Source organism: Mustela erminea, chromosome 5, assembly GCF_009829155.1.
Source record: "Mustela erminea isolate mMusErm1 chromosome 5, mMusErm1.Pri, whole genome shotgun sequence".
NCBI classification, from domain to species: domain Eukaryota; kingdom Metazoa; phylum Chordata; class Mammalia; order Carnivora; family Mustelidae; genus Mustela; species Mustela erminea.
The window spans coordinates 75,786,424-75,855,947 of record NC_045618.1 but is presented as its reverse complement, the minus strand read 5'-3'; the positions used below and the strand labels follow the sequence as shown (position 1 = coordinate 75,855,947).

The following is a 69,524-nucleotide window of genomic DNA, read 5'->3' as shown; positions in this document are numbered from 1 at the left end:
AAGAAATGGAAGGGACAGGATCTAGAGTTGTGGTTCCATGCTAGAGAAGAATAAGACATTAATCTCCTAATTTAGGACTCCATGAGGAGCCAAGATTCCTGATCTGACTCAGGGATATCTTGGAGCTGGCTGGGGTACTTATAGAAGAAGCAGGATAAGGTGACAGTAGAGAGAGAAGGATATTCTCTGCTCACAATCTGCTTTCTCTAACCCACGGGAGGATTCTGGGGGCCCCCTGGTGTGTGCAGGGGTGGCCTATGGTATTGTGTCTTATGGATATATGAATGCAAAGCCTCCAAATCTCTTCACTTGAATCTCCCCCTATGTCCCCTGGACTTAATAATATCTTAAAGAACATATAGTCATGGAAGCCTGGCCAGCCTGTGGGAGAATCCCAAAGCCAGAGGCCTCCCTGGGTTGACCCATGCTCCACAGAGCTGGCCCCAGCCTGAGCCCCAGGGAGGCTCTCAGCAGCACACGAAGCCCCTGCTGATTGAGCCCCAGAAAACGTGAATAAACATGCCGCTTTCAGCATGTGCGTGTCAGACTCCTCTCTTCCAGAGAGCTGGTCTGCGCTGAGGAACTGTGGGTGCAGGAGGGACAATTCCCAGGCTCTCAGGAGGACCTCACACTGGGGTCAAAGGGGCAAATATTTTCCTCTGGCTACCACATTTGAGAGTGGTCATGGCTCATGGCTGGCCTCCTCTTGGCCTCTAGATAATTCAAATGAATTTTTACCCAAGGTCACTGTCATAAAGGACATTTCTTTTTTTTTTTTAAGATTTTATTTATTTATTTGACAGAAAGGAAGAGAGCACGAGTAGGGCAAGGGGCAGAGGGACAAGCAGACTCCGCGCTGAGTGGGGAGTCCAATACATGACACAATCCCAGGACCCTGGGATCATGACCTGAGCCAAAGTCTCGTGCTTAACTGAGCCCCCCAGGTGCCCCAAGGACATTTCCCTTGTGAGTGAGAGCCACAGTTACAGATGGAGGAAATTTTAGATCCCAAAGAAATACACATATAAAAAGGGGGCAATGAGTGAAGTTGCCCATCATTCTATGGACTTGTAATTCACCCAGAAGATCCAAAAGAAATGTAAGGCGAGCTGTACCTCTGCCTTTGTAGGTCTGCAATCTCTGAGTCGGCACCATATCCATGAAGAGGTCATTTACCCCAAGGCCATACAAAATTCAAGAGCAAAAACTAACTTCTATTAGGGGTCCACATAGTACTGTTTTACCTGCTTTACCTCATTTAATTCTCATGACACCATATTGTGGGGGGGAGAAAAACTGTCTCGATCTAAATACCATATCTTCTACAAAAATTAACTGAAAATAGGTCATAAAACTAAATAAAGTTATGAAATTTTGAGAAAATCTTCATGATCTGGAGGTAAGCAAAAAATTCTTAGACATGACACCAAAAGCACAATCCATAAAAGAATATCAATGTCTTTTTGACTCATCAAAATGTAAAAACCTTTGCACTACAGAAGGTATCTATCGTTAAGGGAATGAAAGGACAAGCTACAGACTGAAAGAAAATATTTGGAAATCACAAGCTTGAAAAATGATTTGTACCCAGAATGTATAAAGTACTGACAAAACTCACGAGGAGGAAAACAAAAACCCAGTTAAAATATAGGCAGAAGGCATGAGCACACTTCACCCAAAAGGATTTATGGGTGGAATATGAACACATGAAAAATTCACTTTTATTAGCCATTAGAAAAATGCAAATTAAAAACACAATGAAATACTACCACACATCTATTAGAATGGCTAAAATTAAAAATACTGGGTGGAGAGGAGCAAGAATGGAGGAATGGTGGAAGAATGGAGACCTAAATATCCTCAGTCCCAGGAGCTCAGCTAGATAGTTATTAAACCATTCTGAACAGCTACAAACTCAACAGGAGACAAAAGAGAAGAAGAGTGGCAATTCTAGGAACAGAAAATTGACCACTTTCTGGAAGATAGGACACACAGAGGAGAGAATCCAGAGGAGACATTCGGGAAAATAGACCACAGGGAGAGGGGCCGGGTCCCGGCAAGTGAGAGAGCAGCAGAGCACAAAATCCAGGGAAGTGTACTCCCTGAGGGACGTTTCTCCAGAGGCTAAGCAGGGGGTGGAACCCTTGCAGGGACAGTGTGGTCTCAGGACCCTCGGGGTCACAGAAAAACCAGGGGTGTCTGAGGGTAGTAGAGCTGCCAGGTATCAGAGTGGGGAAGCCAGCTGCAGAGACAGAGCAGAGACAGCAGGCTCTCAGCTCAAGATTAACTTAAACTGTGATCTGTGGCACAGACCACTACTCTTGGATCAAGGACCCCACAAGTGGCAGACCAGGGAGACTCACCTTCCTCCTCTGGGAGGAGCATCTCTGGAGCATGAGGCAGGAATCTGCTGGGTCTGGAGACTCCAAACAGGGCCATGCGCCAGAGAAAGAAATGCTCATTCACAGGCTAGGTGAGCTTGGAGCACTGCCGGAAACCAGGGAGGCAGGAGGGATTGACGACTTTTCTCTGAGAGCACACTGAGCAGCAGGGCCTGAGCTCTCAACTCCTACGCTGCTGGAGATTGGGAGGCCGCCATTTCATTCCCGTCCTCCAGAGCTCTACGGAAAGCATTCTGGGAACAAAAGCTCCCCAGACCAAAACCACACAGATTATTTAGTCTGGCCCCTGGTGAGGGCGGTGCAATTCTGCCTTGGGCAAAGACATTTGATAGTCACCACAACAAACCCCTCCCCCAGAAGATCAGCAAGAACATCCAGCCAAGACCAAGTTCACTGATCAATGAGAAATGTGGAACTCCACAGCTAGGGGAAGCCAACACATAGAATTCATGGCTTTTTTTTCTGTGATCCTTTAGTCTTTCAAAGTTAAATTTTCCTTTTTTTTTTTTTTAAGATTTTATTTATTTATTTGACAGACAGAGAGCACAGTAGGCAGAGAGGGCAGGTAGAGAGAGAGGAGGAAGCAGGCTCCCTGCCGAGCAGAAAGCCCGACGTGGGGCTCGATCCCAAGACCCTGGGATCATGACCTGAGCCGAAGGCAGGGGCTTTAACCTCTGAGCCACCCAGGTGCCCCTCAAAGTTAAATTTTCTTAATTTTTTTTATTCTATTTTTTAAAATTTTTCTCTTTTCTATTTTAACTTTTTTTACATTTTAACGTATTTTTAACGTTTTTTAATTTTTATTTAACGTTTTAATGTATTTTTTGCAATTTTATCTTATTAATACTTTTTAAATCTTTTTTAAATTTTCATTGTTATAGTCATATCCTATCCCTTCATTGTATTTAACATTATTTTTTGTATACTTATCGTTTTTTTTTTCTTTAAAATTCTGTGATACAATTTCTTCTAACAGATCAGAATATACCCTAAATCTACCTCATGGCTTTGTTCTAGTCTCCAGCCTGATCACATTTTTTCCTTTTATTTTTTTTTCAACCAACTGCTTATCAATTCCTTCTTTAGAATCTTTTTTTTTTTTTATTTTAAAAAATCTATGGAGTTTATTCAGATTTTCAGGGGTTTTTTTCTTTTCAGTGTTCCAGAATTAATTGTTTATGCACCACATCCAGTGCTCATGCAATATGTGCCCTCCATAATACCCAACACCAGACAAATTTCATCCTTACAGTCATATTCCATCCCTTCATCATGTTTACCCTTATTTTTGTATATATATTAGTTTTTCCTTCTTTAAAATTTTGGGAGGTAGTTTCTTCTAACAGACCAAAATACACCCGAAATCAAGTGTGTGGCTCTGTTCTATTCACCAGTCTAATAATTTTTTTTTCTTTTTTCCTCCTTTCTTCTCCCCCTGGTTTTGGGTCTCCTCTGATATGGTTAAGGTATATTTTTCTGGGGTCATTGTTACCCTTTCAGTCTTTTGTTCTCTCATTCATCTATTCTTATCTGGATAAAATGACAAGTCAGAGAAACTCGCCCCCAAAAAAGAACAAAGTCAGTACCAATGGCTAGGGATTTAATGAATATAGACATTAGTAATATGTCAGAACTAGAGTTCAGAATGATGATTATCAAGGTGCTAGCTGGGCTTGAAAAAAAGCATGGAAGACACTAAAAAATCCCTTTCTGGAGAAATAAGAGAACAAAAACTAATCAATTTGAAATTTTTAAAAAGCTATTAATGAGGTGCAATAAAAAATGGAGGCTCTTACTGCTAGGATAAATGATGCAGAAGAGAGAATCAGTGATATAGAAGACCAAATGATAGAGAATAAAGCTGCACAAAAGAAACAAATAACTATTGGACCAAAGGGGAGAATCTGAGAGATAAGTGATACCATGAGATGAAACAATGTTAGAATAATTAGGACCCCAGAAGAAGAAGAGATAGAAAGAGAGAGAGGTAGAAGGTATATTGGAGCAAATTTCCCTCATTTGCCAAAGGAAATAAGCATCAAAATCCAAGAGGCACAGAGAACCCCCTCAAAATCAATAAAAATATGTCCACACCCCGTCATCTAATAGAAAAACATACAAGTCTCAGTGACAAAGAGAAAATCCTGAAAGCAGCTCAGGACAAGTGGCCTTGTAACATACAATGGTAGAAATATTAGACTGGCAGCAGACATATCCATAGAGACCTGGCAAAAAGGACTGGCATGATATATTCAGAGCACTAAACAAGAAAAATGTGCAGCCAAGAATACTATATCCAAATACACTGTCATTGAAAATAGAAGAAGAGTTAAAAGCTGCCAAGACAAACAAAAAGTAAAAGAATTTGCAAACACAAAAAAAAAAAAAAAAAAAGAATTTGCAAACACTTAACCAGCCCTACAGGAAGTATTGAAAGGGTCCTTTAAGCAAAGAAAGAGCCTGAAAGGAACAGACCAGAAAGGAACAGAGACAATATACAGTAACAGGCACTTTACAGGCAATACAATGGCACTAAATTCATATCTCTCAATAGTTACCCTGAATGTAAATGGGCTAAATGTCCCAATCAAAAGACACAGAGTAAAAAAAAAAAAAAAAGACACAGGGTATCTGAATAGATAAAAAAAATAAGACCCATCAATATGCTTTCTACAAGAAACACATTTCAGACCCAAAGACACCTCCAGATCTAAAGTGAGGGGATGGAAAACAATCTACCATGCTAAAGGACATCAAAAGGAAGCTGGAGTGGCAATCCTTATATCAGATAAATTAGATTTTAAGCCAAAGGCCATAATAAGAGATGATGAAGGACACTATATCGGACTTAAAGGGTCTGTCCAACAAGAATATCTAACAGATTTAAATATCTATACCCCTAACATGGGAGCAGCCAATTGTATAAACCAATTAATAACAAAATCAAAGAAACACATCAAAAATAATACAATAATAGTAGAGGACTTTAACACCCCACTCACTTAAATGGACAGATCATCTAAACAAACTATCAACAAGGAAATAAAAGCTTTAAATGACACACTGGACCAGAGGGACATCCACAGATATATTTAGAACATGCCATCCCAAAGCAACAGAATATACATTCTTCTCTAGTGCACATGGAACATTCTCCAGAAGAGATCACATTCTGGGTCACAAGTCAGGTCTCAACCAGTACCAAAAGACTGGGATCATTCCCTGCATATTTTCAGACCATAAGAGGAAAGTTGGAAAGAACTCAAATACATGGTGACTAAAGAGCATCCTACTAAAGAATGAATGGGTCAACTGGGAAATTAAAGATGAATTTTAAAAATTCATGGAAACAAATAAAAATGAAAACACAACTATTCAAAATCTCTGGGACACAGCAAAGGCGGTCCTGAGAAGAAAGTATATAGCAATCAAGTCTTTCTCAAGAAACAAGTAAGGTTTCAAGCACACAACCTAACCCTACACCTAAAGGAGCTGGAGAAAGAACAGCAAAGAAAGCCTAAACCCACCAGAGAAGAAACATAATAAGACCAGAGCAGAAATCAGTGAAATAGAAACAAAAAGAAGAGTAAAACAAATCAACGAAACTGGGAGCTGGTTCATTGAAAGAATTAATAAGATTGATAAAACCTTGGCCAGACTTATCCAGAAGAAAAGAGAAAGGACCCAAATAAAATCATGCATGAAAGAGGAGAGATCATAACCATCACCAAAGAAATACAAACAATTATAAGAACATATTATGAGCAACTATACACCAGAAAATTTGACAATCTGGAAGAAATGGATGCATTCCTAGAGTGCATCCACAAGTGAACCAGGAAGAAACAGAAAACCTGAAGAGACCCATAACCAGTAAGGAGATTGAAGCAGTCATCAAAATATCCCAACAAACAAGAGCCCAGGGCTAGACAGCTTCCCAGGGGAATTCTACCAAACATTTAAAGAATAATTAATACCTATTCTCCTGAAACTGTTCCAAAAAATAGAAATGAGAGGAAAACTTCCAAACTCATTTTATGAGGCCAGCATTACCTCGATCCCAAAACCAGACCAAGACTCCATCAAAAAGGATAATTACAGACCAATGTCCTTGGTGAACACAAAAATCCTCACCAAAACACTAGCCAATAGGATCCAACAGTAATTAAAAGGATTATTCACCACAACCAAGCATGATTTATTCCCGGGCTGCAAGGTTGGTTCAACATTGGCAAATCAATCAATATGATACAATACATTAATAAAAGAACAAGAACCATATGATACTCTCAATACATGCTGAAAAAACATTTGACAAAGTACAGCATCCTTTCTTGATCAAAACTCTTCAATATTGATACTGATATTGATATAGAGGGTACATACCTCAATATCATCAAAGCCATCTATGAAAAGCCCACAGTGAATATTTTTCTCAATGGGGAAAAACTGAGAGCTTTTCCCCTAAGGTCAGGAACACACCAAGGCTGTCCACTATCACCACTGCTATTCAACACAGTACTAGAAGTCCTAGCCTCAGCAATCAGGCATCAAAAATAAATTTAAGGCATCTGAACTGGCAAAGAAGAAGTCAAACTCTGACTCTTTGCAGATGATATGATACTTTATGTGGAAAACCCAAAAGACTCCAACCAAAACCACTAGAACTCATATAGGAATTCAGTAAAGGGTCAGGATATAAAATCAATGCACAGAAATCAGTTGCATTTCTATACACCAACAGCAAGACAGAAGAAAGAGAAATTAAGGAATCGATCCCATTTACAACTGCACCCAAAACCATAAGATACCTAGGAATAAACCTAACCAAAGAGGCAAAGAATCTGTACTCAGAACTATATATAAAGTACTCATGAAAAAATTTGAGGAAGACACAAACAAATGGAAAAACATCCCATGCTCATGGATTAGAAGAACAAATATTGTGAAAATGTCTACACTACCTAAAGCAGTCTACACATTTAATGCAATCCCTATCAAAATACCTCAATGTTTTCAAAGAAATGGAACAAATAATCCTAAAATTTATATGGGACCAGAAAAGACCCCAAAAAGCCAGAGGAATGTTGAAAAAGAAAAACAAAGTTGGTGCCATCACTATTCCAGACTTCAAGCTCTATTACAAAGCTATAATCATCAAGACAGTATAGTACTGGCACAAAAATAGACACATAGGTCAATGGAACAGAATAGAGAGTCCAGAAATGGACCCTCAACTCTATGGTCAACTAATCTTTGACAAAGCAGGAAAGAATGTCCAATGGAAAAAAAGACAGTCTCTTCAACAAATGGTGTTGGAAAAATTGGACAGCCCCATGCAGAAGAATGAAACCGGACCATTTCTTTACACCACGCACAAAGGAGACTCAAAATGGATGAAAAACCTCAATGTGAGACAGGAATCCATCAAAATCCTTTGGGGAATACAGGCAGCATCTTCTTTGACCTCTGCTGCAGCAACTTCTTCCTAGAAACATTGCCAAAGGCAAGAAAAGCAAGGGCAAAAATGAACTATTGGGACTTGATCAAGATCAAAAGCTTTTGCACAGCAAAGGAAACAGTCAACAAAACCAAAAGACAACTAATAGAATGGGAAAATATATTTGCAAATGACATATCAGATAAAGGGCTAATATCCAAAATCTATAAAGAACCTACCAAACTCAACACCCAAAGAATAATCTAATCAAGAAATGGGCAGAAGACATGAACAGATATTTCTGGACATCCAAATGGCCAACAGACATATGAAAAAGTGCTCCACATCACTCGGCATCAGGGAAATACAAATTAAGACCACAGTGAGATATCACCTCACACCAGTCAGAATGGCTAAAATTAACAATTCAGGAAACAACAGATGTTGGCAAGGATGAGGAGAAAGGAGAAGCCTCCTGCACTGTTGGTGGGAATGCAAGCTGGCGCAGGCACTCTGGTAAAAGGTATGGAGGTTCCTCAAAAAGTTGAAAATAGAGATACCCTATGACCCAGAAATTACACTACTGGGTAGTTACCCTAAAGATACAAATGTAGTGATCAGAAGGGGCACGTGCACCCCAATGTTTATAGTAGCAATGTCCACAATAGCCAAACTATGGAAAGAACCTAGATGTCCATCAACAGATGAAGATAAGGTTTATATATACAATGGAACACTATGCAGCCATCAAAAATGACATCTTCCCATTTGCAATGATGTGGGTGTAACTAGAAGATATCATGCTAAGTGAAATAATTCAATTAGAGAAAGACAATTATCATATGATCTCTCTGATATGAGGAATTTCATATCTGATATGAGGGAAGCAGGGGGAGGGTCATGTAGGGTAAGGAGGGAAAAAAGTGAAACAAGATGGGATCAGGAGGGAGACAAACCATAAGAGACTCAATCTCATGAAACAAACTGAAGGTTGCTGGGGGGGTGGGGAGGTGGGGGATAAAGTGGCTGGGTTATGGACAATGGTAAGGGTATGTGCTATGGTGAGTGCTGTGAAATGTGTAAGCCTGATGATTCACAGGCCTGTACCCCCAGGATAATACATTATATGTTAATATAAAAAAATATAATACATTATATGTTAATATAAAAAAAAAATTAATATAAAAAAAATAATAATACTGAAGGATCCCTGGGTGGCTCAGTTGGTTAAGTGTCTGCCTTCAGTCTGGTTACGAGCCCAGGGTCCTGGGATTGAGCCTCCCACCCACCCCTCATCCCCCTACCCTCCCACTCTCTCTCCCCCACCCCCACCACCACCCTTCACAGGTTCCCTGCTCAGCAAGGAGTCTGCTTCTCCCTCTCCCCTGACCTGTTCTCACTCCCTGCTCCTGCTCCCTCTCTCTCTCTAATCAATCAGTAAATAATATTTTTTGAAAATATTGGGGTGCCTGGGTGGCTTAGTCATTGGGTATCTGCCTCCAGCTCCAGATCCTAGTCCTGGAGCCTGGGATCAAGCCCCACATTGGGCTCCTCCTCAGCAGGAAGGCTGCTTCTCCCTCTCCCACTCCCCCTGCTGTGTTCCCTCTCTCACTGTATCTCTCTCTGTCAAGTGAATAAATAAAATCTTGAAAGAAAGAGAGAGAGAGAGAGAGAGAGAGAGAGAGAATATAAATAAAATACTGAAAATACCCAGGGCTTGCACAGATGTGGATCAACACAAGCTCTCATCCATTGCTGGGGGAGTGCAAAATGGTATGGTCACCTTAGAAAATACTTTGGTAGCTTCTTAGAAAACTAAATATATACTTATTATATGACCTAGAATCCTATTCCTGGCTGTGTATCTTACAGAAAGGAAAACTGAAGTTCACACAAAAACCTGTCTCGCTCCAAGGCTTGTCCGAAGCGCCAAAAGGCACCATTTGCGCCGGAGTGGGAGGGGGAGTCGTGGCGCAGGACTCAAGTTTCCCCAGTTGGAGGGCCCGAAGTGCAGGACCCTGGAAACGGAAGGCTGAGGAAGCAGGCGAGGGTTCATGCACAGGCCTCGGGGCAGGCCCGGCCCCAACGGCCAGCACCAGGGAGGAGACCCCCGGAGGCTAAGGATGTTCATAGAAACTCTATTCACAATTACAAAAACCTGGACAAAACACCAACATCCCTTCCCAGAAGCAGCAGTCAAAGTTCTGCGGGCACCTGGAGGGCTGGCATCCCACACGCTGCCACTGCTGTACACCAGGTGTCTCTGACGTCTCGTGTAACTTCCCCTCACACCTACCCGACAGCCTCACCAGCCTTGGCCTGTAGCTAGGCAGCATTTGCCACTCAAGGAACAAAAGGAATCTCCTTGCAACCAAGAGCACAGGACATGGAGGAAAAAAAAAAAAACAAGACAAGACAAATGAGACATCCTCAACAAAGAATGGTGATCCCAGTGGAAAGTAGTAAGAGGATAGCAGGCCACTCTAGGACTATCAGAAGACAAGTCACTCGGAATTTAGGAACACACCATGACAGCATGGCCCACAGGAAGCAGCATGGAGACTGAGGAGCAGGGTTGAGTCTCCAGGCGCTGACTCTCCCATGGGCAACACCCATTGATTAAATGAGCAACCCTTTGAATGGAAATACCAATTGTTGCCTCTCCTGTCTCTCCCGGACCCCACCCAGAAAAGATAAGGCCACCAGGACCACAATGTTAATTCCAAGATGGCAAAGACATTGGCCTGCCTGACCAATACTGAGAGCAGTGGGGGTGTGGTAGCATCCCAGGGGCCAGAGGAGAAACAGCCAAGGAAAAGAGCTTGCCCAAACTCATGAAAAGGGGCTCCCTAAGACTTTCCCTTCTCAAACACCAGCCTGTCGCAGGAAAGTAGAGGTCAGGGTATGGTAGACTCAACCAGCTTACATCCTTGCAAATTACTTTGCAAATACTGAAGGTAAACTAGTAGCAGTTAAATTAAGAAAACCAAGGTTGAGGAGGTAATGGGGGGATAGGGTAACTGGGTGACTGTCATTAAGGAGGACACATGATATGATGAGCACTGGGTGTTATACGCAACTGATGAATTATTGAACTCTACCTCTGAAACTAATGGTGTAAGGGCCTATTTAGCCAGAGCGATTCCATCCGGTTAAACAGTAATTTTGTTGTTTTTGCAGTAAAACTTAAACTGACCCTGCCCCCCCACCAGGGGACTTACTTAAAAGCAAGTCCAGGAAACCAGTCCCAGGTAACAAAACCCAAATACAAGGGTGGGTCAGGCCAGGTGGAGACATCCAACCAGTGGGGCGCACATACTCTCTCTCCCTAGCTACCAAGGAGTGTGGGCCCCGCCTTTGGGGCGCCAATTCTGACCAAGGTGATAGGCTAGTTCCAATATCTACTATATGGTAAATTATGATTCAATTGGTCACTTACTTGCATGTGACCTAGCATGACTGTGCAGCGTTCTCTCTGTGTTGCAATCTCATTACACACACAACTGTGTGTGGTCAGGCTCGACCACATGGCCCTTGCCCTTTAAAAGTTAGTCGGTAAGGCAGGGAGGGGTCGCCCTCTCTGTAAGAGGGGGTCTGTTTGATTCTCGATACTTGGCGCGAAATAAAGCTTTGCTTGACCTTCGCTTTGTATCATTCTCGCTCCTTTGATAACGGACCCATCAATGCTGTACTATATGTTGGCTAATTGGATTTAAATTTTTTTTAATTTTTTACTTCAAAAGAAAGAAAACTAGAGTGCCTGGATGGCTCAGTCATTAAGCGACTGCCTTCAGCTCAGGTCATGATCTCAGGGCCCTGGGATCGAGTCCCGCATCCGGCTCCCAGCTCAGTGAGAAGCCTGCTTCTCCCTCTCCCACTACCCCCCTGCTTGTGTTCCCTCTCTTGCTGTGTCTCTCTCTGTCAAATAAATAAAATCCTTTTTAAAATTTTAAAAAAAAAAAGAAAGAAAGAAAACTTGGTTATTCAAGAACATCACCTACAGAAGGAGGCAAGCCCAGCGAGGCAAGCCTACCTTACTTCAGGAAAATACAGCCTATGCTGCAAAGGATGTACCATGTGCCTGCTCCGTGACACTGCTGTGTCAGGCAGATGCAAGATGGCACAAGCCCAGACCATCAGCTGTCCCTCTCCACAGCAGTTCTCACAACAGACATCAACAGGTGTGGAAGTTTACAGCCGCCGTAAAACCTACATGGCAACTGAAGGGTTGAAACCACTCTCTGTCACGTGCTCAGTCAAGAAACCCACAGCTATCACTCAGAGAAGGTTGTTAAGAAACATCCAGGCAGCTCAAAGTTCAAAGAATAAAACAAAACTGTACAAAGCAGAACATGACTGGAGTCTGGTACAACTACTTTCTCTTTAGCAGGTTTAGGGGTATTTAGAGGAAAAGATAAGTAGCCCCCATGAGGACCTGGTCACCACTTACCCATCTAATGGTTACATGTCAGCACAAGTGATAACACAAAGAGACAGAATCAGTATTTCTTAAGGACCCACCCTGTGATATTTTTCATCTCACAACATATTTAATTCTCCAAAAGCCCTGTTTCACCTCATTCTTTGTATTTCACTGAAGTCATAACTAAGGCTGAGAACTTAAGGAACTTTTCTAAGGCCAGACAGCTCGTTGAGTGGCAGAAGCAGGATTCAATCCCCCCCACATCGAACTGCAAAGCCAGCTGTATGCCTTGAAAGTCAAAGTGAACGATAGCACAGATCATCAATGTTTCAGGAACACGGAGAAGGAATGATCCCTTGGCCTTACCGTAGCTAAGGAACAACACCGTCATCAAATGCCAGTGCTTTTTTATCAGGCGCAACCTTTTCCCACCCGCTAACTGTGAATCTCAAAGAAGACTGTCCAACCTCTGCTTTATCATCTTCAGCAATGGGGAAATCACTTAACTACCCTCCCCACACATTCATGTTCTAACAACAGATTAGTAGTAAAATCGTCCTTATACAGAGTCAGTATCTTCTTCAGACATGTAGAATCAGATATGGAGGCCATGTAGCCAGAAACAATGGCGAACTACACCGCAGGATTGTTCAACAAAGGCCTCACAGCCCATGGACGTGGCCCAAAATTTTCCCCCAAAACCAGACCCCTCAGCCACTCACCCTCACTAGAAAAACTAATTCCACATGGTGCCTGCTCCCTTGGGTAACACCTTTCTAAATCAAACTTTACACCTACCTATCTGATTGGCAGAGTCTCAGTGACAAGACCGGAACCTAGATGCAAGAGAATCTGAGAAAGGAAGTTTACAGATGCCACCTTAGGAAAGCAAGAATCTGGGTTGAGAATTTCCCTAATATAGGACATTCCCCTATGTCCACTACAGTCCATCACTCAGCTGCCCAACATGAACACACACTCCTTCTCCACAGGTGACTTTCCTAAAACAAAACTGCCCTCATTGAAAGTCATCTTCACTATCTCTTGTACAAAGGAAAATGAGTTTCTACTGTCCCCAGAACTGAAATAAGCCCATCTCCGCACTTACCGCTTTTAGCTCCAAGGAGAGGATCTCCAGGTGATACCCATTCCAGCTCTAATTTACTCAGACCCCCAAACTGTGGACTCAGCTGAAGGTTGACCACCAACAGCATCCTATATATAAAATAACAGAAGGAAGGCAGAAAGCAGAGAAAAAGGAAATCGGTTCAAATACGCAAATACACTCATGACAGAACAAGGAGGGAAATATGGACAGAGTACCCTCTTTCGTTCTGAAATTGGCCCCTGACTGGAGCAGTACCTATTTCATTCTCTTGCCACCAGTACAGGTGAAACAAAATTGAATGTTGGTAAACCTGAGCCTTAATGATGCTGTGGGACAACCCCACTAGCCCTGGACTACCTACCTTTCAACTTCTCATTACATGAGTGAAAACTAGAAATGCTTCATTTGTTTACTCCTCTGATTTTGGGTGCAACGGGGGCAAGCCCACAGGACAGGGCTTCTCCGGGTCCAGATTCTCCTCTGTTCTGTTGATGGTAGAAGGCTCAGAGGAAAGTTGCCATTTTTAGCAAATAAATGTAGGACTCCCAGATAAATTTGAATTTCAGATAGGCAATTTATTTCACTATGTCTCATTTAACAGTGAAGCATACTTATACTAAAAAAAAATGATTTGTTGTTCACCTGAAATACAAATTTAACTGGGCATTCTGTATTTTTTAAATATTTATTTATTTATCCTAGAGAGCGAGCTCGTGAACAGGGGGAAGGGCAGGAGGAGAGGGAGAATCCTCAAGCAGACTCCCCACTGAGCACAGAGCCTGATATGAGGCTAAATCCCAGGCCCCCAAAAGCATGACTCGGGCCCAAAACAAGACTCCACCCCTCACCCAAATGAGCCACCCAGGAACCCCTGGACATTCCATATTTTATCTGTCAGACAAAGAAAAATGAGTACAGGGACTCGTCAGACATTACAAATACCTGTAAATATAATTATTCCAGAAAGGGTGAGAGTTTAGGACAACTGAGGACCTAACAATACTAAGGGACAGATCACCCTAGTCACAAGCCCAAGCTGAGACCAAGGGTATGGTAGAATGATTTGGGGAAGGTGGTTTTTCCCTGCGCTTCCCCATCTCTGAATTAAATGGCTTCTAAATCTCCAAGAGAGGGGTACCAGGTGGCTCAGTTGGTTAAGCATCTGCCTTTGGTTCAGGTCATGATCCCAGCGTCCTTGGATCAAGTCCCACGTCAGGCTTCCTTAGCTCAGCAGGGAGTCTGCTCCTCCTTCATCTGTGGCTCTCCCTGATTGTACACACTCTCTCTCTCTATCTCTGTCAAATAAATAAATAAAATCTTTAAATGAATAAATAAACCTCCAAGAGAAATGACACTCTACCTGTTACCATTCTCTTCCCTGGACTCCCTGCTCCCCCAAGTCTGGGGGAAACAACAGATATGAAGCTTGAAACCCAGTCGTAATAGTTATGAGTTCTATGATCTTATTCATGTTCATGTGTCTGAGCCTCAATCCTACATTCGTAAAATGACAGTAATGGTATTTTCTGAGTTTGTTGTGGAGTAAAACCTCTTGTACCAACATCTGTGTACATTCTATTTCAGCAAAATAAGTTTGAATGTGAGAGGAGGAACACCAGGCTCCCAGAACAAACCACTCTTCTCCATCTACATCCCCATTAGTGGGGCTCTATTTCTCTATTTTTCTGTGGTGGTAGAGCAGAGAAGGCCCTTGATTTGGAATCAGGAAAATCTATTTCTGAACCATAAGCCTCAACAACCAATCTATAAAACTGAGCTAAGAATCCCTACTTCACAAGGTCATTATGCAAATGTATCTAAGAGGTGGGACACTAAATGATCCATAGGCTCTCAAAAAATGCAAATTCCGGGTACCTGGGTGGCTCAGTGGGTTAAAGCCTCTGCCTTCATCTCAGGTCATAATCTCGGGGCCCTGGGATGGAGCCCCACGTTGGGCTCTCTGCTCCATGGGCAGCCTGCTTCCCCCTCTCTCTCTGCCTGCCTCTCTGCCTACTTGTGATCTCTGTCAAAGAAATAAATAAAATCTTTAAAAATATCTGAATTCCGATCCTATTTGCTATTGTGATAATATGTGTAAAGTCCTACGATACAGTCTGTTACCTTCCCACATCTACTCTCCATGGATCTTCTGCCAAGGAACATTTGGTTCAAAGGAAGTGAGAGATCCAGATCAGTGGTTTTCAAATTGCAGGTAATCATCCATTAAGTGGGGTGCTGTTCATATTTTAATATGGAGTAGAACAGGGTGGAATGGAAAATGAAAGCACTGCACATGACAAGGATAATTATTGTTTCCCAAAATTTCTAATTTGTATGTGTATATTTGTGCTCATGTACTCACACATGTGTATATGTGCATTGGGTCCTTCTGCAAAATGCATTTCCTACTATGGGCCATAAGAGTGCGTATGTTTCTGGATGCTCCACATAAGGACTCTCCCCACCCATGTTTCTGAAGACCCTTTAACTGCCTTACATGGGAAAGACATGATCCTTCCAGCCCTGCTCCCCAGATAAGGCACCCTGGTTGAAAGCTCATCCTGGAAACCAGAACTTGGGGGTCAGGCCTCCACTTCACCTTCGGCAAAACAGAAGGTAACTTAGAGGGAACTTCTGATCTTAGGATGGGAGAAGAAACCATGATGACGCAGTTCCTGTAGTTACCAGCCCAGCCCTTTGCTCACTGCTGGAGTTATAAAACCCAAGACCAGAAAACAGAAGCAGCATCTGCGTGGGGCACCCTCTCTAAAAAGATGCATTTTCTTCCCCTCCCCCTGCTGCTCCTTCTATGCTGCAGAGCTGAAGCTGGTAAGTCTTGGGGTTCTTCCCTCTGGAAGCGGCACGATCAGTCCCCAAAACAAAGTTTAGTCTGAAGATAGCTGACCCTTAAACAAGGTTGCAGCATCTCGCAGCAGGAGTCCGGATCGAAGTTCCACTTGGGGTATGCCCACCCAAACTCCGTGGCTACCCGGCCTGGAGTAGTTCCCAGGGACAAGGAACCCCATTGGCCAGGGATAGCCCTCAACAGGTGGGAGGAAGAGAAGCATCTCCTCATGCTAGAATGTGAGATACTGTCCAGAAGGTCCTATGTTCTCTTCATCCTCTGACTACATTTTACCTTGTAATGGGCCATTCTGTGATACTGTTCACGACCTACAGAGAGAAGGTCAAGGAACCTGGAGAGCTGCCCTGCACAGGGACGGAGGAGCATTAAGGCAGAGGCAGCATGGGAGCGGGGGACATCTGAGGTGAAAAATGCCTGAATGGCATCTGCGGCCAGATTGGCTGTTACACCTGCAAGAAGGAATGAGAATTTATATGGGAGGCTGTGGGTGGGGAGACCAGATAGCAGCGGGGTTCCTGAGGGGGACAACGGGCAGGGTACAGGGTGAGAATGAGATTCAAGAGAAGCCTTTCCCAACTTCAACCCATCCTATGCATTCTCTGTGTTCAGGCCCTGGGGGCTCTCTGTTCCAGGGGAGATCATCAGGGGCACAGAGTGCAAGCCACACTCCCGCCCTTACATGGCCCTCCTGAAAATCATCACTCCCCAGAATCGCCTGATGTCCTGTGGTGGTTTCCTGATAAGACGGAACTTCGTGCTGACAGCCGCTCACTGTGCAGGAAGGTGACACAACAAGGTTCTGTTTATCTCCAAAGGGAGATAAAGAGCCAGGGTAACATCCAAGGATGCACATTGGGCAGCCTGAGGAGGGGTCCCTGGACTGGAAAGGCAAGACTTGAATTTAAGGAAACTGTTCCCATGATTGATGGATGCCCTGATCTTTGATCTTTGATCACTTTGATCAGCAACCCCACAAAGGAAAAAGGAGGCTCTAGCCAAGTGTCCTTCCTCCAAATGTAGTTCCCATCTCCCCGACCCCAACAAATGAGATATGTGACCTTCAGGGGCCCACCCAGTTTTTTGTTGTTGTTGTTGTTGTTTTTAAGATTTTATTTATTTATTTGACAGACAGAGATTACAAGTAGGCAGAGAAGCAGGCAGAGAGAGAGGAAGGGAAGCAGGCCCCCTGCTGAGCTGAGAGCCCGATGTGGGACTCGATCCCAGGACCCTGAGATCATGATCTGAGCCAAACGCAGCGGCTTAACCCACTGAGCCACCCAGGCGCCCGGGCCCACCCAGTTTTCCAGGCCACTTTCTCCCTGCCTTTTCCAAGAACACTGGCTTTTAGTTGTCAGGGACTTGACCCATCTTTTCCAAGGGAGGCCAAGAACAAGGCCTACCAGGGACTCCACCACTTCCCTCTTTCCTCTGGCATCTCTTGCTCCAGAGGACTGGCTCTCATAAAGGGCTCCCTGAACTAGCAAGCACTAACCCTGTCCCTTGGATCCTCCATGGCTGGCTCAGTCCCCAGCAATTCCTGAAGGTCCTGGAAATTGTTCCTGTTCCCTGAGTGAAATCTGAGCCCCCCAAATGCCACAAGTGGCCCAGGAAAAGGGGGGGTGAGTAGAGTTCAATAACTGTGATAGACTCCAGTTCCCTTTCCTCAGAGAGGGCACATCCCAGGAGAAACTGGAGACCACTATTTCTCCATGTCCATTCTTCTTCCTCACCACAGTTCCATAATGGTCATCCTCGGAGCCCATAACATACGAAAGAAAGAAGACACATGGCAGAAGCTTAAGGTCATAAAACAATTCCCTCACCCAAAATACGATGACCTTACTCTTCGCCATGACATCATGCTACTGAAGGTGATAATTTCTTTCTCCCCCATCTCCACTTCCTGTTCTCTTAGTTTTCTCCTTCAGGTCCCCATTGCCCTGAGATATCCCCAGCCTGCCTCTGGACTCCAACCCCACCAAGTCACCCCCACTAGGTGTAGTTCTAATGGGAAACAATTTGCCCTGTCCTCCCCTGATTTCCTCCAACTACCCCGTCACCCCTTTCTAGCACTGACAACCCCTCTTGCCCTTCACAGTTGAAGGAGAAAGCCAACCTGACCCTGGCCGTGGGGACGCTCCCCCTTCCGCCCCAGTTCAACTCCATCCCACCTGGCAGAATGTGCTGGGTGGCTGGCTGAGGCAGAAGACAAGTAAACGGAACAGGCTCCGACACTCTGCAGGAGGTGAAGCAGAGACTTATGGATCCCCAGGCCTGCAGACAGTACAGAGGTTTTGACCACAACCTCCAGCTGTGTGTTGGCAATCCCAGGAAGACAAAAACTGCATTTGAGGTGACCATCCGACACGGGTTCTTTCCCACAGATCACTGTTTGGGGTCCAGAACGTCTCCTGGAAGGAGATGGGGTGGGAAGACAATCAGCCAGTGACAGGGTCTCAGATCATAAGGGCCTAAGGAACTGGAATTGCCCCTCTGCAGATCTACCCCCCACCCCGCCATGTAGGCTCTGACCATCCCTCCTAGACTGCTGCACAGCACACATGGGGTGGCAAGAAGGAAAGGGAAAAGGGCTATCAAACCGAGATGTATAATCCCATGAGAAGCCAGGGTTGCTGGGTCTGACCCGAGGTCTCACTGTGACTCAGGACTGGGACCCACAGGAAGGAATGGATGAATTCCCTGCTCACCTTCTGTGTGCTCTCTCCCCCACACCTCTGTCCCACGGGGAGATTCAGGGGGCCCTCTTCTCTGTGCTGGGGTGGCCCAGGGCATTGTCTCCTATGGACAGTTGGATGCAAAGCCCCCTGCTGTCTTCACCCGAATCTCCTACTACCGGCCCTGGATCAATGAGGTCCTAAAGCAGAACTAAGCCTGGAGGGAGCCTGAGCCAGCCCAAGGGGAAATCTGGACCTGCGCAGGCTCTCTGTACCACTTACTCCAGAGCTGCCTCTGGTCTCTGCTGAGACCCCACCATGTCCCTCAGATCCAAGAGGGCTCCTCCAGGTCACAGAGTCCTCAAAAACCTCAATAAAAACCCAGCTTCATGATGTAAGCATGTGTCCTCTCTCTGGCGCTCCTTCTCCTGACACAGAGCAACCAGCCCCCAGCATGGGGAGCCTACAAGCTTTGGAAGGAATGGGGGTGTGGGAGGGGGGCATAAGTGTGAGAGAGACAGGGAAGAAATAATGGAGAAAAATTAGGGAAAGAAAGAAGAGAGAGAGAATCCCTGGAGAGGCAGGATTGGTATTTCCGACTTAAACAAGATGTTGCACCAGATCCTTGCTGTAATCAACCTACACCAATTTGGATTTACCTCTAGGTATTCAGAATCACTAAGAACAGTGTGAATCACAAGCAAAAATGTGAGATGTTTAGAGCATCCCTGACCTCTCCCCACTAGTTACCAAGAGTAGCACCCCTCCCCACTAAGTTAACCAACCAGAAGTTTCTCAGGGCATTGCCCTGTTGGTCCCCAAGGGGCCAGGGGAGTGGGAATCATCCTCAGTGAGAACCGCTGGCTTAAATATGCGATCTAGGGAAGGCAGTTAGTGCCACATAAGGCTCTCCTATAGTCCACCTCGATAAGATCTACCATCTGTGGAGCTTCAGTGTGAGATGCAAAGAAGATTGTCTCTCACTCCGTGCTGCAAAACAGAGAGCTAAAACAGATAAGAGGAGGGATAGCTTCTTAAGTTCTGTGTGGGCAACATCCAGCCACAAGGGCTGCACCCAAACCAGTAGGAAGTCAAAAGCCTAGTGCCTACCCAACACAAGGTCTTGCCCGTTGAGGGACTGGCTGGGGGACAGAAGCCAGGGCAGGAGGATGGGGAAGGGTACAAGGGGAACCTGAGGCTGATAGGTCTCCTGGCTTCTGAAGGTATAGTGAGTCCCTGCAACTCTTCCTAGCAATTGTCTTTAAGACATTATGTCTTACAAAAAGATTCATGAATAAAGATTTTAATCTCTGCATCGTTAATAATTGAAAAATTGGAGTGGCACCTGGGTGGCTCAGTGGGTTAAGTTTCTGCCTTCAGCTCAGGTCATGATCCCAGTGTCCTAGGATAGAGGCCCCAATCTGGCCCTCTGCTCAGCAGGAAGCCTGCTTCCCCCTCTCTCTCTGCCTGCCTCTCTGCCTACTTGAGATCTCTGTCTATCAAATAAATAAATAAAATCTTTTTTAAAAAATTGGAATCCTGGGCGCCTGGGTGGCTCAGTGGGTTAAGCCGCTGCCTTCGGCTCAGGTCATGATCTCAGGGTCCTGGGATAGAGCCCCGCATCGGGCTCTCTGCTCAGCGGGGAGCCTGCTTCCTCCTCTCTCTCTCTGCCTGCCTCTCTGCCTACTTGTAATCTCTCTCTGTCAAATAAATAAATAAAATCTTTTTAAAAAAATTTGTTTTCAAAAACACTCAATCACGTGGGAAAATTCGAAGTGTGAGTGTAATACAGAATTGTTGTTCCTGGGAAGACCTGGGACTTCTCCTCTCACTGTAAACTATCCCTTGACTGAACATCCCTCCACCAGGCCATGAGAGATTTAGAAGCTAACAGATCTCTGCCCAGATTATGCAATTTGTGATTGGGGCCATTATTTACTGAGTCTATGTTTTTTGTTTGTTTGTCTGTTTGTTTAAGATTTATTTATTAGAGAGAGAGAGAAAATGAGCAGGGGAGAGGCAGAGGAAGAGGGAGAGAGAGAACCTCAAGCAGACTCTCTGCTGAGTGTGGACCCAATGTAGGACTCGATCTCAGGACCCTGATATCATGACCTGAGCCCAAACCAAGAGTAACATGTTTAGCTGGCTGAGCCACCCAGTCTATGTTTTTGATTAAATGATGAAACGTTTCTGGCCTTACTCAAACTTAAGAGTACTTTCAACTTACCTGGATATTTGAAGTATTTGAAATTTTGTGTTTTTGTTTCTGTCACTTGGCTTTAGGGCTATGAAACACCATGGCTCCCCAGAACTACTTCAAGTTCATGTCCTCATCAATTAGGAAAAGATTGCATTATTGGGCGGGGGTAGCCAGGAAACTGAGATCTTTGCTAATTTTCGTGATGGTTTTCCTGAGGACAGTCTTCTTTGATTTTCATCTCACACATGACCTTATCTGCATTGGGCTTGCAGGCTCGGAAAATGCGGCATGACCAACTGCAAGTTTTCCATCGTCAGCCCCACCTCTGGGCCGTGAAACAGTCACATCAATGTGTTCTTTGGGCCTTTATCTCAAAGGGTCTGTCTGTCAGGTCCCAGCAGGGACAGAGGGCATAATTTAGAAAAAGTCCAATGGAGGATCTATGTGCAAAGAGAACAGGAATTTAGGTATTTTAGGAAAATTTAGGAAAAGTCCAATAGAGGATCTATGTGCAAAGGAAACAGGAAACCAAAAGGTGGTGGTCATGTACCCCAGAACTGGCAACAGTATGAAGCCACCACTGTCCCTTTGGCATGAAGAGGGCTGGGTAAGGAGTGGTTACAGAAACACAGAAGGAGGGCTGAAGCTCTGCCTCCACTAGCTCGAGCTATAGCAGCAGGATGGGAGCTGTGGGACCATGGGTCCGTGGAAGGACCCTAACAGACACTGAGTATCTGATCTTGGGACATCAAGTGACTGTGATCACACCGACTGAATTAAAAGCCCAAGTTCCAGGGCGCCTGGGTGGCTCAGTGGGTTAAGCCTCTGCCTTCGACTCAGGTCATGATCCCAGGGTCCTGGGATCGAGTCCAGAATCGGGCTCTCTGCTCAGCGGGGAGCCTGCTTCCCTTCCCACCCCCCACCTGCTGCTCTGCCTAATTGTGATATCTCTCTCTCTCTCTCTCTCTCTCTCTCTGTGTCAAATAAATAAATAAAATCTAAAAAAAAAAAAGGTCCTGGTTCCCAGGCATAGCCTGGGAGATTTGCTTCCACCAGAACCGAGGATATCTTAAAAGTTCCACAAAACCTAAAGTTATGGCTGCCAGCTGTCATGTCAAGTCTGTCTTGATGGCGAGCAAATCCCTAGGCAACAACGAACTTACCCCACTGGCATGGATAACTCACCCGTATTATTATACCAAGATAGAGGCGTTGCCACATAATAAAGGGCAGGAAGAAGTGTGAGGCACACCTTGGGGCTTCTGTCCAGTAACAACTAAAACATGTAGCTGTAGCAACCCAACCCCCACCGCCCCCCCCAAAAAAAGCACAGGAACCGCAGAGATAAAGGTCTGGGTTACCCTAGTGGGTAAACAATTTAAACCAACAGAAGAGTTTGCCAAGGAGTGGACCAGGAAGGGAATGGGGATAGATGCCAGGGGAGAGAGACAACTACTCATGGTGGCCCTAGGACTAGCTGCCACTGGGCGACTATATCCTATCCTTAGAAAGAGACGAACATTTAAGTCAGTAGACTTTGCGAGTTACCTGGGTGGTTTAGTGGGTTAAGCATCGGACTCCTGGTTTCCACTCAGGTCATAGGATCAAGCCCTGCCTTGGGCTCCCTGCTCAGCACAGAGTCTATTTGTTCTCTGCTCCTCCCCCTGTTCGTGCTCTCTCTCTTTCTCTCTCTCTCTCTCTTTCTCTCTCAACTAAATAAATAAAAGCTTTTTAAAAAAATCTTTTAAATCAGTAGACTTTAAGTAAGCCTCCGTAATGCAAGGGGCTTCATCGCATCAGGTGAAGGCCTTGAGAGCAAAGACAGGTTCCCTACAAAGGAATTCTCAAGACTGTGACAGAGAAAACCTGTCTGTTTCTAACGGCTGCCCTGAGGAATTCAGATTCAAGACTGCAACTTCAACTCTTACCTGAACTTCCAGCCTGCTGGCATGACCTACAGATTTCAAACTTATCAGCTCCCACAGTGGTGTGAGCCAATTCTTTAAAATAATATCTTTTATATGGGGTGCCTGGGTGATGCAGTCAGTTTAGCAGCGGACTCTTTGTTTCCACTCAGGTCGTGATCTAGGAGTCATGGGGTCGAGCCCCGCATCTTTCTCCACACTCAGTGCAGAGTCTGCTTGGGATTCTGTTTCCCTCTTCCTCTACCCCTCCTGCTCGCTCTCTTTCTCTCTCTCTCTCTCTCTCTCTCAGATAAATAAATAAAATCTTTTTAAAAATAATTATATCTCTTACAGATAGATAGGTAGACACCCAAAAATATTTATGTGTACTTTTTATATAAATGGAAATGACTGCTACCTTGAAGAATCAATGACAAGGTGAAATGAACTCAATGTGGAGCAGGAGGGGACCTGACCTGACAGTGTCCCTACTCCATCAATGCTCAGGGACAGGCACTTCCACAGAAGGCTTCTTACTCTGGTCATCCACAACTCCTTCCCTAAAATCTTTCTCTGGTGTAGGAACATGGTCAGCCAGTGCACACAGCAGATGAGAAGCGGCCCCTCAAGTGGTCTCACCCCTTAAGGGATGGAAATGGATGGGTAATGAACCCCAAGTCATCACTCTGCTAGTGAGACAACTCTGAGACCTGTCTTACAACATCTCCCAAAAGTCCCAGGTGAGATGAAGCTTAAGGCGTCCACATCAATCACCTGCTCAGAAACATACCCTGTATTTTCTTCCCCTCTTTCCCTCCCTACTCTACTTCTCCTCTCGACTCCTCTCTTGATGCTTCCAGGAGTCACATCACAAGTAAACTACTTGCACTCAAATCTTTGTATCAGGGTCTGTTCTGGCAAAAACCCAAACTAAAATATTCCCAGAAATCATGATTTATTAAATCTCTGGTGATTAGGGGGCACCTGTGTGGCTCAATGGGTTAAAGCCTCTGCCTTTGGCTCAGGTCATGATCTCAGGGTCCTGGGATGGAGCCCTGCATCAGGCTCTCTGCTCAGCAGGAAGCCTGCTTCCTCCTTTTTCTCTCTGCTGCCTCTCTGCCTACTTGTGATCTCTGTCTGTCAAATAAATAAATAAAATCTTTAAAAAATAAATAAACAAAACTTCTAGATGATGTGACAAGCGAGTACCTTTTTACCTTGGGGTTTGGAACGATTTCTCCAAGGCATGCAAAAGCCATTAACTTAAAAGCAAGTTTCTTCACCTTGCATACTGACATTTTGAACTGGATACAATTTTGTTAATGGGGGCTGTCCTGTGCATTGTAAGGTGTTTAACAGCAGCTCTGGCCTCCCACTAGATGCAGCCACTGCCAATACTACCCCAGTTACAAGAACCAAAAATGTCCCCAAGGCACTGTCAGATGTCCCTTGGAGGTACAGTTGCCAGATTTAAGGGGGAAAAACAAAACACCCAGTTAAACTTGAATCTCAGATCAACAACAGCAAAATAGTATGTGTCCCAAATGTTATCCGGGAAATGCTTATATTGAATCTGTTTCATTGTTTATCTGATATTCAGATTTAACCAGATGTCCTGTATTTTATCTGAAAATTACCTCCAGTTAAGAACTACTGTCTCAGGGGTGCCTGGGTGGCTCAATGGGTTAAGCCTCTGCCTTCGGCTCAGGTCATGATCGCAGGGTCCTGGGATAGAGCCCCGCATCAGGCTCTCTGCTCAGCAGGGATTCTGCTTCTCCCTCTCTCTGCCTGCCTCTCTGCCTACTTGTGATCTCTCTCTCTGCCCAAAAAATAAATAAAATCTTAAAAAAAAAAAAAAAAGAACTACTGTCTCAAAGGAAAAGTGATCTGATCACCTTTAAGAGAATGAAAAAGCAAGACATCAGGTGGAGGAAGATCCTTGTATCACACATTCAGAATTTATGAATAATGCCTATTGAACAATAAGAAAAGAATCAGACCATCCAATAAAAAACACAGACAAGAGACTTGAACAGGAAATTCACAAAACAAGATATCCAAATGGCCAATAAACATATGAAAGGCACCCAACCTCATTTGCAGTCAGAAAAATACAAATTAAAATCACAATACAATACCACTACACACCCACCAGAATGGCTACAAATAAAGACTGATAATATCAGTGCTGCCAAGTAGGGCAACAGGACTGCTCCGACAGGGCTGGAGGGCTTGTAAACCCACTCAGCCACTTCGACAACATCCGCTGAGAAACTGAAAACATGCACATCCACTGACCTATCAATTCCACTTCTAGGAATATACCCTTTAGAAAGCCCCGCCTCATAAAGCATGAACAAGAACGCTCATAACAGCAGGATACTTGGGAAAAATCCAAACGTCCATCCACAATAGAATGAATTATGGTACTGGTAATAGTACATGGGGTGTCACCCCTCAATAAAACATAACCACTGTTAGACACAATATCGTGGATGAATCTCACAAGCACATTATTGAGGAGACAAAAAGAGCAAGACTCAAAAGAAGATCTATTGTGTTAGTCCATTTCAGAAACTGACAAAACCAATGTATGTGTTCAAAGTCAAGATAGCGATTGCCGTTGCTAAGAATGGAAAAGGCAGGAATTAGGATAAGGCACGCAACTGGGGAACGAGGGCCTTCTGGGGAGCTGGTAAGTTTCCGTTCCTGACTGGGGGAGGCGATAACTCACTGAATGATATTTGTGTTATGCACAGCAATTAAAAGTTGGAATTTTTGTTGTTGTTGTTGTTGTTAAGCTGCTCTCAGTCCCTCTGAGGGTTTTGGTGACCTTATTTCTAGTTGATATCTAACGCTTGCCATCCAGTGTCCTCTCTTTTTCCTCACTCAGCCAATTTGACCATACTTTTCTTAAAGATTTATTTGAGAGAGAGAGAGAGCACGAGCAGGAGGGGCAGAGGGAGAGGGAGAGAATCTAGAGCAAACTCCACGCTGAGCATGGAGCCCACACCAGGCTCGATCCCACGACCCTGAGACCACTCACAACCCAAGCTGAAACCAAGAGTCAGGTGCCCAACCAACTGCACCACCTAGGTGCCCTGACCGTAAAATAAAGACATATTTTTACCTACAGCAGCCTCTTTGACTACGCTGGTTAATCACCAATGAGGATATTTTTTTAAGACCTGGAAGCATTAATCCGGACATTTTCTTTCTTAACTTACAGGGTTGTTGCCTTTTAATATTTTACTTTACAATTTTCCATTAATTGATTTTCCTACTCTATGTGTGATCTCCCTTCTCCCACAAGGATGATGGATTTAATTGGGCATAAACACTGTTAGTAAAGGAAGTGCAGCTCACACCTGGCCTGGTCTATGCTGCAGCCTTGTTCCAAACCTGAGGTAAAAACATCAGCTCTAACTCCACTCTAATGAAGCATGGTCCACCCCTTCTTCAAGCAGCACAGTTCCCATTAAAGTTACAGCTGCTCTAACCTCTGTCTTTACTCTCCGGACCGGTCAGGTGATCCATGGTCGAGAGAGCTCTGCTCTTTTCATTTTGGGTTTTTTTTTTTTTTAAGATTATTTATTTATTTATTTGACACAGACAGAGAGGGAGGGAGAGAGCAAGCACAAGCAGGGGGAGCGGCAGGCAAGTGAGAAGCAGGCTCCCCCGCTGATCGAGGAGCCCAATGCAGGGCTCGATAGCAAGACCCTGGGATCATGACCTGAGTGGAAGGCAGCCTCTTAACTTACTGAGCCACCCAGGCCCCCCGAGAGCTCTGCTGTGTTAGATTCATCCTCCTTTTACCCATTCAATCTGGAATAATAAAAGCATGCTTCAGCTTCTCACCACCTCACCCCCCTCACTCGAGAATTCCCCAAACAGGTGCCAAACAGTACTAGCAGGCCAGTGAAAAAATAACTGGTATTCATCTGGCAATGTTCGGTCTTCTAAAGCAATTGCAAGAGTCTGCTGTATCATAAAATCAGCAAACATGTTATTGTCCATGACTGTGATTCTGAGGATCCCATGAGCATATGGCTTCCTCCTGTAGACATTGTGTAAGCTTCCACTTGAAGATTATTCCTGTCTTCCTCATATACTGAACCACCTCTCTCTCAGCTACCTACCCACCTCCTTCTTCTTCTCTGGAATTACATACCATAGATCATCTTCCCATGAAGTCCCTGCTCATCAGACAAACCTTCTCAAGTTCTTCATACTCCACTAAGAGTTGTAAATCTCGTGTTTAGTAATCCATGACCCAGCAACAAAATAGGAGGACCATTCTGTCCCCTGACTTGGCCTGGCCTTCCTGCCTGTATCGGTTTACTCTACTGTGGGCCATGGGGGAAACAAACCCAGGAAAAGCCCCTGATGGCTGTTTCACAGCGCAGAGCCAGAACACTGCCCACAGTCTGCAGACCGTGGCCCTTCCTCTGAGAGGGAGGAGATGGAATTTCTGGGCTAGTGAAGCCTCTGGTGGCGTAAGACAAGCTGCTATTCATGCTGAACATTTTTCCCTTCAGTCTGACAAAAGGCTGATTTCTGTGGGTGTGTCTCTCTCTCTCTGCCTCTCTCTTAGACACACTCTCTCTCACATACATACACACAAACACAGGCATACACACTCCAGCACTTGCAGAGCCCATAGGAGGGTAATCCTTAGCTCATTTCATTTCTTACTCGCTACTCTGGAAAGCAGACTCAGAGAGATCTCAGGGGTCCTTGGTATTCATGGCAAGTCCAGACCAAGAACAGAAGAAGATGGGGCTGATGCTGGAGGTGAGAAGGTATCAACTCCTGAGTAAGGCTCCACTGGGAACAGATGTCTGGACAGAGTCTGACTGGAGAGTGTGGCATCTGGAACTCTGCATGGAGAGAAGAGAAGGGAAGGGATGGGATGTATGATGGAGCCCCAGGAGAAAAGCTGGCATTTCCACAGAGGGCAAGCCTCTGGGAACACTGCTTTTTTCACCACAAAGTCTGGGGTCAGGAGAGACTATCATTAAAGGGAGGAAGGGGGTTCTGGGATCCTTAATCTGCTGTATCTCCAGTATTAAGATCTCAGTTGGATGGCTAGTTGGTTGGTTCTTATTTTAATAAGAAACTATGTGAAATGATGATGTGAATCACCTTTAGCAAGTAACATGCCAGAGCCTGAGAGAAGTTGCAGAAAACTGCCCAAACAAAATGAAGCAGGGGACATTCACACAATTAGAGGTAGCACAGGGGAAGGGCAGAGGTGCCTGTCATGAGCAAAACCCCCCCAACCCTGTGCCCAAGCTGAGGGGAGCAGCCAGGACACCCCTCCACCTCAGTCTCAGCTTCCTGTTGTGCCCTGTGGTGATGACCTCACCACCGAGAGGAACCACCACGCTCAGCGCCTTTTGCTGTTTCAGGAAGCAGCTGTGGAAGAAACGGTCCCATTTCAATGAATGAGATCCTTGTGACTCTACAGACTCAGAAGAGACCCTTGTCTTTCTGAAGGGCAAACCAGCTGCATTTGCGCCAATATCCAGATGCAAACAGAAATTTCTCATGTCTTGTCTGGCTCAGATTTGAATGTTTTAACTTCTCAAGTGTCAGACGGACCATGAGAGCTGCAAACAGCTTAACTTAACTAGTTCAATTGTAAAAGGAGAGGCTAAGAAGAAAGGAGAAGTCAACTCACTCATCCCCAGGACTCAGAAAAAGAAAGACTGTGATGTTTGAGGGGAGTTTGAGAATACTCAGACAGGACCTACTCCCCATCAGCCTCCAGGAGAGAAGTGGCTGCTGGGAGCTAGCACTGTCCCTATGTATATCCTCTCTCACACAGGGCACAAAGCTCTGGAACGAACTCCTGCCTCACCTCCATGAGGATATCAACAGAACCCCACCCTCCTTGAATCCATCATCTAAAGGCATCTGATTTAGCAGAACCTCCTCTCTCTCTTTGCCCAGTCCCCAACTCACTATAAGCAGAGACAAAGCCATAAGAGAAAGAAGTGGCTGTCAAGAACTAGGTTGTGGGAGGGGCGCCTGGGTGGCTTAGTGGGTTAAAGCCTCTGCCTTCAGCTCAGGTAATGATCCCAGGGTCCTGGGATTGAGCCCCACATCGGGCTCTCTGCTCAGCGGGAAGCATGCTTCTCTTACTCTCTCTCTCTGCCTGCCTCTCTGCCTACTTGTGATCTCTGGCTGTCAAATAAATAAGTAAAATCTTAAAAAAAAAAAAGAACTAGATTGTGGGGAGGACTCCCTTAATACCTCAGCAACCTGGCTGGGGTTCCACACTGAAAGCTGGTAAACACATGTCTCAGGCAGGCCTAGCCAGTCAGAACACTACATACTTGACCACAATGGTTGGTTCAGAGATGGGCACACAAACCAAATCAGTCCAATGAGAGTCAATTCTAGAATTTTTTTTTTTCTGAAGACTTTATTTACTTGAGACAGAGACAGAGATAGCGACAGAAAGCATGAAGAGGGAGGAAAGGGAGAAGCAGGCTCCCTGATCATCAGGAGCAGGGGACCTGACATGGGGCTCCATCCCAGGACCTGGGATCATGATCTGAGCTGAGGGCCGATGGTTAACTGACTGAGCTACCCAGGTGCCCCCAATTCTGAGATATTTGCTGGGATTAGAAGCCAAGAAGCCATCCTTGCTGTAAAAGGTATAAATCTTCCTGAAAATAAAGCCAAACTACAATAGAGAAAAGCCTGGAATAGTCTGGAAAGTAGAAGATCAAATCAGAACTTGGAAGATTGAGCAAAGAATTTGTTCTGTAAATCAAAGAATAGAAAAGAAACAGGATATGACATAAGAGCAATTGCCCATAACACAGCATTTCCTGGGCTTGGGGGTGGAGCTCAGAGAGTTTTGGCGAGGTCAAAACTAGATTATAAATGCTGCCTGGCTTCTCTGAGAAGGAACTCAGCTAGGGAGCAGAAGGAGATAAACAGACCCAGAGAGGTAGACGACACATCTGAAATCAGCAAGATTGTGCCCCAGTCCCCAAGCAAAGCCAGGAGACTGCAAGCTTCTCAGAGAAGCCCTAATTATACCACAGAGCCTGTAGTGTTTCTAAAATAATTCCACAAATTCTTTGACACCCCTCCTTTCAAAAGTTGGAGCCAAATTCCCCTCCGCTTGGACTTGGTCATTCACTTGTAACAAACAGATCATGGTCAAAGCAGCTGTATGGATCCTCCAAGTCTAGGTGGGTCATTAAAGGCATTGAGGTTTCAATCTTACTCTCTTTAGATCACTAGCTCCAAGGAAGCCAGCTGCCATGTCATAAGCACACTCAAAGGGCCCTACAGAGACATCCACATGGCAAAAAATTGAGGTTTTCTATCAACAACCAATAAGAAATGAAGGCCTCCTGCCAAGGGCCAAGTGAGTGAGCCCCCTTGGGAAAAGATTCTCCATGTCCTCCTGACCATTATCTTGGCCATAACCTCATGAGAGATCCTGAGCCAGAATCACTCAGCTAAGCTGCTTCCAGATTTCTATCCCACAGAAGCTGTATGAGATAATAAATATTATTATTGTTGTTTCAAATCACTAAGTACTTTTTTTAAGATTTTATTTTTTTATGTCATCTCTCCACCCAACGTGGACTCAAACTTATAAGCCTGACATCAAGAGTTGCACACTCTACCAAATGAGCCCGCCAGGCACCCCTCAAACCACCAACTTCTGAGATAATCTGTTAACAGCAGTACAGAACTAACAGTGCTAACCTACAGTGAGGTGCCTGGGCAGTAATGACTATGGCAGATAACCAAGAGATGAGCCTAAGGGGAGAGTTACCAGGCCCTGTACATTCCATGCTGTTGGCCAGAAGAGAAGCCGAGTGTTCCTCACTCTCCTAGGGGACATTCTGGAACACTGAGATCAAGGTAAGGACCATGGGTATCCTAGGCAGAAGATATGGCACCCAGAAGCATGGGAGTTCGTATCCAAACACCATCCCCAGAGGCCTGGCCTAACCAGTCATGTCTCGGCCAATAGCATGCAACATGCAAAGGCCAAATGAGAAGACATTCTTCCACAGAGGATGACAGTGCCTAGACCATAGATCTACCCCCAGGTGTCCAGCGGGGAGAAGGGAGAAGACAGAGGAGGTACTCTGAAAGACTGAGAATCTACTCACAGGAAACTGAGTGAACTGAGGACTTTTAAACAAGAAATGAGAAAGTTACTTTGGTTGGGTAAGTTCAAGTTTATTCCACTGCCAAAGAGAAGTGTTCATGAACTAGTTGAGTTCAGTTATAAAAAAAAGTTCTGGGACACCTGAGTGGCTCAGTCAATTAAGTGCCTGACTCCAACTCGGGTCATGATCTCAGGGTCCTGGGATCAAGCCCCATGTCAGGCCCAAGTCAGCGGCAGGCTCTGCACTCAGCAGGGAGTTGCCTTCTCCTTCTCCCACTTCCTCTGCTCCTCCCCCTACTATGTTCATGCTTGCAAGTTCTCTCTCTCTCCCTCAAATAAATAACTAAAATATTTCTTTAAATTACATTTTTAAAAAAGTAATTTGTGCACATCTGAGGACTATACATTTTCAAACCACTACATATTCTTATTTCAGACATCTAAAAATTAGAAAGGAAAACAAAACGAATGTCCATGTAGCCACCACCTCACCTAAGAAGTCAGTCCTCCCACTACTCCTCCCTGACTACTTCCTCACTCACCCCCACAGGTAAATGCTATCCTAAGGTTTTATTCATTTTCACTTCCATGCATTCTTTTTTTACTTTAACTGCAAATCTGTCTCCTCAATAAAAAGTGCATTATTTTGCCTATATATAATCTTAAAATAAATAGTATCATAATCACTTCCCTGCAACTTCCTTTTCACTTTAACATTATAGTCCTAAGATTCACTCATGGTGAAATCTGTAATTCCAGAGTATGTACTTAATTCAATTTCTTTTTTTTTTTTTTTAGATTTTTTAAAAAGGTTTTATTTATTTATTTGACAGAGAGAAAGATCACAAGTAGGCAGAGAGGCAGGAAGAGAGAGAAGGATAAGCAGGCTCCCCGTTAAGCAGAGAGCCTGACACGGGACTCAGTCCCAGATCCCTGAGATCATGACCCAAGTCGAAGGCAGAGGTTTAACCCACTGAGCCACCCAGGTGCCCTAGTTAATTCAATTTCTTAGTCTGTTTAAATGTACTATGGATACTGATTATTCCTATTACCTTATTTTGAGCTTTCCAATTTTGTCTAAGCTTTCTTTTTTATTGTTTCTTGATAACTGTTTTGAATTGATTCAGTTATTGTCTCTACTGACTTGGAAGTGCACATTTTATTTTTAATATGTAATAGTACATTTTTCAAATGTATATGTCACAAAGTTTAATATTATTCAGCATTGTTATCCTTCCCCAGCAACTCCACTCCAGATCCATTATTGGTGACTCATATTTTAGTTCTGCTTCAATTTTTACCCACAAATCAAATATCATTGTGTTGCTTTATGTGGCCAATATCTGTTTATATTTACCCATCTATTTACCAACTTTCTGAGCATTATTGTCTTGCTTCTCACACCTTCCTTCTGAGGTAATTCTTTCTTCCTAACAAAATTTGTAAGTCTGATTATAGCAAATGCTCTTTTTGCCTTGTCTAAAAGTACCCTTGGTTTACCTTCATTCTTGAATGTCAGTTTGTAAACAATTCTAAGATGGAAATTATTTTCTCTTCATATTTGAAGGTTTTATTATATTATTCCACTGGCTTATATTGTTGTAGTGAAGGTGTCTTTTGCCTTGCTGTAGGCTAGCACTGTTAGTTCTGTACAGTTGTTAACAGATTATCTCAGAAGTTGGGCTCCCTTCTTTCTGCCCTCTTTTAATACCTCTTCTTTGTCTTTGTTTTTACGGTTTTTCTTTTAAGATTTTATTTATTTATTTGACAGAAAGGGGGGGGACAGAGAAGCAGGCTTCCCGAAAGAAGGGAGCCCAATGTGGGGCTCGATCCCAGGACCCTGGGATCATGACCTGAGCTAAAGGCAGATGCTTACAACTGAGCCACCCAGGTACCCCTGTTTTTATAATTTAATTGTGGTATGTCTATGTATGAATTCTTTTTATTTATTCTACTTGAGATTCATTTTGCTTATTGAATCTGAGTATTTATATATTTCATTAATTTGGAAAAATAATCAGCTATTATCTCTATGAATATTTTCTATGTTCCCTCCTCTGTCTCCTCTCTTCTGACACTCCCAATAGAAGAGTTTGAATCAAGGTGGGTAGCTCAGTTGGTTAAGTATCTGCCTTAGGCTCAGATCATGATCTTGAGATCTCAGGGGAGTCCTGGAGGGCTCCTGGGATTGAGCCCTATGTTGGGCTCTCTGCTCACCTGTTGGGCTCTCTGCTCCTTCTCTCTCTCCCTCTGCCTGCCACTCCCCTTGTCTGTGCTCCCTCCTTCTCTCTTGGTCAAATAAATAAAATATTTTTTAAAATATTTCCCTTTTCTAAAAAAAAAGAAGAGGAAGAGTTTGAATCTCTCACTTTATCTTCCTGTCTCCTACCCCCCTTTTTATATTTTCTACCTTTTTGTCTATCTGTGCTGCATTCTGGGTAATGTCTTCAAATCTAGTTAGTTATCTCTTAACCAAATCTTAACTAAATCTATTCCCTGCTGTCTAAACTCACTCACCACATTTTAAAATTTCAATAATTTTATTTTTAATTTTTGGAAATTCAATTTGGTTTTTTATCAATTCTGCTGGAATTTTTTTGATAATATCTTGTCTTAGGATACCTGGATCATAGGTAAACATCTGCCTTTGGCTCAGGACATGATCCCAGGGTCCTGTGATCAAGCCCCCATCAGGGCAGCAGGGAGCCTCTACCCCTGCCTGCCATTCCACCTACTTGTGCCCTCTCCCCCTGCCTGACACTCCACCTACTCATTTTCTCTCTCTCTAATAAATAAATAAAATCTTTAAAAAATAGTATCTTGTCTCTTTCTTGTGTTTTTAATGTTTTCTCTTGAAACATTTTAGACTTCATGGTTCAAAATTCTGTATCTCATAATTCTAATATCTGAAATCCTTTTTGGTCTAACTCTACTATGTGTTGTTTCAGCTGACCCCTCCTCAGAGTGGCTTGTTTGCTTGTGTGTTTTATTATTTTGGATTGTGTGCTCATGATTGGCAGGATTTTATCAGTTAGGACCCTGTGAAAACTAGGGATGATTTATACTACTTCCTATCTGGAACACCTAACTTAAAGTTTTGGCCTAGGGCTTCCCAGGCCAAGTGGGCAACAATTCATTCAAACTCCATATCTGTAGGAACACCAGACAATAAACACAACATCTCAGAGAAGACAATTTTGTTTTTACAACCAATTCTAGCAGAGAGCCAAGCCTATACAAACAAATTTCCTGATCACATTCTTTGATACTAAGTGGGCTTTTTTAAACATTTTTTTTAAACATTTTATTTATTTATTTGACAGACAGAGACCACAAGTAGGCAGAGAGGCAGGCAGGTTGGGGGGGTGGGAAGCAGGCTTGCCGCCAAGCAGAGAACCCAATGTGGGGCTCAATCCCAGGACCCTGGGATCATGACCTGAGCCAAAGGCAGAGGCTTAACCCACTGAGCCACCCAGGCACCCCTTTGATGCCCTTTTAAACACCTAATTTAGAGGTCATCATTATCATCTACTATGGTCCAATACTGCAAGGCTAGTATCTGGGCAGCGGCTCACCTGGTAACAGTGTTTTCTATGAACTTAACAATCCATCTTAAGGTTCCTAAGGCTGCCCAATAACAAGTTTCTGAGAGACAGTCCAATCAGAAGGGGAGGAAGCATCAATTCCGACTCCTGAAGTGAGGAATATTGCACGGATGATAGGGACTAGGGCAAACAGATGTCCATCAGTCGGTGGGGTCTCACTGAAGTTGGAGCCAGAGGGGTCCATAGGGTCTGGTTGGGTTCCTACTGGTGTGATTCACCTGACTGGTGAGCCTTCTTTACTCTAAAGTGGTGGGTCCATTGGGTGACACCTGAGACCTTGACGGCAGTAGGGGTGCTTAGAACAACAGTGTGGGGCCCTGTCCACTGTGGCTTGAGAGGGTCCTTTTTAAAGCTTCTTGGGAGATGTACCTTAGAGTTTCCCCTGGGGCTTGGAGGTGTTGGGACGCTTCAAGTCTCCAATCTGATTGAGGTCTCCTCCAAGCCTGTTTATTATGGGAGATGGCCTGCCATAGAGCCTCTGAGATGATATACCTGCGGGAATCTTTTAAATCCAGTTGACTAAAATAAATAAGATCAATGACCTCCAACAGTCATGCTCCATAGAAGTATAATGCTCAGGTCCAGGCATAAGAGTAGATGGGTTTAAAGTCTGACAGGTTTTCAAGTGTAGCCTGGTATTTAATAAGTTGGCCTCCATCATCCATTGGTAGTGGCCTTTGGTTTTTAAGACTCTGGACCAAGGGCGCCTGGGTGGCTCAGTCAGTTAAGCAGCTGCCTTCAGCTCAGGTCATAATCCCAGGGTCCTGGGATCAAGCCCCACATTGGGCTCCTTGCTCAGTGGAGTGCCTGCTTCTCCCTTTCCCTCTGCCTGCTGCTCTGCCTACTTGTGCTCTCTCTCTCTGTCGAATAAATAAATAAAATCTTAAAAAAAAAAAGTGGGGTCAGGGGAACCTGGGTGGCTCAGTGGGTTAAAGCCTCTGCCTTCAGCTCAGGTAATGATCTTAGGGTCCTGGGATCAAGCCCCACATCAGGCTCTCTGCTCAGCAGGGAGCCTGCTTCCCCCTCTCTCTCTGCCTGCCTCTCTGCCTACTTGTAATCTCTCTCTGTGTCAAATAAATAAATAAAATCTTTAAAAAAAAAAAAAAAAGGAAGGAAAAAAGAAAGGAAGGAAGGAAGAGGGGTCAGGGCACCTGGGTGGCTCAGTAGGTTAAAGCCTCTGCCTTCGGCTCAGGTCGGGGTCCTGGGATCGAGCCCCACATTGGGCTCTCTGCTCGGCCAGGAGCCTGCTTTCCCCTCTCTCTCTGCCTACATGTGATCTCTGTCTGTTGAATAAACGAATAAAATCTTTTAAAGAAAAAAAGAAAAGAAAAGAAAGTGAGGTCATCCATTATCCCCACAAGTGCATATTTAACCCTATTGAGTGGGGTATGCTCTGGCTTTTAGGGAATGATTTCATTATCCCAGTCACATAGAACTGGTCAAGGTGATAAGTTATACAATTTCTGGGGAATCAATCCCTTTTTCCAATTACTTAATCATATGCCATGGGGTCATGTTATTATTATCCCCACAAAATAAAAACAAGAAGATTGTCTAAATGAGCCATCGTGCAACTTCTCTGAAGTTTACCTCAAGTTGTCTAGCTTAGGTAAACAAAAAACATTTAAAGACAGTCAAATTTAGAATTTACAGCCACAAAGGTGGGTTATTTAAACATAATTTTTCTCTCTAAAATAACCCTCATTTCCAGAGATAGCCAAATCAGGTCTAATTTATTTGAGAAACAAGTCCAGTTTTAACAAACTTGGCCTAATTATTTACATAAGCTCAGCAAGAACAGTGAGTGATCATATAGATCTTTTAGAATCTGCTTTGCTGGAACTTTATAAGGCATCTCTAGGTTGAACTTTTTAGTAGCCTCTCCAGGCTAGAAGTCAAGCCAAGTACTTGCCATCAGACATCCCTGCAATACCTGTAAGATTTGGAAAGATTCCTCTTCCTGAGGTCCCCAAAGTATCCTGAGGTTCCTGCACCTGCCAGGAAGTGACATTCTTTACTCACCTGGTGAGGTTGCTGAGAACTCTGTAAGTAAGCTATCAGGTCAAGAGCTCCAAGGTACTTTATGGCTCCAGGTTTCCTAAGTCAACCTTAGCTCCTTAAAGCTGTCTGGTCATATCTGAGTCTATGCAGGTCTTTCTCAAATAGGACATTCCAGTCAAAGCCTTGGTAAAACAACCAGTGTTTCCAATGGTGTCCTGTTACAAGGAGAACAGGTTCTTTTTCCTTTTTTTTTTTTTTTAAAGAGAACAGATTCTGGGGCGCCTGGGTGGCTCAGTGGGTTAAAGCCTCTGCCTTCGGCTCAGGTCATGGTCTCGGGGTTCTGGGATCGAGCCCCGCATCGGGCTCTCTGCTCAGCGGGGAGCCTGCTTCCCCCTCTCTCTCTGACTGCCTCTCTGCCTACCTGTGATCTCTGTCTGTCAAATAAATAAAATCTTTAAAAAAAAAAAAAAAAAGAGAACAGATTCTTACTGAACTTATGCAAATGACCAGGACTGCCATGGAAGAAGTTATACTTACTTACTGAGACCTTTTGAGTTTCAGAGGCTTCAGATAGGGAGAAAAGTTGAATGCTTTAATTTGCTTACAAATTATTATTTTATCATGTTTCTGTAAGTCATACAAATCTTAAGTTTCATTAATCAGGAAGAGTGAGCATTAAGGAACCAGCAAGGTTTTTCAAACAAGGATCACGAAACTATAATTGTCTTTTTAGTACATTTAGTCCCATGTTACTGACCCTTATTCAGTTTGAATGCAGCTTTTACTCAGTTCTGGAAAATCTTACTCATTTGAGTTCTGATCTTAAAGATACTGAATACCTGTATTGTCCTAAAAGTCCTTTATATGAGCCTCCTTAAAGAAGAAACTCATTTTACAAGAGAATTAGAACAATTATAAATGACAAAAACTCAGAACAGACATGGTTATTGATCTGACAGGAGAGTTCACTATGATACGATTGACAAGGAAACTCAGTTATTCTGTGACACATAACACTTCAATATCCAGAACCAGAACATTACATACCAAACAACCAAGCCTAATTAGTCAACAAGACTGTGTTCTGATTTAAATCTTGGGGAAGTTTGTTAAAACCTTAGAAAGTTTTAAAGCACATCCCTAAATAGGATTAGGGATGTTAAAGACCTTTTAAAGGCAAGACATAGAAACTAGTTTTTCTAGGCAAGCAGAGAGAAAACAACTATTTGCCTTTTCTTATCAAAACGGACCAACAATTGGAGAATATGTTGTCTTTTTGAACAGACAGAAAGCTGACTTACAATCTTATACCAGTGCCTTTAAAATTCATTCATTTCAATCTTAGTCCATCCTGACCACATCTAAAATTCATTTCCAAAGATTTTCCTTCACAAACCTTCTACAACTTTCCTTTGCATTCACATTTTGTCCCAAGCCATTTCTTTCCAAATAATCATCTCATTTAAAACAAAATTACCTTCTTTTTCCTCCAATAAATTCATTCCCATTCCTTATCTTTCTTACATATCTCCTACTTTTCCACATACAGAGTGGTTTCACTTATTTCCATCAGTTTTAGTTACAGTTAACAGAATTTTTCACTCTTTAGAAACCTTAATCTCCAATGAAGACTAAGGAGTAACCAGTTGTGAACTGTTACACCAGAATTCTTCAGATGGCACATTTGTGACTCAGTTAAGCACAAAACATGCTAGCAACAGATTTAAATATCCTCAGTTTCTTTTTTTTATTTCTTTTCAGTGTTCCAGAACTCATTGTTTATGCACCACACCCAGTGTTCCATGCAATACATGCCCTCCATAATAAATATCCTTAGTTTCTTTGCAGTAAGAACTCAAAAGCACAGACCTATGTCCAGTAATTAGTGACTTAGCACTTTATCCTATTTGGAAAAGACCTAGATGTCCAATGAATTCAATTTCATTTATCATCCAAGCAAAACTTGAAAGTAAAGACTTTGAAAGCTATCTTAACAATTACCCAAGAAAACTTTGAGACAATTATCCATCAGTGTGGTCATCTTTTTGCTAACAAATTGCCACAGAGATAACACGAGGTTATTTGACCTTCAGTAAACCTTGATAGAGTAAAAGTTTCATGTTTCCTGCTGATAACTAAGACATGTCCATCTTAATTAAACCAACTGGGTGCCTGGGTGGCTCAGTCATAAAGTGGCTGCCTTCGGCTCAGGTCATGACCCCAGGGTCCTGGAATTGAGGCCCACATCAGGCTCCCTGCTTGATGGGAAGCCTGCTTCTCCCTCTCCTGCTCCCCCTTGCTTGTTTTCCCTCTCTCTGTCAAATAAATAAATAAAATCTTTAAAAAATAAAACCAACAAACTTAGTTTAAATACTGAATTATGTTCCACCTGGATCCTCCCCATGGTCAATTTTCACCTGAGACACATGAGGAAATCTGGAGTGGCCGTTGTTAGGTACGAGGGGTGCTTTTCTTGCTCCTTTACAGTGAGGGGAGAAGGAGCCATGGTGCCTAAGGCACCAAGGATGGTCCAGAAGCCAGTAATACAGGCTGCACCCAAGGTGGTGCAGAAACAGGAGAAAGGGGATGGGGAGGCAGAAGAGACAAATTGCTGCCAGAAGGCAGAGAAGGGGTTCCTAGTTCAGGAGCTCATCAGCTCCAACAGAGGAGCAGACGCCATGTTCTCCCACCAACAAGGCGGTATACGTAGTCCATGTCAGGCCAGAGAAGACAGGGAATTTCCCGGTAACAAATGAAGTTTCGGCAGCTGCTTGGAAATATTCCTTAAAGTCCCTGTCCTGGGGGTGCCTGGGCGGCTCAGTTGTTAAGAAACTGCCTTTGGCTCAGGTCATGGTCCCAGGGTCCTGGGATCCAGATCCAGCCCCACATCCAGCTCCCTGCTTGGCGAGGGAGCTGTTTCTTCCTCTCCCACTCCCCCTTCTTGTGTCCCCTCTCTGGCTGTGTCTCTCTGTCAAAAAAATAAAGAAAAATCTTTAAAGAAAAAATCCCTATCCTGAAGGACGCCTGGAATCATGACCTGAGTGGTAAGCAGATGCTTAACCAAGTGAGCCACTCAGATGCCCCCCTCCATGCACCCCAGCCCCCCATCCCCACAAAACCTAAGTGTGAGAGATCCTGTTATTTTACATCCTGTTTCTGTCTGGATCAAATTTCCTGTACACTTTCAAAGCTGCTAAATCAGGTATCTCCCCACACATGCCACTTAGAAAAAGCAGGAGCACTATCTTCTTCCAGTTCAGCTTTAGGCCCTAGGTCAGAGGAGGACTGTAGTCCTGTGCTTCTCCTCTCATCCCCTCAGCTCCCCCTCCCACCGACCCCCATGTTTCTTGACGGGCTCCTCCTTATCCAGAGCCCATCCTCATTGCTGCTACTGATGCCCCCTAGGCAGGGCCTCCCTGATAGGCTTTGCTTCCTTACTGCCTTTGTGCTTTTTTACTTGGGTTACAAATATCCTACTTTGGTCCTTCCTATTAGCACAGAATTGGACCCATGGGGGCAGAGTTTGGGCTATCTGAAGCCAAGAATCAATATATGGGAATTGGTCAGTGTGTCCGGGAGTCCTGACCATAATTTTTTAAATGACCTGGACAGTGGGTAGGTCTTTCGGCACCCTCAGAGAGCCAGTTGACCCTCCCTGTGTCGCTGGCTCTAAAGACAAACAAAGGGTGGGTATCCCTCTAAAGGAGAGACCAGTCAGACGCCCACCTGTCTGCCCTCCCAGAGGAGACCCGGGTGCCTCTTGGCCATAGGGAATCCATATAAACCCCGGACTGGTGCCCCAAAGAGGCTCGCCTTAGAACTTATGAGGTCACCACGGAAGCAGATTTGGGCCCACTCAGACTCTGTAGGCTTCTGGGGACCCGAAGTGTGCCCATGGATGGAGCCACAGAATCAATCCGCCCAACAAGCCAGGTCAAACTACACATTCACTCACGCATTCATACTGAAGTTATTGCAGTTCCTTCCACCCTGGGAGGCCCTACCTGTGAAACCTCTAAGAGGTCTCTGGGAAGTGATCAGTTTCCCCTTCCACCCTGACAGGTGGGCTTGATTGGGTCCTGGTGCCCCAGGTCTTACCAGAATCTGAGGTCGAGACCGACCAAATCTCCTTTGAGTACAGGTGGAAAAGCAGGGAGGGCCAGTTGGCCTGAGACGACTGGGCTGGAGGCTGCCTAAAATTAGGCGGGGTGTGCCTTCTCCCTTAGGATCCCTTGCTCTGTCACCAGTCTGCAATTGCCCCAAACCAATAGCAAAAACGGGCCAGCATGATGAGATTTCCGAGTCAGGGAATCAAATGTTATGGAACCTGGACTGGATCCTGACGGAAGAAGCAAGCAGCACTTGGAGACTTTGGAGAACCAGGGGTTTATCTAACACCTGCAGGCTCAAAGGAGACTGGTCTCCAAAGGTCTGAGCCCTAAGTATGAGCAGAGAGGGCAATTTATACCCTTCTACTTCCGCATACTTGGTACTTTTGTGCCTGTGGGAAACGGGGTAGGAAAGAAGAACCTGGAAGGGCTTTGAGACAGGGACTGAAATTCCCTTGTTGGCTTGATCAGCCATCTTAGAGTAGTTTTTCCCTTACAGTAAGAGATGCTAAAACACAATAAAGTCAGAAACAAAACAGAAGGTAGAGGTAAGTTAATAAAGCAACTAATACAACTATGGTTCCACTTAGGTGTCCAGACTCAAATTCACCAACACAGATACTTGGGAAAAAATGCAGAGGGAAAAGAGGAAGGTCTTAGGACCCAGCTTTGAGAAATACCAACATTTTAATACCAGCATCTTAAGAAGCAAGAAACTGAAAAAGACGGGTTTAAGACCCAGAAGAGAGTTGTGGCCCTTCACTGAGGCCAAGAGATGAGCATTTCCAAGGGGAGGAAGTGTCCAGCAAGTGTTACAAGAAAAATTATTGAAAACCGGGCATTCGGGGCGCCTGGGTGGCTCAGTGGGTTTAAAGCCTCTGCCTTCGGCTCGGGTCATGATCTCAGGGTCCTGGGATCGAGCCCCGTGTCGGGCTCTCTGCTTAGTGAGGAGCCTGCTTCCTCCTCTCTCTCTGCCTTCCTCTCTGCCTACTTGTGATCTGTCAAATAAATAAATAAAATCTTTTAAAAAAAAAAAAGAAAGAAAGAAAACCGGGCATTCACAAACTGTGGAGAGAACCAAGATGCCCTTCAATGGACGAATGGATAAGGAAGATGTGGTCCATATGATGAAGTCCCGGAACCTAAGTCAGGTTCGGTGGGGTGAGGAGGTTCGGAGCCGATGACTAAAGAAAGAATTCTTGGGGCGCCTGGGTGGCTCAGTGGGTTAAGCCGCTGCCTTCGGCTCAGGTCATGATCTCAGGGTCCTGGGATCGAGCCCCGCATCGGGCTCTCTGCTCAGCGGGGAGCCTGCTTCCTCCTCTCTCTCTGTCTGCCTCTCTGCCTACTTGTGATCTCTCTCTCTGTCAAATAAATAAATAAAATCTTTAAAAAAAAAAAAAAGAAAGAATTCTTAAGACGTCGTTGGTGCAAAATGGTGGTTTATTAAAGCAAGCACAGGGACAGGCCCCGTGGGCAGGAAGAGCTGCTGCCCCGGGTTGTGAGGGTAGGCATGTTATATACCCTGCGGTTGGGGGAAGGTGAGGGGAAGGGAGGTTTCAGTGGAGTTTTCATATGCTAAAGAGGGCCTACAAGGTGCCGGGATGTTCCAGGCCTGCCGGAGGCCATGCCCATGCGGCTGGATCAATGTTGTCTTTAGACCAGCCATTAACATTAAGATAGTTGGGAGACTTTTTGGTGGGGTGTCACAATCCTGCTATCAATCGTCTTTGTTAGTGAGATTTAGGACATTTGTAAGCTAAGGGAGACTCCTGTCTAGCAGGATTGTGAGCTCTGCAAGTTAACTATTTGCTTATTGTTCATGGCAGTCAGGGCTGCCTGAGGGATGCTACACATATGGAGGGGAAAGGGTGAAGAGGGGGTGCAAGGCGCCAGCTTTTGCTTTGTCCTCAGACAGCCTCCTGCTCCCTCATCACATATACACTATGGAGTATTATACCTCCATCAGAAAGGATGAATACCCAACTTTTGTAGCAACATGGACAGGACTGGACGAGATTATGCTGAGTTTGAAATAAGTCAAGCAGAGAGAGTCAATTATCATATGGTTTCTCTTATTGCTGGAGCATAACAAATAGCATGGAGAACAAGGGGAGATGGAGAGGAGAAGGGAGTTGGGGGAAATTGGAAGGGGAGGTGAACCATGAGAGACTGTGGACTCTGAAAAACAATCTGAGGGTTTTGAAAGGGGAGGGGAGGTTGGGGGAACCAGGTGGTGGGTATTAGAGAGGGCACTGATTGCATAGAGCACTGGGTGTGGTGCAAAAACAATAAATACTGTTACGCTGAAAATAAATTTAAAAAAAGAAAAAAGAAAAGAAACCCGGGCATTCGTTTTGGTGACACAGGAAATTGGTGATATTGCCGTGAGAGTTAATGAATGATACAAGCAAAAGACAGAAATGGTGCTCGCTTTGGCGGCACATATACTAAAATTGGAACAATACAGAGATAAGCACGTCCCCTACGCAAGGATGATACGCAAATTCGCAAAGCCATTCCATTTAAAAAAAAAAAAAAAGACTGCCGTGAATTAGGAGTAGAAAATGGACACCATCCCTCCGAAAAGGTTGGTTATGCAGACCAAGACAGAGAGAGGGTATTAGCATTGGAAGAAAAGGACTGGAGATGTTATTTTAAGAAGAGGGGAACTTTAGATTATTCAAAAGAAGACAGGAAGGAACCGGAAGAGGGAGAAGAAAAGATAAGAGGCCGGGTGGAAAGAAATCCATAGTACTGCGAAATCTCTTGCATTACTACTGATCCACCCGGCTGAATGTTTCCGCTTTCGGCCAAGGGGTTTTGAGGGGTTGGTATTTGTTTTGGATTGTTCCCGCACTAAAGCCTTCCCTCCCTGGCCCGCTTCCCTTCTTTCCCCGCCCACTCGGTCTCCACCTACAGCCCCGGTCAGTCCCCGCCACTCCTAGCAAAGAAATATACTGCCGGCCCTATGAATTCTTCCGGGTCGCCAGGCAGGGCCACGCCCAGTCTCAATCTTGCCCGGCCGCCCATTGGAGCGCGCTTCCCGAAAGACGCATGCGCACAGAGGACGTAGTCGCTTCCAAGATTGGGCACCCCCCCACCACCACCACGACCACCGCGGCCACCAAATCTTGCGCAAGCGCGTTAAGTCCTGGTCGCTATGCGGGTGCTTGTGGGTGAGGGAAGGCGGGAAGGGAGAGTCGGGGGCGGGCTTATGGGAAGGTTGAAACAAAACAGGAGAGGCGAGAGGCTGTTTCTGAGGGAGGGCACTAAACCGTGCACAGGTGATCGTGCAGCAGCCTTGGCCTCCTACCCCAGGAAGCCGAATCTCCCCAGTCTCTGTGACCTGTGTCACCTCTGCATCGCGGGGAGGGGACGAGAAGGAGGGGAGAAATCTGGAATCAGATGGGATGGCAGCAGAGGAGGGAGCCGCATGTGGGGACGGAAGGCGACCCGGAGAGGATAAATTCCTCGTATTTTCTGGTCAGGTGGCGGGACGGGCTTCATTGGGACAGCGCTAACCCAGCTGCTGAAAGCCAGGGGCCACGAAGTGATGTTAGTCTCCCGAAAGCCGGGCCCCGATCGAATCACGTGGGTATGTCCATCCTCTGGAAGCTGTAGGGGAAGGTCTGTTTTGGAGGCGCAGGGCGAGCCCCCACGCCCACCCCTCAGCACTGTGTTTTCCCTGACAGGATGAACTTGATACGTCGGGGCTGCCCCACTGCGATGCCGCTGTCAACCTGGCGGGAGAAAACATCCTCAACCCTCTCCGAAGGTCAGCCAGGCCCTGAAGCTGATATCCATATGACAGGGAGGACTGTGTGACCCTGATGAGAACCTGTGAGCTGTGGAGAATGGATATGTCAGATTGAGAACTAAAGTCCAATCCCAAACTCCTCATCCCGCCCCACTTCCCTACACACCCACCTGCCCTTCTGCCCTCTCAGAGATTGACTTTGGTCCTCACTGATAACCAAGGATGCCCAAAATACATGCCTTTTCTTTCTCCAGGAGAAATGGGCCATTTCTCTAAAGCACAATGTGGGTTTTTGCTAGAAATGGGTCTGGATGAGCCCCAGGGAAAGAGGAAGGGGTATGTGTGTGTATGTATTTAGTGGCTCATTTCCCTTTTGTTTCTCCTGCAGGTGGAATGAAAGCTTCCAAAAAGAGGTTCTCAACAGCCGCTTGGAGACCACCCAGATACTGGCTAGAGCCATCAACAAGGCCCCACAGCCCCCCCAGGCCTGGGTCTTAGTCACTGGCGTAGGTATGTCCCAAATCACACACACACCCCATATTAGCCAGAGGAAGAGAGGCTGCAGAGTGAGGGGCTAGCTCAAGCCCTTCTAGCTCCACATGCCCCAGAGTACTGGTCTTTTCCAAGCACAGGAACTTCCTAGGGCCTCCATCCATGCATATTTCTCTGACCTTTGTGTACTTTCATTGAGAAATAGGATCCCTAGAGGAAGAGGGGATAGTGGTACTGCTCCTGATGCTGGAAACAGTCCCCCCTACTCCCAAGTCCCTTGCTTGTCACAGTAAAGTTCTTTAGGAACAGAATTCCTGATTCTTGTATTTCACCACTGGGACCAGACAGAACATGTATCAGCCACTACTGTTTTGCTGTATTACAGCCTTTAATCCTTATAGGAACCCTAAAGGTAGGTGTTATGATTCCCATTTTAAAGATGCCAACAGAGAGCTTATATACCTTGTCTGAAGTCACAGGCTTAATGGCTGAGCTAAGAGTAGATCTCAGGTAGCAGATCCGTAAGTCTTTGCTCTTAACCACTACAATCTAGCAGCCCTTCAGCTTTGCCCTGCAACTAAAGATAAGTCACCCCAGCACAGGAATGGGTCAGCCCATGGAGCAGCTCAAAGGGGAAATATCTATGGCTTTGTCTTCCCATGGGAATATCCCAGGGGCCAAGGAGGGTGAGACCAAGAGGAACATTACCTGGTCCCAAGGCAGGACTGGGGACTCGGGGCAAACCAGTGCTGTTCCACTGGCAGCTTACTACCAGCCCAGCCTGACTGCAGAGTATGATGAGGACAGCCCAGGAGGGGACTTTGACTTTTTCTCCAACCTGGTAACCAAATGGGAAGCTGCAGCCAGGCTTCCTGGAGAGTCTACACGCCAGGTGGTGGTGCGCTCCGGTGAGAACCCGGGCCTGGGCATCAGACAGGTTTGGAATGTCTTCCCTGGGCTGGGTGCATGGGGGAGTCAGGGGAGCTGAGCTTCCAGAGAGTGAGAGGAGGCTGCCATTTCTGCCCAGTCTGCAGGTGGGAGGACGGGAGGCCCCAGAGAGAGCTAGGGTAGGTGGCATGGGGAAGGGGAGACTGGGAGGAACAGCGGAACTGCCTGGAGACCAAGGAGCCTCCTGTCTTGTCCCTCTTGCCTGCTCTAGGGGTTGTGCTGGGCCGTGAGGGTGGTGCCATCCGTCACATGCTGCTGCCCTTCCGCCTGGGCTTGGGGGGCCCCATCGGCCCAGGCCATCAGTTCTTCCCCTGGATTCACATCAGGGACCTGGCAGGGATCCTGGCCCATGCTGTTGAAGCAAGTCACGTGCAAGGAGTCCTGAATGGGGTGGCTCCAGCCTCCGCCACTACAAATGCTGAGTTTGCCAAGGCCTTGGGCGCTGCCCTAGGCCGCCCAGCCTTCATCCCTCTCCCCAGCATGGTGGTGCAAGCGGTCTTTGGACAAGAGCGTGCCATCATGCTGCTGGAGGGCCAGAAGGTGGTCCCACGGCGGACACTGGCCACAGGCTACCAGTACTCTTTCCCAGAGTTAGGGGCTGCATTGAAGGAAGTCGTAGCTTAAGTGGGGAGGCTCCTGGCAGGGCCTGAAGCCTGTCCCTCTACAGAGGCTTCCTGGTTAGAGACTGAATAGACCCAGGTACTCCGAGACCAGAAACCTTCTGGTTCTTAGGGATTCCTCTCCCCACCCTCCTTGTTGTTCTCTTGCTCTGCCTTACTTAACTGAGAAACTGTCCACTGTCTCAAGGTTGCAGGCTCATCAAGTTGGGTCCTTCACCTCTTCAACTCCTTGTAAAAGAATTTCCAAGTTTGGTTTCCCTACATGTTCCATTACTGTCCCTGGTGTCCTTTTATGTTGTGTAGGATCCTCTGTGACTGAGGCAATAAAGATAAATTATCTCACAGGCTTCTGTTTGCTTCTTTGGCCTAGATTCCTCTGGAATTTACATCCAAGAAAATGCCAGATGACTCCTCTATGTGGGATTTTGAACCTTATAATGGGTATTATCTCCCTTCTTGGTCCCTTCATTGCCAAGAGCTGGTAACAAATCTGGGGTATGAGGTTAACGATAAAGGTGGAGACTAGAAAATGAGAAAAATGATGATCTGTTAACAGTGGGTTCTGTGGTCCCTGCATACTTGTCCACATAGTCCCATTAGGGTGCCATCAGAGGAAGAGACAAGGCCATAGTCTAGAAGAATCTGTCACTGAACAGCAGTGAATTAATAAAGCAATCACATGCTAGTCCTGGGTCATCAAGCTGCAGTAGGACAAAGCCAACATCCCTGTCTATAAGAAACTGAAGACTTGCCTCTCATCTGACTGGGGCCACTTGGAACCAGCGGTTGCCCTAACACCCAGTTTGGGCCATATTAACCAGTCTCCTTTCTACCCAGAGCACTGTGGGCTGTCTTTGAGTCACTGTCATCCCCTAACAAATTTTCCAACACACCTGCCCCCAGCTCAGGTCAATAGAGGCTAGTGGTACAAAGCAGTAATGGAGAGGAGGGGTGAAGACACTGGGACCCACAGATTCCAGCCATCACCCAGCTCCCCACACTGGAACAAAGAACTGGGGTGGCAGTAGTCAGCTCGCTGTGCCTGAGAAGTCACAGCCTGGAAAGGACCACGTCCCGGGACTTGTCACAGAGTCCAGACAGCACAGAATCCAGCCCTACTTCTTTATCTGGTCTTGGGCTCTTTAGGAAGTTGACAGGCTCTGTATTATTCCTGAGGGAATGACCCACCTCAAGCGTAGAAGTAACAGAAAAGCTTATTTGGGGGCTGCGCCAAAGGAAGTTCTACTGATCAGTGCTGTCCACAGATGAATGTGTGAACTAGGGGTAGTCAGTTTCCCTGCACAAGACCTTAAACAGATAAAGGACAGGAGGGGCACCTGGGTGGCTCAGTCAGTTAAGCCACTGCCTTTGGCTTAGGTCATGATCCCTGGTTCCTGGGATCAAGCCCCATGTTGGGCTCTCTGCTCAGGGGAAGCCTGCTTCTCCCTCTACCTGCTTGTAGTCTATCTCTATCAAATAAAATCTGGGGGGAGGGGGTGGAGACAAAGGACAGGATGTAGGAATCAGGATTGAGAGGCAATGTCCTTGTGTGACAGTGGTTGATCTGGTGGCCAGTCAGGCACTTTCCTTCCGACTTGGGACTCTTCAGTTTTCATTTTCCAGATCATTGGTTCATCATGATATAGCCTCTAAAAACCCTCCCATCCACACACACACACACACACACACACACACACACAAAGCAGAAGTGGGGCTCACTTTATGCCACATATGTGTTCTGTAGAGAAAATGCTGGGGTCAGATCACATTAACATTGTCCTTGGAGAGCATGGCTTCATCTGTTTGGTGAACGCTCAACACTTCGGCAAGTGCATCTAACCGGGGACTTTCTAACACATTCGCTCATCTGTAAACACTTGAACGCAACAGGAGAGCTGCCGTTTATAGGAACCCTGAGAGTATTTTGGTAATGCAAAGTCACCCCTAATTAACTGTTTTGTAAATATGGATTCAGGGTGTTGCCCAAAGGGGTTGCAGCCATTATAGGGCATATGGTACCGAGGACCCAGTGTTAAAATCTAGGGCCTGGGCCCTGGGGACAGAGGGTCTTCAGCTCTGGGAAAGTGAGGTTTTGGTTAGACAGCCTGTGCAGCCACAGACAGACACACCTGAGACTTGATGTGGGTACCTTTCCTCTGAGGAGCTTTCCCCTATGTTCTCATTTCTCTTCCCAGCCAGCATTTTTACCCCTGATTTACAGGCAGAAGTAAAAGCCAAGCAGTTCTTTCAAGGTCACAGACAGACATAGCTGAGACCTGAAACCAAGTCTCCCTCTGCCTTCTCCACCAGCTCCCTGCTCCCCCAGTGTGACCCAGACCCCGTAACACTAGTCTCCCAAGGGCCCTGCATTCCCTTCGATGCACTCAGGAGCCCAGCCAGGCCTGGGAAGCAACCGGTCTCTCTGGCATCCAGAGCCACAGCCAGGGGGAGGAAAGACTTTACTTCCTTGCCACCTGCTCTTCGTTCCCCACCCCACCACCACCCCCACCCCCCCGCCAGCCTCCATCCCCAACTGAGTTTGAAGGAGGAGCCAGCAGTCCCCATCTCCAGGACCTGCTCTTCCCAGCAGGCCCCCACTCCCTACAGAAACCCTGTGCTATGGCAAGGTTGAGAACTTAAGGCTGAGCAGAACCTCTTGAGAGCTACCTGAGGTCCTGACTCAAGATGAGATCAAGTCCCACCAACTCAGAGTGAGTCTAGGTCAGGGTCTCAGCAGCACAAGGACCCTCACAGAAACAGCTAAGCTGGGCCAGGCTGAAGCTGACTGGGTAGCAGGCAGGCAGTCAGGCAAGTGAGGCTCAAAAGTTGAGACTCAGCAGGGCCTCTGAGAGCTGGTTGATGTCCCGGCAGTATGGCTCCCGCTGCAGGATGAAGTCCACCTTGTGATCCTGGCCCCAAAACACCTCGAGCAGCTGGCGCCGCAGCCGCTCAGTCTCCCGGGTCTTCCGGATGCCACTGCCTTTTTCCTCCTCTTCTCTCCCCTGCTGCTGCTGACCAGGTTCTGCGAAGCCCCTGGAAGGATGTTGAGCCTTAGAAGACCCCTGTGCCCTGGGAAGAAGCAGAGAGAGCACAAAGAGCCGATGACCATCCTGGAGGGAACCAAGAGCTCAGTGAGCCTATTTCTGGCTTTGGAGTGGGAACGGGACCTGAAGTTCCCCAAGCTGACCACTGAGCGGCAGCATCAAGCCACTTCTGAAGGGGAGAAGGCCAGTTTCTTTAGAACCAGGAAGGTGAAGCCTGTGGCTATTATGATCTATCTAGTTCTAGTCTGATACATTGATCACTTACTTAATGGCCCAGCAGAGGGTCTGCGGAATAAAACTGGCTATAAGCAAAAGCAACCACATTCCAAATAATCCACCAAAAATACGGATTAGGAGAGGAGGGGAGCTCCCCTCCCAGCCAGGAAGGCCTAAGTCAGGATTCCCCGAAACACTTAAAAGGCCAAGCCCGAAGCAACGGACCCAGTAGAGAAGTAAGCTGGCCCAGATGAGGTCACACTGCCCCCAAGTCTACAAGGACCCTGCAGAGTGCCAGGGCTGGGGGCCGCCTAGGACAATCTGGGACATTACCTGACTGGCTTCTTTAGGAACTCATCCAGCGTGGGGCCGTTTCGCCCTAACGGGTCATCAGGAACCATGAAGAGGTTTCCCACAAAAGTGAAAGGCAGCAGGCTGGGTGCAGAAAGAGAATGTATGGTCACAGAGGGGCCCTGATGAACCTCCCAGACAGCTGATACCAGCACCCCCAGAAAACGACTAGCCACCTTCCTTCAAGACCATATCAAGCCCCTTCCCAGAGTCTTCACCAGGTGGCAGAGCAGAACTGGTTTACAGAAAGGTCTAGGTACACGCCCTGTTCTCAGGGGAGGGTTCCCTCACCGCTCCCTGATGATTGCCATCCACTTCTCAGACTCTTCTGCCAGGTCCCGGAACTGGTCATTGGAGACAATGACCCCATCAGTCTCTTCAGCCAGCTTCACCATGAACCTGTCCCAAAAATACAGCAGCCGTTCTGGGATTCTCCAAGGGCCCCAACCCTAAAGAGTATTATCAGCTCCCACAACCCACTTCTGGGGATGGAGATCTGGTCCCCCACCTCACCCTGACCCAGCCACCAGGTGACTGCCAGATTCAGGTGCCATGGTTGGAGAGGAAAGAAAGAGGAGTCCAGCGTGGTGTCCCAATAGCATCCCCTCCACCCAACACTTTGTGCCTCATTATTGAGAAACAGTGAGATCTGGCTCCAGCTCTGTCTTCTTCCACCCTACCTCACCAGTCAGTCAGAAATCCATCATGTTCTCCTCTGAAAAGCCTTCCACTGTGCCCCTTACTTTCCAGTGCTACCATTACTCTTAGCTATTCAGACACTAAAGCTGAGACACTCCATAGCCTCCTGACAAGGGAGTCCCCTGACCCCAACCATTTACCACATTCCAGTCTCTCCTACCTTCCCCTAAACAAATCTCTCCCCTGCTTGCCTTTATCTACAGAGTAAAGTCACATGCCCAGGCCTGGCAGCTAGGGCCTTCTAGAACCCAGCTCGAACCACCCTTACAGCCTTATCTCTCCTGGTATTCCTAATGAACTTTCAACTCTGCCAAAATCAATGATCAGATAACACCCCGTTCTCCAAATATGACCTGTGCTGTCACCAAGTTTCTCAAACTATTGCCTCCATCTGGAGGTGCTTCCCTAGCCTCACTGATGAACAGAATCACCAGGAAACTTTTTTAAAAAGAGATGGCTGAGCCCCCAATTTAGTAATTCTGTTTCCACAAGACTAGGATGGGACTCATGAGGCAGTGGATGGGGTTCCTTTTTAACAGGTCTAGAAACCAAAAGATGCAGCCCAGCCCAGCCCGTCCTCAATCAACAAAAAACTGGCAAATCCCTCCCTTCCCAGAAAACCCCCACCAGAAGGGGGCGCCCTCTCCTCCAGGTTGCCACTGTGTGTGGTTTGGGGCTGGGGTGGGCTCTGAAGGCAAGATCAGGTCTTCCCTAATCCCAGCATCCCCACCTCCTTCTACCAGTGCCTACTGCTAGGTGCTAAATAAGCAGGCAGTATTTGAAAGACAGTGTGGCATACAGGAGACTAGTAGTCAGGATTCAGTGTAACAGATGTCTGGCTCTGAGTTTCTGTCTGGGAAACAAATGAAGGAGATAACATACAAAGTACATGGTATCAGAGGATATGCAAAAGCCACTTGCAGGTTAAGGGTATTTTACTATGGTGTTACTTCATCTGTTGCTCAGCACCCACCCATTCAGTAGGCCTGGGCCATGCACCACTGTGTCATTCACTGTAACCAGACAAAATTCCAAATTCACATCGGGCTGTCTGCCTACTGGGACCTACGTAACTGTACAGACACGTGCCTTTAAAATTCATTACAACTGACTTGCTCTTCAGTTTCAATTCTGTGTCAATGCTGCTGTGGAAAGGTTCCATATCTTGGATAATCTGTGAAATCTAGACATAAAACAGAAGAGCATTGGGAGAAAGTGAACTGCCTTTTTATAGAATACCATTTGCTTGTTAGGGAGAAAATGTTAAGTATTTGAAAAGACAAAAGATATAATCACTAGAGTTTGGAAACTAGTTTTTTCTCTAAAACTGAAAATCCTAGAGAACAAAGCACTTGTAAAATTTTTTATTCGTTAATTAGCTTTTAACATCTGCCCGTTTCTGGACCGCCTGGGAGGCTCAGTCGGTTAAGCATCCGACTCTTTATTTCGGCTCAGGTCATGATCTCAGGGTCACGGGATGGAGCCCCGCATTGGGCTCTGTGCTCCATATGGAGTCTTCTTGTCCCTCTCCCTCTGCTCCTCCTCTCCACACCGCCTGCCCCTTCTCTCCCTATCTCTAAAATATATAAATAAAATCTTTAAAATCTGCCCATTTTCCCACTGTGTGTGTCCCTTGGGGAGGGAACATGCCCTGCATTTTTCATTTAAACAATTTGGCAGCTTAAGGTCTCACTTTTCCTTTGCCACGTAATAGCCCTGGTCGAGAGAGTTAACCTATGTCTGTGGTTCTGTATGACAGAGATGAGACCTACTGCTACACTTGATTGGGTCCGTGAACAGTTAAGGAATATCACTGTACACTTGCCAAGCACCTTGAATGAGGCAAGCATATCCCTTAGCTCCTTTCGATATTCACAAGGAGGGTGACCAAATGAAGAGGACCCTGAGACAAAGAGGTCTGACCCCTAAGAGACTGGTCCACAGGCAGAGTCAATGAACAGTACAACTTGGAGCTCAAATTCAGATCTTCCGATTCTAAGTCCAGTGCTATTTCTGTCAGATGTGTGTTGTATACTCTTAGCAAAGAGTCTCTCGTAACTCTTCATTTGACTTGTGATTTTGAACATGTACCCTGGTACTTCCCGAATGCTGGGAACTTCTCTACCTGTTTGGAAATGTGGGCTTTCAGAAGGTACCTGTCAGTTACTTCCATTACCAGCTTTCCCAGCTTTCTATTAACCTAGTATTTTCTAGACAGGAAGGCACTACGTAAATCCAAGGCAGCATTCACTTTGAAGAACGAGAAATGAATAAACGGGCAAATGCAGCTGTCCACCATGTGCCTCATTGTGCCTGCAGGGCAGGTCTACTGACCCGTTTAATGGGTGCACGGAGGACCAACTGGCCATCTTCCCGCTACCCGGCTTAAGAGATAGCACAAGGGGTCGGGGGCTTCTGTCTCTCCCTCAGTTCCCCCACTGTGTTCCTGGAATCTCAAGACAGGGGCCAGGAGAGAATCGAGTACCTATCATCATAGGAGGAGATCCTCTTGCCATCCATGACCCGGGAGGGAGTGAGGGAGAGCAGGCTGAGGGAGTACAGCTTTTGCAGGAAGTGGCCCTCTAGAGAAACACAGGCGCACAACGGGGTTATCCTTGGGATGAAGCGGGGCCTATCCCAGGTTATAAAAGACCAGGCCCAACTCACCTCTGACCCTGGCATCCTTACTGAAGCGCCACTGAGGCACAAAGACAGTTATGTCCCGGTGGCCCCGGTCCCAGAAGTACTGCACAGCAATGGCGATGCCCCGGCTGGAGAAGTAGTGCTGGAGGCCGTGCCTGCGGTGGGAAGGTGTCAGCGCTCCGGGGCCCCAGAGGAGGGGCCGCTCAGCACACATCCCCGGCATCAGGAACACCACTCAGACCATGCCCCCAACCCCGCCCCCAGGATCCTCAGGCCCACCAGGTACTCACACCATGGCCACATTGCTGCCATCAATGACAATGTGACGGAGGTCTGGCTGGCCGGGCACATTGGCAAGGCACAGGGTGAAAGGGTCCTGCAGGGCCTCCTGGAAACGCTGCGTGCCGGTCACCAAGTTGCCCCCACGCGTGCCTCGTTTCCATGGAGACCCACGACCTCGCGCCACAACCTGCTGCTTGTCTCCCCGATCTCCTCGGTCGCCCCGGTCTCCCCGGTCTCCACAGTGCCACGGGGGCTCGGGTGCAGGGGGAGGGCTGGGCACCCTTGGAGGCGAGGCTTTCCCGTTGTGGAGCCGCTGGAGGAGGGAGGCTCCCCGGGGCTGAGCTGCCCTCTGACAGGGACCCTGTGCAATAGGAGGCTCACCCTGGACACCGACTGACCTTCCCCTGTCCTGAGGCACCCCCTCCTTGCCCAGGGCCTTCCCTGTCAGGAAAGGCCCTAACTGCCCTACCACTTCCCCTCCTGACTGTGATCTGAAGGCCCCTGCTTTCTCCCAGGCCTCTTTCCCAGGCAGCTCCTTCCACCCCACTTCCATCTCCCTGGGACCACCCTGCTTCCCTCCCTCCTTCTCCATAACCTGTCTCTCTCCCCTTGACTCTTGCCACCCCATAGGTCCAGGGTCCAGGGACTCCCTCCCTTCATTCGGGGGAGCTCTGACGCCCTGGTACTGAGCATCCAGTGGGCCTGGGCTCCCCCTGCCGCAGGGGGGCTGTGGCTGGGGCCCCTGATCCCTGGTTGCATCCTGCACCAAACTCAATAGTTCCTCCTGGACAGCCAGGGGCAACCGCAGCAGGGCCTGTGTGTGGGCATCCCTATAGGGCTGCAGCAGGGCAGAGAAGTCTCCTAGCACTCCGGCACACTGCAAGGCTCCAGGCGATCGCCCCGGCTGGAAGTCCCAGCTCAGCCGCTCCACCAGCTCCTCCACTCTGCTCTGAGCCATGACGAAGGCCTCGGTCAGGCCACTGACCATCAGCGAACCAGGGGGCCCTGGCACAAGGTGGGCTGATGTGCTCCAGACCAGGCAATCAAGGAAAAAGCCCTGGGCTCCCAGGAAGATGCAGTGCAGTTTGGGTGGGTAGTGGACTTCATCCTGCAGCTCAGCACTGCAAAGACCCTTCAGGAACTCCTGGGAGAGGAATTTGGGGCGGCAGGTGAGGGGGGGGGTGAGGCGATAGAGAAAAAAGAGACTGCTGGAATTCTACAGGGCCCAGTAGCTTCTTCAAGCCCATCGCACTCCACCCTGAGCTCCAAGATGCCTGGGCAGAGCAATGGAGCTCCATAGATCCTGACAAAGGTGAGGATTAAAGGGATCAAGAATCTACTTCTTTCCTTTTTCAGCTGATAGTCTATGGCTAATATTTCCATTTAGAACTTGGCTCAATTTAAGATACTGTTATAATTAACAAGGCTGTCTCTCTTAATATTTATGCTTGCATGTGTGATAATATTTCTATTGTAATGACTGTCATTGCTAACTTTTGCTGAGCTCATGCTTTATCTCATTCACAATAAGCCAATGAGGTAGACATTGCTATTATTCACATTTCATAAATAAGGAAACAGGAGACTGCACAGGGCTGGTAGCTGGTGGAGCTGTACTGCAACCTCTGACCCAAGGAAGCAATGTGGACTGGCTTCCCCTCCCCCAGTGAATTCCTTGGTGGGGCCTGCTTGCCTGGATTATCTCCAGTCTCCCAAACACCACAACTGATTCCAACACAATCACCTGTCTCTAAGTCGTGGCAGAACCTGGCTCACCGCGGCTGAAACGAAACCGAAACGCCACAGAAATACTATTTGCAAAGTCCCTCCAAGTTTAGAGTCACTGAGGTTGCCAGTAAGACAACCAAGGAGAGAGTGGAGATCCTCCCCAGCAGGCCCTCCACTCCTCTGCTCAGTGTAGGGGAGGGAGTCGTTATTCCCTGAAGGGGCAGACAGGGGTGTTCACCTTGGCTCTGCTGGCGTTCTCCTTGGGGCCCTCCAGCTGCAGCCAGATGTGAGGGTTCTCAGGACAGTCCTTAGGGAGGACACTCATCCCCACGCTGAAGATGCGCTCCACGTAGGGTTGCTGCTCCCGCACCTTGTCCTCGGCCTCCGCAGACACGGCAAAGCGGTCAGGGGACGGGGATCCAGCCCCCCAGGTAGGCATGGCTGCCTGGCCACCCAGCCCTGGAAGGAGGGAAGGCAGCTCTGAGCCTCCTCGCCCGCTCAACCCAAACTGTGGTCTCCCAGCCCACACTAGCGATCAACAGGTCGCACCTAGTTATCGATCTAGTAAACACCCTAGGTCCATCTAGGAAGGGAATGTCACATTATCCGGAATCGGGTCTTCTCTCCGAAGAAAGTCATGGGCAAACAAGGCTGCCTGTTGGGGATGGGCATTTGGCCTCTGGAAAGGGCTGGCCACGGCCCTAAGCAGGAAGAGTGGGGGCTCCAGCTCGGTCTGGAGGCCAGAAGTGGATAGATGACAAAACAGTCTTTCTCCTCAGAGTCTCTACAGTCTCCGGGTCCAAACTAGCCTCTTAAAGACGAATCCTCACCGAGGCTTGAACTGGGATGCCCTCCGGAGTCCCTAGTCTGCCATTTCCAAGGTTTCTAGCCCCTCCCACCTTACCCCCTCCATCCGCCGTCCGCCGTTCCTCTCGGTCGCGCTACGGCCCCACCCGGGGACCGACGCCAGGCCGGGGACCGCCCACGGCCGCCAGTAGCCACCGCCCCCGGCCGTCCCTCCCCCCGGCCGCGCTCTGCGCTGGGGCTCGGACTTGGCTCCCCCCGCTCGGGCGCGAGGGAGAGGGCGCCTACCCGCCTCGGCCGCCCGCTTCGGCCTCAGGCCCACCGGCGCCTCTCGATGCCTGCCCGCCCCAGCTTCGCCCGCGCCCCAGACCCAGCGGAGAAGAGCTGGGGGGCCACGGAGCCGGGGTTGGGGGGCCGAATCTGGGCGGGCCTTCCCGAAGCCCTCACCCAACTGGGACCTGTCTTCTCCACATCTCGAACAGTTTTTTGAGTCACTTCCTGGCCGGGGGTGGAGTCAGCCAGACCCCACCCCGCTCTGGGCTGGCTCCTGGCCTTAGCGCGCGCCTGCCGCCGGGCTCCTCCCGGGCCCGCCCGCGGCCCCGCCTTCGGGCCCGCCCACTCGCCCGTAGGTTTCTCCCCCTGCTCGGCATCCCAGCCTCTCGGATGGGCTAGTCTCTCCCCTGGGTCTGGGTTCCAGCTCGTTCTGAGCTGCTGTTTTTCGGGAGAGAGGAGCCACTCGTTGAGAGCTGGAAGTGAAGAAGGCCTTAAAAGGGACTCATCCTTTACTTTCGGATGAAGATACGGAAGACTAAGGAGAGAAAGAGACTGGCCCACGGTCACAAGATACTGACACCGTTGACTCAAGCACTTTCCACCAAAACAATTGTAGGGAGAAGACAGGGCTCTGGCTTTCGTCCAACAGCCGGAAGGAGCCGCTGAGTGGGCTGTTGACTAGCGGGGGATTTTGAAGAAGGCAGGAACAAGGAGAAAGAGGGGGCTGTGGGGCTGTCTTGGGCACACATGCACTTACACGCACCTACAGGCACTCACATTCTCACATTCTCACATTACGAACATACGAAGTTCTCTGTAGCCCCAGACGCAGCCTTTAGTGCTCTCCAGAGGGGCTGCCCTAGGTTCTGGCTGTAGCCCTCCTGTCTGGCTGTTTCATCGCCCTTCTCCCTCCTCCAGCCCAACTGCTGCTGTCACTTCACGCCCTGCCAAGGAGGAGGGAACTGCAGTGACAGCGGGAGAGAGAGGCTGGACAGAGTCGTGGGGCACAGAGAGGTATGGAGAGAGGGATGCTGAGACCAGGGGACAGTAAGACCCAGAGAGAGGGCTAAGGAACAGGGTGAGAGGTAGTGAGAGTCCACAGGAAGAGGGAACTGAAAGGAACACGGAACTGAGAGGGGACAGGAGACAAGGAGGACCTGTGGGTCACAGAGCCAGTCAGCCATGCTGGGAGCCAAGCGACACTGGCCACCAGGTCTCCTATCCAGCCCCCGGCTGCCCTTGGCCCTGATGCTTCTGGTCCTAGGGTGCGGGTGGGCCCAAGAGGGGACAGAGCCTGTCCTCCTGGAGGGTGAGTGCCTGGTGGTCTGTGAGCCTGGCCGAGCTGCTGCAGGGGGCCCTGGGGGAGCAGCCCTAGGAGAAGCACCCCCCGGAAGAGTGGCATTTGCCGCAGTCCGAAGCCACCACCATGAGCCAGCAGGAGAGATCAGCAATGGCACCAGTGGGGCCATCTACTTTGACCAGGTAATCCCCCTACCCTTGTCCAGATGACCTGTAAGGACCTGGAATCAACTTCCCAAACCTACTTTGCTCTTAAGGAAAAACCCCCTACTGTGTGACGAGGTGCTCCTCAGCCCCACTGCCCATCTCCCTTCCCTACATTCCTACCTACATACCTCCTTGTCCTTTCTCACCATTTCCTTTGAATTCATGCCTTCCTCCTGTTCTTGTCTACTTACCACCCCTTCTTTTCCTAACTAACTACCCCTCCCCACAACCCAGTAGTTTCTCTGATCCCCACTCAATAGAGTCTGCTTCCCACAGGTCCTGGTAAATGAGGGTGGTGGCTTTGACCGGGCCTCAGGCTCCTTCGTGGCCCCTGTCCGTGGTGTCTATAGCTTCCGATTCCATGTGGTGAAGGTGTACAACCGCCAAACAGTCCAGGTGACCTGTGTGCTAGGGCCCTGTCGTGGCTCTGGAGGGGAGGGGAGGGAAAGGGAATAAGTGGAGTCCAGCTGTGACTCCTAGGTAGACCCTCCATTGACCTGTGTGTGTTGGGGGAGGGGGGGTGGCAGGAGCAAGGAAGGAAAATAGCAGCCAGCAGAGAGTGTAGAGGAGGTAGGGGCCAACACTGGCCACCTCTCAGCCCTCCCACAAGAGTGCACTGCGCTCCAAGTTCCCAAGATTACTGAGTCCCTTGAGGGCTGGAGAAAGTGGAAAATTCCCTTGGGAAAGTGGAGATCTTGGGACAAGGGCTGGGGAGAAATTCTAACTGGGCTCACCTCCCCAGGTAAGCCTGATGCTGAACACATGGCCTGTCATCTCAGCCTTTGCCAACGACCCTGACGTGACTCGAGAGGCAGCCACCAGCTCTGTGTTACTGCCCCTGGACCCGGGGGACCGGGTGTCCCTACGCCTGCGCCGGGGGAACCTGCTGGGTGGCTGGAAATATTCAAGCTTCTCTGGCTTCCTCATTTTCCCACTCTAGAGGTTCAAGCCTTTCAAGGATCGGACTCTAACCCCTGCCTTCTGCCCTCTGCCCTCTGCCCTCTCTTGCCCCAGAAGCAGCTTCTTTGGGGGTAGGAGAAGGGCTCCCTCTGTCTGCCTGTATTCTACTTTCTTGCATGGGACCCTGTGCCTAACGCCCAAGGTGAAGAGTGAAGAGTAGAGCTGCGGTGTCTGAGGATCTGGCCCCTCGGACCTCTCCTCCCACCCCCAGTCTCCCACTGCAGCGCTTTGTACCCACAGGGTTTGCCAGGTAGGGAGACCTGTGCTGCTTTGCAGACTCTGCTCGTCCTGTTCCTCCACCCCCAGCTCTCCACTCAGTGCTATTAGGGACAGGTGGCCCAGGTGAGCCTGACAGGCCCCCACTGCGGCCCAGATGGACCAGCCTCAGTGTACCCCGCAGGCTTCTTCCTATGAGGTGTGCCAGCATCACGGATCTTGGCCAGCACAATCAGAAGCTGAGCCAGCATCATGTGGGCTAGGGCAGGAGGCTTAGCCACCAGCAGAAGTGTGGGGAGGACCATAGCGTGGCCTGGAACCTATGGCTGGTGGGGCAGGAAAGGCATGTGCCCAGCCTGAAAAGGATATATGTGTTTCATTTACATGGGGGCAGCCAGCAGGCAGTGAACCTGGGTATCCATCTGGGCCAGGTCCCGGATGGACTCTGGCCCTCCCCTCCCCATCCAAAATATGGAGTGTATGTGTTCGCTCTAGCCAAGAGTCGGTGTACTGAACTTCCTTAGACGGCTGGAGGTAGGGGTAGAAAGTCACATGTGAGCAAGTGTAGATCTCCAGGCATGGAATGTGCCAATGACAAGGCCACCTCCTAGAACGGCTCTACCTTTGCCATCTGAACTTCAAGCACTCTACACTCTGACCGTCACCTCCTGGCTGTCTCAGCGACCTTCCTGTAGCTGTTCCAGATGATCCCTCGGCCTCTCTTCTTTCTCCTGATTTGTGCTCTCTTGTCCTCCTTTCTTAAACTTCCTCTTGTCTTGGATGCTATGATTTATCCCTTCAACCACTCTCCTGCGGATATTATGAAATCTCTCTGTCTTACCGTGCTATCCCATTCTCCCAGCATGGATGAACCTATCCATAAAGCAACTGGAGAATGATGGTCAATGAGAAACTGCAGGATCCCTGAAGAGACAAGATGCCATTACGATTTGGATCAGGGGTTACAGGCTACAAGCAGGTATGTGGTTGAGAAGATAAATGTAAGATTGTATATTCAAGTTAAATAAAAAAGGATGTTGGCAATGCTTGACTTAAATAGGAAATACCGATGTGAATTTGCGGTTTTCAAAAGAAATAACTTATTCAAATGTTGTCATGAATGTAGCCTAGAAACAACATCAGGAAAAATCTGATACACATTCTTAACCTTGGATCTTTGCCTCAAATATTATTCACCTTTAAAATAACCACAGGGGAGGGGCACCTGGGTAGCTCAGCTGGTTAATTAAGTGGCTGCCTTCTGCTCAGGTCATGATTCCAAGGTCCAGAGATCGAGCCCCACCTTAGGCTCCCTGCTTAGCAGGGAGTCTGCTTCTCCCTCTGCCCATTCACCCACTTGTGCTGGCACTCTCTCTCTCTCAAATAAATAAATAAAATCTTTAAAAATTAATTGTTTATTTAATTAATTAATTTAATTAGATAAATAACTCAGGGGACAGGGTGCCTGGCTGGCTCAGTCAATGAAACATGTGACCCTTGATCTCAGGGTTGTAGGTTCAAGCCCTATATTAGATGTAGAGATTACTTAAAAATAAAAAATCTTGGGATGCCTGGGTGGCTCAGTGGGCTAAGCTGCTGCCTTCAGCTCAGGTCATGAACCCAGCGTTCTGGGATCGAGTCCCACATCAGGCTCCTTGCTCGGCAGGGAGCCTGCTTCTCTCTCTGCCTCTGCCTGCCTCTCTGTCTGCTTGTGCATGCGCGCGCTCTCTCTCTCTCTCTCTCTGACAAATAAATAAATAAAATCTTTTTTTAAAAAATAAATAAATAAAAATTAAAAATCTTTAGTAAATAAATAGAACTCAGTGTTCCTTGGAGAATAAATAGTTCCATGTCTTAAATAACTCTAGGCCTGGAACATGTTCCAGGAACATGTTGTTAATGACAAAAAGCAAGGATACTTGTTAAACTGTATAAGGTAGAGCTGAAAGGCAAAGGAATCCATCTTAAAATGCTCCCGCCTGACATGCTCTGACAATTTGATCATCAAAAGGAAAAAAATAGGGGCACCTGGGTGGCTCAATCAGTTAAACACCTCCCTTGGGCTCAGGTCGTGACCTCAGGTTCCTGGGATCAGGCTCCTCACTTGGTTGGGAGTCTGCTTCTCCCTCTTCCTAGCCCTCTGCCCCTAGCCCCACTTGTGCTCTCTCTCACTCTCTCTCTCAAACAAATAAATAAAATCTTCTTTAAAATTTTTTTTTTAAAAAAGAATATAAGTAATCAGAACAAGGTGAATTTTTAAAATCCATGACTCTGGAGTGACATTCAAAGAGGAAAAAGTCACTATAAAATGGGCAAAAAGATGATTAATATACCAAGTGGAAAAGAACAAATATAATGGCATATTTGTAGTTAATTCTGATAAGTAGGAGAGTATGAAAATAGTAGGTAATTTATCTCCTCATAAGGTACACTCATTCCTCCTTATTTGTATAAATAGGGAGGGGTGGACACCTGGAGCGCTGAGTAATTCCAGAGAAGGTTGGAACTGTGTCAAGAATGAAGAAGGCTGATTGGCACCATCTGGTCATATATTACAACTAGGACGAAAGGGAGTCCAACAGTGTGTTGCTAGATGATGAATTAGTCAACGTCTAAAAAGATAACTGCCCACAGCTCAAACTTGATCCTTCATTTCTTGGGAAAGGGAGCCTCCATATTGCAATACTAATTACAATGAGACTGTAGTAACAGTAAACCCAAAATAATAACGGCTTACCCAAGAAAGATTATTTCTGTCTCCCATGGAAGAATGCACACATGAAGAGTGTAGGGCCGGACTGCAGTTTTATGATCATCACAGCTGAGTTTCCCTTCTTGCCATTCTACCATCTTTTGCATGCCATCTCATGGCCCAGCCTGGCTCCCTGCACTCCAACCATTACATCAGCCTTACAGCCCGCCAGGAAGGAGGAAGGAAGAAAGGGCCACCAGCTCGCTTTACAGAAGCCTTCTGAAAGATGCCCCCCACATTCCGGTCGCATGTCATTGGCTATGGTTTAGTCACACCTACCACACCAGACGAGGGAGAGAGGCTAGGAAGTAGAGTCTTTATCCCAGGCAGCTATGCTCAGCTAAACATCAGTAGTTTTACAATGAGGAAGAAGAGGAAACTGTATATGTTGTGGGGGGATGGACAACTAGATGTTTTTGAAAGTGCAATGGGCTACAGACATTTGTGAATAATGACAGTGAAGTTGTTGTAGTGGTTTTCCATTGCTCTATAACAAGTTACCATACATTCAGCAGCTTAACACAACACCTACCCATTATCTCACAGTTTTTTGTAGGTCAGAAGTCCAGCAAAGCATGACTGGATTCTCTATTTGGCGTTTCATAAGGTTGAAAGCAAGGGCTGCCTTCCTTGCTGAAGGAGAAGAATCCACTTTCAAGCTAATTCAGAGTTCAGTTCCTTATGGCTATAGGACTGAGGTCCACCATCTTTGAGCCAACAACCCTGGGCCAAGTCCTTCATACATTATGAACCTCCATGACCCACCCATGTCTCTGATTTCAGTGGAGAAAGTTCTCTGATTTTAAGTGACCATGTGATTAGATTGGGCCCACCCAGGTAATACGGGATAATCTCCCTATTTTAACCTTAATTGCATATGAAAAAGTTCATTTTACTATGAAACATAATTCAAGTTTCCAGGAATCGGGACATGGACATTTTTGGAACATCTGCATGGAACATGGACATTTTTGGAATATCCTCATCATTAAACTTATAGATGTCATCATCTAAAGGAAAGGCATCCAGCTACAACACTAATCACGTGGAAAAAATGCGGGCTTGAGGAACTCTCGCCCTATTCAAGGTAAACACTGGCTCTGATTTTAGTCATTTTAGAAGGAGATCCACTGCCCAGATCCCAACCAAGAATTCATTGATTAGTAATACAAAACTTCATCTGCACTGAGATAGTGTTCTTTTGGGGGTTATGCAAACTGAGAGAATATCCATCTCTTGGGTCTGCAAGCCCATTTTTATAATAAGTGTAAGTATAGGTAATAAATTTCATGGTCCTTGTAAGATGTGTGTGCTTTACCAAAATCATGCTTTTAGAGAAGTTAATACATTATATTGGTTATTTTATCAAAATATGAGGATTTAAGTTTACAATCAATGTTTAAGTCATTTGATTTGTAAAATACATAGATTTTGAATTATTGGGTATATAAATTGTGTTTAAATGTTTAGATGATTTTGCTTAAGTAGGTTTACAAGGTAAATAAATTAAACAACAAATAAAGCACAGGTGGCGGTCAGTGCTCCTCTCCAGGTACAAAAAACTCCAAAGACTAGACTCCAGCTGTCCTACCCCCCTATACTCACATCCTGACAGCAGATTGCAGCAGAGCAAATCTCACCACTGAAAGATGAGCTGTAGATCTAAACTCGTGGTACCCAGCCACCTCTGGTCTTCAAGCCTCCTTGAGACCTGCAGGTCTCCTCTGGTTTCCTCTGCCAGGTGTTCTCCTCATCCTCCCCAGCATCCAACTGAAGCCTCTGTTCTCTCCTGAAACCTTTCACAGCACCAACTCTGCCCCCACTGTTGGCAACAGACAGCCTCGCTCCCAGAAGCAGCAGAAACACCAGGCAAGAACCCTACCGACCACCACATCTAGAAACTCACCATTCTCATCTCTGCTTCCTCCTATCTGGCTCAGTAGAAGACGGGTCCCTCTTCTTGTCAGGGCAGCCATCTCCATCCACCAGTCACGGAGCTCACTTCTTCCAGACATCCTCTTTTCTTTTCCTTGCTTCTCTCTGATAGGCGCAACCTCTCCCTCTCTACTCCTTCCCTTCAGCAGTTGACTAGACTCAAGTACCTTAAATCTGAAAGAGGAAAAGATGGGTGTGGAAATAGTTGTAGGTAAAGAGTTGTCCTTGGCTCTGTATGCCCCCGAGGCCAGTTGGCGTCATCTCCCCTCCTCTTTAGAGTCAAATATTTATGTTCACCAGTTTCTTGCCACTTAAGTCAACTATGGCCTCACTACCCCACCTGAACTGCTCTCAGCTGGTCACTTACAACTTCCGTGTCACTAAAGTCAGTGGACACTTCCTGGTCCTTCTGGTTTTCAGGTTCTCCCTAACATTTGACCCTGTTGGCCACACCCTCCTAGAAATTTCTACACCAGTTTCCCTGACTATATGCCTTCTGGGCTTGCCCTCCACTCTCTGCCTAGGCTCCAATTCCTCTTTCAGGCTCCTCTACCTCTACCATTACATCAGCCTTACAGCCCCCCCCAGGAAGGAGGAAGGAAGAAAGGGCCACCAGCTCGCTTTACAGAAGCCTTCTGAAAGATGCACCCCACATTCCGGTTGCATGCCATTAGCTACAGTTTAGTCACACCTGCCACACCAGACCAGAGAGAAAGGCTAGGAAGTAGAGTCTTTATCCCAGGCAGCTATGCTCAGCTAAACATCAGTAGTTTTACAATGAGGAAGAAGAGGAAACTGTATATGGGGTGGGGGAACAGCTAGATGTTTTTGAAAGTGCAAATGGGCTGCAGATATTTATGAATAATGACAGTGAAATTATTAACATTAAGCCCATAACTTAAATGTTGGTTTTCCTCAAAGTTCTGCCCTAGGATTTCTTCTGTCCTGACACATATTCTCAAAAGCTCAAATTCCCATCCATGTGCTGACAGCTTCCACATTTGTTCTCTCTATTCCCGATCCCCCTCCTAAATTGCAGACTTACACATTGGATTTCCCACCTTAAAGTCAACCTCCTAAAACGATAGTCTTTCCTCCCTAAATTCATTCTCTCTGTGTGTCTGTTCTCTGTAAATGGAACCTCCCAGTTCCCCTAACCCAGCAGTAGCCATCGTCCTCAGTCTTCCCCTCTCTCTCATCCCCCATAGCCAATCACTTACACCCGTGGGTTCCATCCACTGTTCCCCATCCATGCTGGCTCAAACTACCAATCTCCCAGATAGGGTTTCCCAAAACTTTTTTTCTTGGGGGGGGGGGGTGAGGGAGGGGCAGAGGGGGAGAGGGAGAGAGAAAATCTTAAAAGCAGGCTCCACACTCAGGATGGATGCAGGACTCGATCCCACAACCCTGAGATCATAACCTGAGCCGAAATCAAGAGTTGGATGCTTAACCGACGGTGCCACCCAGGCTTTCTAACTGATCCTTTGGCCTCCAGTTTCACTTCCTCCGCCCATTCTCCACATGGGGCTGCCATAGTGATCTTAGTGAATGAGCTTCACCGTCTAAAGCTCTGTAGGGGATGGGGGGAGAGTCTCAGAATGAGACATTTCTTGGTGTGGTTTTTGAGATCCTTGGTAGTCCAGCTGCTGCAGACTCTCCTGCTTCATTTTCAGGGTCTTTGTAAACGTGGAGGTTTACAAAGTAGCACCAGGTACTCTAGCTGAGGGAAAGGGGTGCCATCCTCTGTTGGGGGCCTGGAGCTGGTGTATTAAATTAAAACTCTGCAGCTTGGGACGCCTGGGTGGCTCAGTGGGTTAAGCCTCTGCCTTCGGCTCAGGTCATGATCTCAGGTTCCTGGGATCGAGCCCTACATTGGGCTCTCTGCTCGGCAGGGAACCTGCTTCCCTTCCTCTCTCTCTACCTGCCTCTCTGCCTGCTTGTGATCTCTGTCTGTCAAACAAATAAATAAAACCTTAAAAAAAAAAAAAAAGCCTCTGCAGCTTGTGGGCCTGGAGGCACAAGCCACCCACACGGACATAGTAGGCAGGTCGCTCCCTCCCTGGGTGAGCTCTCACCTCAGGGGAGTGAAAACCCCAGGGCCATTTTCACTGATGGTACAGTTTCAGTACACGCACCAAAGGAAGACACAAGATTTATTACTTACAAATCCCAGAACTGGGGGTGAGGGTGCCTGCAACAAACCAAGGAAAGGGCAGTTGTCTGTCCCTGGTCACAGGTGAATGAGCCGGAGGTAGAGAGCAGGGTGACAAGCACCTATTATTCATAAGGCGGTTGGCCCAGAGGTCACTGAAATGTTCATGGGCTCAACTCTCAGTGGTTATTTTAAAAGGCGCCCCTAGGAAAAGCAAAGTGGGAACTTGGGGCGGGGTGGGGGCAAGGGGGAGTGTGGCCTCCTGAACTCTGATCCTTGAAAATGGCCCGGCCACGGGGCACCTGGGTGGCTCAGTGGGTTGAGTCTCTGCCTTCGGCTCAGGTCATGGTCTTAGGGTCCTGGGATTGAGCCCGGCATCGGGCTCTCTGCTCAGCAGCGAGCCTGCTTCCCTTCCTCTCTCTCTCTGCCTGCTTCTCTGCCTACTTGTGATCTGTCTGTCAAATAAGTAAATAAAATCTTTAAAAAAGAAAGAAAATGGCCTGGCCTCTGGTCACCAGCAGGGCTGACGAACTGTGAAATGGCCAAGCAGCAATTCAAAATCTCACCTCAGAAAAGGAAGGACAGCTTGCAAGTCAACATTTATCAGGACCAAGAGAATTGTTCTTGGACCCACCTGTTTCGGTTTGTAAAGCATCTTAACCTGAACCAGCCTGAAATGGAGAAATCTTAACTGGCACTGGACAACACCATACTGAAAGATGGAGAGCCACAGACTGAAGGCAGGTGGTGGGGAGGAGCCCTAGCAACGAAGCGAGTATGCTTATGTAAGAAGCAGGGAGTAGCAGTTAAGATGGTGGCCCAGGAGCTTCTCACTTAGTAGCTGCACGTGACCTTCTGTGATTTAACCTCTCTGTGCCTCATTCTTCCTCTATACAATGGGGGGAAAAAACTGGATCTGCTCCACGGGGTTGGAAAACACTTCGAAGATGCCTGGACAAAGCAAGGGCTCTCTGTGTGCAAGCGACTGTTACCATTTGGATCAGTCAGTAAGTTAAAACTGGTGCATGTCCCAAGGATTCTTGGGCAACCTTAAAAAGGCAGGTCGGATATTTTGTTTTATAGGGGCCATTTACCTGTTACAAAGCTTCTTTCATTCAGATGTGTTCACTTTTACCCTGAACACAAGGGCTTAGTGACTGGTTGCTCGGAAAGCATGGTAGAGCAAAGCTGAGGGGTCCTCATCTCACCAGCTGGTTTGTGTAAGTTGTTTGGGGGGTTTTTTTTTTAGATTTTATTTATTCATTTGACAGACAGAGATCACAAGTAGGCAGAGAAGCAGGCAGAGAGAGAAGGGGAGGCAGGCTCCCTGCTGGGCAAAGAGCCCGATGCGGGGCTCGATCCCAGGACCCTGGGATCACGACCTGAGCCAAAGGCAGAGGCTTTAACCCACTGAGTCACCCAGATGCCCCTGGTTTTTGTAAGTTTTAACATGGGAACAGGATACAGTGTGGAACGTTTTTTGTCTTTACAGCTTGTGTTACGTCATGGTACTAGCTGCATAAGGGCTGTTTTGTAATTTCTCTGCTAGAGACTTGGGGAAGCCCACCTGCCAGTCCTCCATAGATGAAGGGAAAATGGTAGTGGGTATAAATGAAAGAAACAGTGACTGGTAGTCTACCATGCCCCATGACACTCAACTATAGACAAACATTTTTTATTCACTCCCCCAAAGAGAGGAGGAATCTCAAATCCTGCTCAGACCTCCTAAGTCATTCAACAGTGAAGAAGCAAAATCTCACCATCAGAGGGCTCAGAAGCCAATGTGGGTAAAATCTGATTATTACTTAAAGTTATCCAGAGTAGAAAATGGATTCTGAAGAACCACCTTTCTTTTTTTTTTTTTTTCAAGATTTTATTTATTTATTTGACAGAGATCACAAGTAGGCAGAGAGGCAGGCAGAGAGAGGGAGAAGCAGGCTCCCTGCTGAGCAGAGAGCCGGATGAGATGTGGGACTCAATCCCAGGACCCTGAGATCATGACCTGAGCAGAAGGTAGAGGCTTAACCCACTGAGCCACCCAGGCGCCCCGCTGAGCCACTTTTCTCATCAGCCCTCCGCTTAGGAGCTCCGAGCCTTTCACTTGCTGACCTGTACTGAGAGTGTGTGCCCTGCTCTTGGCAAAGAGGGTCAGGGAAGACCAGGACCTCTCTGAACGGCCTGTGAGCTGAGACCACAGGCACATGAGCCACAGACCCCTCTGCCACACTCTCTCTTACTGCCCTGCCCTGTGTTTGCTCGTTGAATCATCCTGAATCATCTCCCTCAACTGAGTGTGGATACCAAAGGGGCAGAGACCATATCACTCCCATTACCTGCTACCCACACCTAGACGGGGCCTGGCACATAGTAGGTGCACCATAAATAGAGAACGACAAGGTACACACCAACTGGGGAGTTCTCAGGAAGGACATTTCCTTCCTACCACTCCATACCCCTGCCAGTGCTGAACAGAAGCTTGGGCAGGTGCTGGGTGTCCAGGTGGCTCGGTCAGTTAAGCATCCAACTCTTGCTCTTGGCTCAGGTCTTGATCTCAGGGTGCTGGGACCGAGCTCTGCATTAAGCTCTGTGCTCAACATGGAACCTACTTGAGATCCTCTTCTTCTGCTTCTCTCCCCTCTGTCTCTATCTCTGTTTCTGTTTCTGTCTCTCTCTTTCTCTCTCTAAAAATAAATAAAATCTGAAAGAAAGAAAGAGAGAGAAAGAAAGAAGGAAAGATTTAAGTTTGGGTAGGTGAAAAGGGCAGCAAGGAGCAGAGGCCCAACTTTGGGAAGCTTGGCCACCATTAGGAAGGTCTCTGAGCCTGAAGAGTCCAGGGGCAGGGAGAAAAGAAATGTTAGCTGGCATGCAGTTGGCATAGTCAGCTCTGGCTACTAGAACAAAATGCCATAGTCAGGGGGCTCCCACCATAGGCATTGATCTCTCCTGGTTCTGGAGGCAGGACATTGATGATCAAGGTACTGACAGACCCGCTTCCTGGCTCGCAGACGGCCGTCTCCTCACTTTACCCCACCTGTGGAGACAGAGCAACCTCTAGCCTCTTTCTCCTCTTAGAAGGACACGAATCCCACCATGGAGGCTCCACCCTGACGACCTCATCTAAATCTGAATACCTCCCGAGGGCCCTTTTGATACCTTCTAATACCTCCAACATCGAACACCTACTAATAGCATCCTACTAGGGGTTAGGGTTTCAACATACGAATCTGGGGAGACTCAAACAGACAGTCTATAACAGGTGAATGT

The 69,524-nt window shown here is 47.0% G+C and overlaps 4 protein-coding genes, 1 long non-coding RNA gene and 1 other non-coding gene across 12 annotated transcripts; 5 read left to right on the top strand and 1 right to left on the bottom strand.

The window, feature by feature from the left end:
• Positions 1–16,087: 16,087 nt before the first annotated feature.
• CMA1 (chymase 1) lies at positions 16,088–19,301 on the top strand. Its single transcript, XM_032343973.1, is given in 5 exon segments — positions 16,088–16,202; positions 16,872–17,022; positions 17,975–18,110; positions 18,338–18,592; positions 18,986–19,301. Coding segments are annotated over 5 exon segments (741 nt in total). The 5' UTR covers positions 16,088–16,147; the 3' UTR covers positions 19,130–19,301.
• Positions 19,302–43,305: 24,004 nt separating this feature from the next.
• Positions 43,306–43,409, top strand: LOC116592144. Its single transcript, XR_004286334.1, has one exon. It is a non-coding gene; the product is annotated as a U6 spliceosomal RNA (small nuclear RNA).
• A 538-nt stretch (positions 43,410–43,947) lies between these two features.
• SDR39U1 (short chain dehydrogenase/reductase family 39U member 1) lies at positions 43,948–47,046 on the top strand. Of its 2 annotated transcripts, none has more exons than XM_032343972.1 (6): positions 43,948–44,058; positions 44,371–44,477; positions 44,575–44,657; positions 45,028–45,149; positions 45,896–46,039; positions 46,291–47,046. In XM_032343972.1, exons 1-6 carry the CDS (start codon positions 44,043–44,045, stop codon positions 46,701–46,703), a joined length of 885 nt encoding a protein of 294 aa, XP_032199863.1. In that variant the 5' UTR covers positions 43,948–44,042; the 3' UTR covers positions 46,704–47,046. The 2 variants fall into 2 exon arrangements, with proteins under 2 accessions (XP_032199863.1, XP_032199862.1); XM_032343971.1 differs by lacking the exon at positions 43,948–44,058 and adding an exon at positions 44,065–44,166.
• A 1,250-nt stretch (positions 47,047–48,296) lies between these two features.
• On the top strand, positions 48,297–65,964 carry LOC116591210. The gene is made up of 3 exons (XR_004285868.1): positions 48,297–48,307; positions 62,004–62,006; positions 65,869–65,964. It is a non-coding gene; the product is annotated as an uncharacterized LOC116591210 (long non-coding RNA).
• Positions 48,402–64,227, bottom strand: KHNYN (KH and NYN domain containing). 6 transcript variants are annotated; one of them, XM_032343969.1, is made up of 8 exons: positions 56,755–56,972; positions 55,901–56,121; positions 53,943–55,078; positions 53,677–53,807; positions 53,495–53,591; positions 50,602–50,709; positions 50,293–50,394; positions 48,402–49,768 (listed from the first exon to the last, which is right to left on the bottom strand). In XM_032343969.1, the coding sequence occupies exons 2-8, from the start codon at positions 56,099–56,101 to the stop codon at positions 49,519–49,521; spliced, it is 2,025 nt and encodes a 674-aa protein (XP_032199860.1). In that variant the 5' UTR covers positions 56,102–56,121; positions 56,755–56,972; the 3' UTR covers positions 48,402–49,518. The 6 variants fall into 6 exon arrangements, with proteins under 6 accessions (XP_032199860.1, XP_032199857.1, XP_032199855.1 ...); XM_032343966.1 differs by lacking the exon at positions 56,755–56,972 and adding an exon at positions 56,562–56,671; XM_032343964.1 differs by lacking the exon at positions 56,755–56,972 and adding an exon at positions 56,493–56,581.
• CBLN3 (cerebellin 3 precursor) lies at positions 57,710–60,553 on the top strand. Its single transcript, XM_032343970.1, has 3 exons — positions 57,710–58,221; positions 58,522–58,641; positions 58,988–60,553. The coding sequence occupies exons 1-3, from the start codon at positions 57,922–57,924 to the stop codon at positions 59,183–59,185; spliced, it is 618 nt and encodes a 205-aa protein (XP_032199861.1). The 5' UTR covers positions 57,710–57,921; the 3' UTR covers positions 59,186–60,553.
• Positions 65,965–69,524: the final 3,560 nt, after the last annotated feature.

What these genes read in the sequence shown, in the direction of transcription:
- SDR39U1 (XM_032343971.1), top strand. Translation starts at nt 44,097, where the DNA reads ATGGGAAGGTTGAAACAAAACAGGAGAGGCGAGAGGCTGTTTCTGAGG. An exon ending in GCCCCGATCGAATCACGTGG is followed by an intron (nt 44,478 to 44,574) that starts GTATGTCCATCC and finishes TTTCCCTGACAG; the next exon opens with GATGAACTTGATACGTCGGG. An exon ending in CCAGGTGGTGGTGCGCTCCG is followed by an intron (nt 46,040 to 46,290) that starts GTGAGAACCCGG and finishes TGCCTGCTCTAG; the next exon opens with GGGTTGTGCTGGGCCGTGAG.
- KHNYN (XM_032343969.1), bottom strand. Translation starts at nt 56,101, where the DNA reads ATGCCTACCTGGGGGGCTGGATCCCCGTCCCCTGACCGCTTTGCCGTG. An exon ending in GGCAGCAATGTGGCCATGGT is followed by an intron (nt 53,808 to 53,942) that starts GTGAGTACCTGG and finishes TTCCCACCGCAG; the next exon opens with GCACGGCCTCCAGCACTACT. An exon ending in ATCTCCTCCTATGATGATAG is followed by an intron (nt 50,710 to 53,494) that starts GTACTCGATTCT and finishes TTTTTGGGACAG; the next exon opens with GTTCATGGTGAAGCTGGCTG.
- CBLN3 (XM_032343970.1), top strand. Translation starts at nt 57,922, where the DNA reads ATGCTGGGAGCCAAGCGACACTGGCCACCAGGTCTCCTATCCAGCCCC. An exon ending in GGGCCATCTACTTTGACCAG is followed by an intron (nt 58,222 to 58,521) that starts GTAATCCCCCTA and finishes TGCTTCCCACAG; the next exon opens with GTCCTGGTAAATGAGGGTGG. An exon ending in ACAACCGCCAAACAGTCCAG is followed by an intron (nt 58,642 to 58,987) that starts GTGACCTGTGTG and finishes TCACCTCCCCAG; the next exon opens with GTAAGCCTGATGCTGAACAC.